The sequence below is a fragment of the Alnus glutinosa genome, chromosome 11 (assembly GCF_958979055.1).
Source record: "Alnus glutinosa chromosome 11, dhAlnGlut1.1, whole genome shotgun sequence".
Classification (NCBI taxonomy): Eukaryota; Viridiplantae; Streptophyta; class Magnoliopsida; order Fagales; family Betulaceae; genus Alnus; species Alnus glutinosa.
Genome location: NC_084896.1, coordinates 26,813,000 through 26,873,947, shown reverse-complemented (window position 1 = coordinate 26,873,947; position 60,948 = coordinate 26,813,000). Strand labels below are relative to the sequence as shown.

The window sequence follows — 60,948 nt, the reverse complement described above, 5'->3', positions numbered from 1 at the left end:
GAGAGAGAGAGAGAGAGAGAGAGAGAGAGAGAGAGAGAGAGAGAGAGAGAGAGAGAGAAATAGGAACAAAATAGCAATTGGTAGAATGATTGATTGAAAATATCTCAAAGTGTATAATTTAAAAATATGATTCAAAGAGTATAAAGAATATTGCAAATAGAGCATATACTATTACAATATTAATTTTTTTTTTAATTTTTTTTTTTAAAAAAAGGTGCAAGATTATAATTGAGTGCAAAAGCAAAAAATTTAGTACTTAACTAAAATTTAAAATTTCCAAGTAGTAGACTACAATTTGATTCACATGTTATCACAATACAATCCAATACAATTAGAATTACACAAACTTCATTTCTGCAGTAACGAGCTTACAGTTTGTATGAAAGTGAGCACCAACAAGATAATAGCAAATACGGTAGAAGCAGTTCTCCAAGGAGTGCTGAAATAATCACGTCTCAAGTTAGCCTGCCAACCATGGCGAGGAACCTTTCAACACCGTGGTGAAAAGGCCCTATTGATATAACCTGAGGAGTGTAAGCTTCTTCGTTCATTTTGCGAAGATCACTTGGAACCTTGTAGATACAACATTCAGGTGATAAGGGAGGCTCCAAGCTTTCTAGCATTTGTGTGATGTTATTTGCCAACGCTCTGTCTAGCAAGTTGGCTTCCGTATCAACTTTTCCCTTTTGACTTTCATTTCCACTTGCACTGTTTGCTTCCCATTCACTTTCAGAATTTTCATTGACATTTATTATCAAAGCATTTGCTTCTTCTTGAATTTCTGCACTTGCTGATTCTGCCATCTAGCAATTAAGTTGCCTTTCTTAAATTGCCTAATGATCACAAAGACACGGGTCACCAGCATTAGTTAAAACATATATTGGAAGATAGTTCCCACGATGCTGCAAAATCTCCTGTTGACCTTTTCTTTTCTAAATTCTAAGTATCTTTTAAATCCTTGATATTCACAGAATATTTAGAACTAAATTAGGATTTTATGTGATATCTGAACTGACAACTGATGCTGGTGGAAAAAAGAGCAAAGAAATACAAATTCTTATGCATAGCAAGAGAAAGGTACAAGTAAAAAGGAGCCACGCTCCAACAGTTTAATTACGGAGAAAGGAGGGGCGTCAAGAACAAGCACTACATAGTCTAAATTTAATAAAATATTTTATTAATGTTTTTAGTGGAGAGCAAACAGCTTGCTTCCGTTTAAGGTTTGTTTAGTCAATTTTTGGGTCTCCGCGGACCACGACAGTAATAAAGGTTTGTCACGTGTCCCACCTCGTTCGACTTTCATCGTGGAGACCAAACAGCTGGCACTTCTTAGCATATTGCACATATCAACGGCTGGCAGAGTTTTAAAAATTTTGTCCATTTGTTCCAATTTTTAAAGGGTTAATCATCTACTCTCACTTATTGAGTCTTTAAAAATTGAATACAGCTGTTTTTTTTTTTTTTTTTTTTTTTTTTTTTTTTAACAGATTTCAAACGAATCCTTACATGTGTTTTCAGTTCATATCAAATGGCTGGCAGAGTTTTAAAAATTGTCTATCACAATTTTAACAACATCAAATGGCTTAGCAGAACCCACTTACTCTCGTTTTTCCTTTTCTAAGCTTAACTCATATTCCGAGGCAAAGTAAAATAAATAGAGGGAAAATAAAGGGGAGCCAAATGCCAATTATGCCTTCCTCTCCGACCAAGATTCACTTTCTTCTTTATGATTTGCTTGTGTCCGAGACCAAATGAATTCTTTTTATATTTTCTGCTCAGCTTTTTTTAGTTTGTTTTAGTTTTCAATCGAATCAATACCAACCAACATTTTTCACGTGGAGAGGGACCTCCTACAAGGAGGAGTTCTCTTTCCGTTAATTCAAATGTTGTATTTCAAATTTAAAATTAACATTAAATTTTAAATGATTATTATTAAATTTTAATTCAATAGTAAATTAAAAGTTACATGACATTTGAAAAAAATACAAAAAAAGCTCTAATTCTCCTTATTGCTTTATTATGGCCCTGCAAAGGCTGAGGGCACATTTAGTACCTCATTAACTATTTTATTGAAAAAAATTAATAATTAGTACTAGAAAAAATGAAAAATAAATAAATAAATAAAACAAGAGACCCTCCCTCTTTGGCCAAATGGGGTGGCTTAATCACCCCATTTGGCCATACCGGGTGGTGGTAGAAACCATATTGAAATATTTTGGGGCAATTCAGCCATCATGTAAAAGCGGGCAATTATTAATCACAACTAACCGTTAACCATTATCCGTATATGTGGATAGCTGTTTTAGGGTAAGCAAATGTGCTTAATATGTATAACAAATTCACCAAAATTGCGTCGTTTTTATGTTTGTTGGATTTGTAATGTTGTTGGATTTATATTGGAATAACTGTTATTTGTAATTTGTATGTTTGTATTTTTTGGATGAACCCATCCAAGGGTGTTTGTATTTTCTTTGTTATTTTTATGCTAGAATAGGAAATGTAGATATGGATTTCATTTAAAACACTATGGATTTTATTTTATTTTTTTTTAAAAAAAAAATATTAAAACAGCGCCAAACACTAAAAAGGGGTCCAAAACATTTTTTAAATCTTTTAAAATATGTCGTAATAGAGGCCAAAAGAAGGCGTAGGCCCAAAATATTCATTACCTTATGTGTGGATAACAGTTAGTAACCACATTTAATAATTAGAATAACTTTGTAAATAGCGGTTAGTAACTACATGAAGATTATAGTAAGTCAAATTATGAGAATCATCGGATCATGCCTTGTTGGCTGGCCACTTGTTATGGTAAGACAAAAGGGATAGAGGGTCATGACGAGGAATACTAGAGTTCCTTTTATTGTTATTTTGGTGTCCCTCTGGAAGAATATAAATGTAATAAAAAAATTACATCTATGTTTTTTTGATGACATGGATGCAATTTTTTAATTTTTTAATTTTTTTTTTTTTTTTTAATTTTTTTTTTTAATTTTTTAATTTTTTTTTTTATGTCCTTTCAAATGGACACCAAAAAAGTACTAGAAAGAGCTTTAACATTCATTGGTCATGATATAATGCCCTAGCTAGTGAATCCGCCCGGATCTTTACATGTGTAATGCAACAAAAGCCTGTAAATATGTTACAAAATAATTTTCTATAAATTTTGATATTTATGGAAAATTATTTTATAAATTTGTTAGTGGCTTGTTATGGACAATATTGGAATTTGGTGATATCCTGTTTCTCGTTATTGTAAAGATATGGCTTTGAACTGAGCAGGGTCTCTCTCTCTCTCTAGGAAGCCCATTCCCAAGAAATGAATAAAGACGTGAAATTCAATCATAAAATAAAAATTAAATGAATCATAATACAAAAAAATAAATGAAAATGTTATTCTTGCCCTAAGACATGGGATCTTCTAAGGGAAAGGATGCCTGTTGTTTCTTGGTGGAAAACGGTCTGATTTTCTATGGCTATTCCTAGACATGCCTTCATGCTTTGGTTGGCTTTCAGGGATGTTCTTCCACCCAAGGACCGGATGTGTAAATGGGGATATGGTGGGAATAGCTTGTGTCTTTTCTGCCACGGTAACCAAGAAAGCAGAGACCATTTCTTCTTTAATTTTAGTTTCAGCAGAAGAATATGGAGAGAATTGATGGCCTCTTGCAAGATTTTCTGATCCGGAGGTGGAGTGGGAGGATGTTGCAGCTTGGAGTACAAATGAGCTGAAAGGGGAAAAGTCTATATACCAATCTGTGCAAGCTTTGTTTTGGGGCCACAGTTGATCATTTATGGAGGCAACGTAATGATCTGATGCATTACAATGCTCCTAGATCAGAGGAACAAATTATGGCTCATGTTAAATGGGAGGTTAGGTAGAAGATTATGGCTAATTGTCCGTTCAAGAGGACTACTCAGAATTGCAAGCTTGTGCAAGGATGGAATCTGCATAATTTGATGTAGTGTCGGTTCTCCTTTGAGGCTGGTTCTGTTTAGTGTTCTTTGTGATCTCTGTTTTGAACAGAGCAGGTGTTTCTTTTGTTTTTGTTTGTGAGATGTAGACTGTATTAGTAGGTTTTGTTGTTTCTCTACTGCACTAGCAAGCTGTAGTTGTGCTCACCTTTTCGGGGTAGTTGTATCCTGTGTTTACTGGAGTGCTTGTTTTGGATTTTGAGTTTGGTTTATAAAGTGTTTTTTCATAAAAAAATAAAAAATAAAAATAAAATAAATGAATAAGGGTTAGTTTGGGTTTTTTTTTTTTTTTTTTTTTTTTTTTTTTTTTGTATATTCTTAATTTTTTTTTTTTTGAGAGAGAATTGAGGAAAGGGGAAATGGGACAAAGTCACGCACATTGGAAGAATTTTGACAGAAAGAGGTAGATACAGACAGTCTTATAAGCTGAATCCAACACATATCTTCAAAAGGACCTCATTCTTAATGTTTTTGAAATGGTGAAAACCGATATATGTTTGAATCGTTTAAAAAACAGGAAAAACAAAATTGAGAAAAAAAATTTGGAACATGAAAAAAAAAACCCCTCCCCTATTGAAATCGCTGTACCAATTAAAAACACATCGCTTTTACATGTGTTGTGTAAACTACATATAAGTCTATGACCTTGAGCTTTTTATTATGTTGTCCGGCCCTTCTTGGGCTTATGTGGGCCATGATGGGCTCCATGGGCTTTGGGGGCTACTAAACGAGTACACCGCATGGAATGTCCTAATTACAAAAATTAGGGGCACCTATATTAATTACTACCTAACTTTCTCCGTCTCCAAATCTTCTTTTCTTGCGGGTTTATTAGTCTATTGCAAGCCTAACCATTATTACAGAGCCATTGAAGGTTATTATCTTTCCTTTAGTTGAAACATATATATATATATATATATATACCTAACTACTAGATGTGCTAATAATATGAGAGGGAGTACGAAATAGGACCAAACTAAAAGAATTACGAACAAAAAGCAATTGGTAGAATGATTGATTGAAAATATCTCAAAGTGTATAATTTAAAAATATGATTCAAATAGTATAAAGGATATTGCAAATAGAGCATATAGTATTACAATATTAAATAAAAAATAAAAAAGGTGCAAGATTATAATTGAGTGCAATTCCACAAACCTCAAACACCTAAACCAGTAAAAATAATTGAACAATAAAATGTTATCACAATACAATCCAATACAATTAGAATTACACAAACTTCATATCTGCCGTTATAATGAGATGATGGAGCATATGGTTTGTATGAAAGTGAGCACCAATAAGACAATAGCAGCTATGGTGGAAGCAATTCTCCAAGAAGTGCTGAAATAATCACGTCTTAAGCTAGCCTTTCAACTACACTACCAAAAAATCACTTTTTCTTGACGGTTTTTTTCTAGACGGTTTTGAAAACCGTCTAGAATTATAGTTTTATAGACAATTTTATAAAACCGTCTGTAAATTTACAGACAATTTTATCAAAATCGTCAGAAAATTAATTTCCAGACGGTTTTTTTAAAAACCGTCTATAAATTTACAGACGGTTTTAATATTACCGTTTGAAAATTCAAATATACAGATGGTTTTATTAAAACCGTCTGTAAATTTACAAACGGTTTTATAAAACCGTCTAGAAATTAATATTCAAACTAATTTCCAGACGGTTTTCTTAAAAACCGTCTCCAAATTTAGAGACGTTTTTAATAAAACCGTCCTTAAGTCAACAGTTTACAGACGGTTTCAAAAAGAAACCGTCTGTAACATTTTTCTTTTTTCTATTTTTTTTTGTTCTTTTCCTGTTTTTTTCTTTTTAAAACCCATCTCTCTCTCAGAGCCGAAACCCATCTTTCTTTTCTTGTTGTTTCTTTCTTCCTCTTCATGTACGAAACCCATCTCTCTCTCAGAGCCTCTTCGTTCTTCTTCCTCTCTCTGGCCTTCAATTGAAGACGGACGTCGACGGCATCTGGACGGTCGGCAGGAACGGGGCACGCGACGGGATCTGGACGGTCAGCTAGAACGGGATGCGCGACGGGTTCTCTCGACGGATTTCGGCCGGATCTGTTGAACGTATGCCGGTGTACGTGCGTGGGTTTGACAGATCCGGCCGAAACCCACGCTCGGCCGGACCTGTGGCCGGAATACAAAGAGAGATCCGGCCCTTCCTCTCTCTTTCTCTCCCCCCTCCGGCCCTCCTCGTCACCACTATCTCCCAAACCATTGGACGGATCTAACTGTGCTCATAACAATCTTTGGTTTTTTTAGGGGTTTGGATTGTGTTTGTTTATTTTGTATTTGTTTTTGGTTTGGAGTTAATGTTTGATGGGTAGTGCGAGAGGTGCGGTGGAGAAGAAGCTGATGGAGATGGAGAACGTGCGCATACATGCGACTGTGACGACCTTCCGGTGGTTCCTTTAGCCAGCGAGATGGTGGAGATATTGAAATGGACAACCTTCCGGTGGTCCTTCAGCCGGATGAACAAAAATAATTATAATTATAAATATATTAGAAAATAATAATGATTATAATTTTTTTTAAAAAAAAAAACAAAAAACAAACAAACAAACAAATTGTGGACGGTTTTGGGCAAAATCGTCCATAATCAGTTATGGACGGTTTGGTCCAAACCGTCTGAAATTGCAGACTGTTTGACCCAAACCGTCCATAACCTGGATTAGCGACACAAATTCATTGACGGTTTGAAACCGTCCAGAAAAAACCGTCTGGACCTTTTTCCAGACGGTTTTTTGCAATTTCTGGACGGTTTCAATCGTCAAATTTTTTGTAGTGCTATGGCAAGGAACCTTATAGAATGAATTTAATTTTTCACAAAGACAACAATAATTGGAGTTCATTTCTAAAAAATAAGTTTATTGACTGAGCTTGTTGATTAAAGTTGTCACTGCATTGCTGTCGCCTAAAATATTAACCAGAATCCCTTTTCGCACAAGGAAATCCACATTTTTGTCAGTGTCTATAAGAAAATCCAATACGCGAATATAATCGGTAACATAATGGTCGAACTGATAGTGACATTGCTCCAAGGTCACGAGGTTTTAAAAAAGAGACTCGGTATTCTCGTATAATGTTAAGTGTGGTATTTCTAGCACTCTGTTTGTGAATTTTAAGTCGAATAAGCTTTCGCTTGAACCCACCTTAAACTTCACTCCTGCCTCCTGTAACTGATTCACAGTGTACAAATGATGCATAACATCTTTGACTGGCTTTCTTTTTTCTAGCCTTTGTGATTGAGGTGGAGAAGATGTTCTTAACAAATCGGCAAAGTGCATTATTTTAAAATTGGGATAAATAGGCACATGGTGTTCATTTTGAAGCGAAAAACGGTGTCTTACCAATTTTTCAAAAAATTCACCGGGAAGCTGAGTGAAGCAATGGCAGTTTGAGCGAGATGAAAATGCAAGGTTGTATATTTCCTCAATAATAAAGAAAGGAAGTTGATTTTCAAGTAACCATGTAATGTTCAGGATATTATTTAATAATTATGGGCTAAAAAATTTGAGTAAATAATTAATTAAAATTATTTTAGTGTCATTAAAAAATGTAAAGGAATATTTTTAAAGTTTAAATAAAATAGAAAATATAAATAATAGAAATGAAATTAGAAATGAAAAATAAAATTAAATAAATTGATGAATAAAATTAAATAAAAAAAAAAGAAAAGAGAAAAAAAAAATATTAAAAGAGAAAAGAAATTAAAAATAAAAAATAAAAGTCAAAAAGTAAATGAAAAAAAAAAAGAGTATAACGTTTACTAAAAGGGAGGAAGGGCCAAGGCCCTTGCCTTGGAAAAATAATAATAATAATACTGCACCTTGTTTTTGAGAAAAAGGCCGAACGGCCTTCTCCTTTTTCGGTATGAGGCAGTGCCTCTCCTCCTTATTTTTTTCTTTAAATTTTTATAAAAAAATCTTTGATCTACAAAGATTCAACCGTCTAAATTCAAATCCGTCTTCGGTAACATGATCTATGAAGCTCGATCTACGTTTTCACCGATCGCTTTTAGGTAAAATACTAAACTCATGTTCTTGAGATTTTGGGTTAAAATCTTAAATTTGAGTTTAATTTAGTGTTTTCTTTATGTAATGGGTTACTTGAAACTTGCTAGAGGCTACCCAAACCATGGGTTTTGGTTTGGTGAAATTTTGGTAAGTTCTTTAAAGCCTAACTTTCGGGTATTTAATTTTAGTGGCGTTTTTATGTGATTAATCATTAGTAAATGCTATTGAGCTAATAATATTGTGTTTGAAGTAGTGTTTTATAATTTTAGGTTTAAGATTGGAAACCATAATTTGATGGATTAAATTAATTTGGGAATTTTAAGTAATTAAAACCTAGATTGTTAAATTGTGGATTAATTGTAATTATAGTGATGAATAATCCCAAATTGGTTATGGGTTTTGTAAAAATAAGTATTTATGGATTAGGTTCTAATGTTAATAAAAGTAAATAATTATGGGTATTTAGTTTAAATAATAATTGTGAGGTTAACCCTAAGAGTTTCTTATGGGTCGATGTTATTTAAAATACGATAATATTGTATGTAAAAGTTTAATGAATATAATTTTAGAGCTAATATTATTATAAATGTTAATGAAAATAATTTATGGGTTAGTGAAATTAATTGCGGGTTAATAATTAATATTATGAGTAAATAGTTAAATAGTGATTTTAATATCTAACCCTTAGTAAGTACTCTGGGTTAGTGTTAATTGAGTTTAGTTAGTGTCTAAATTTGTTGGAGTAATTGGGACCCTTAAAATATTATGGGTTTCTAACGGTTTAGCCTTGAGCGATTCAAGTGCTAATTAGGGTGTCAATTATTTAAAGTGCTAAATAGTGCAATGTGTTATTCCACAGTGATACATTGCAAGGTAGTGTTTAGGAGACCTAGTGCTTAATATCCGCGCAGCCAAGGTGAGTATTTTACTCACTGAGAAGTATTATTTTCATATATGATGAATTGCAAAAATATATATTGTTTTACAAATTTGAACTAACTGTATATTGATTATGATCTTTTTCGGATGATTTGAGTACTTTTGAATATATTGAAATTATGATGATGTTTTGAAGTATGAATATGATATATGATTTTAGAGCGAGTATAAGTTGGAGATTTAAGTTATGCAAATTGTCTAAAAAATGATATGGTGGACTGATTCTGTTTTTATAAAGAAAGCATGTGTTTAAGGCATGATTTATGAAATGAAATGTATATTGTTTTTGAGGTATGATGCATAAGCATATAAACGCTAAACGTACATCGAAGTGAGGTTCATAACCCACGGGAAATTATCCATGGGTTAGATTCCCATGAGGTGCCTTCTTGGGTTAGATTCCCTTGGGGTACTAATACTTGCTTGGGTTAAATTCCATTGACTTCCTCGTCCATAGGTTAGATTCCCATGAAGTGCCTGCTTAGGTTAGATTCCCATGAGGTGCCTGCTTGGGTTAGATTCCCTTGAGGTACTAGTGCTTGCTTGGGTTAGATTCCCTTGAATCATTATGCTTGGGTTAGATTCCCAAGACATAAAACAATTAGCATGAGCATGCATAACATTGTTTTTATGAGTGATGTTTTTTATATTATGAGTAGTTTTGCTAGACGTATTAATATGCATAAGAGTCTCAATGGAAAAGATCTTATGTATATTTTTATCGGATAGTTGCATGATTTAAATGCTATTGGTTTCTAAATCTCACAACATCAAAAGTATTATAGTAGGTGAGGAGGCATGTAGTTTTTTCCAGCAGTGGAACTTCTACGTATATGCTCAGCTGCGTAGTATGCTTTAAATGTTTTATATTAGTCAGTGTTTGCTATATCAGCTATGGGGGCTTTCAAACAAAAGTTTATAAAATTGGTGGATGTTATAGTGTACGCATGACTAGAAAAGAAAGGTTGGTTCTTTGAAAAAACTCAGTGAATAGTATACCTCTGAGGTCTTAGTGTAATTATTTATGCTAAGGCGGTGGGCTCATAATTCCACATGTGCGGATGCGGCAACCCCCCTCAACCGTGCAGACATTGATGCTTTGGTTGCAGGTTCTGCGGATATAAATATTGACTCTCCACCTAGCGTATGTGATGCTATGATTGGAGCACATTGCAACAGTCATAAGTCATGGACTCATGGGTAGTTCGCATTTGTGTATTTTATTTATGGCTCATGTTCTACATGGCATTTGCAATTGTTGAGCCTACATTTTAGTATGTAGTAAATGTAATGTGTTTTATAAGCCTTAAATAGATAGACTTGTAAATGACTCTTGTTATTGATAACAATGATGTATTAGATGTAATTCCGCTATTGATATGTGTTCAGCTGCACATTGATATTTATATTTTGTTGTGTTAGATGTAACTCTGAATATCAGGTACATGTTATGGAACGTGTTCGTTATGTTGGCTGAGCGACACGTAGTCGTGCCATTGTGAAGATCCGTTTGTATGTTTTTTTTTTTTTAAAAAAAATGGGTCGTCACAAGCCATATGTCACTCAAACAGGAAACACATATATCTAACTACTAGATGTACCAATAATATGAGACAGAGAGAAAGAAATGGGACTAAACTAAAAGAATTACGAACAAATAGCAATTGGTATAATAGCGGATTGAAAATATCTCAAAGTGTATAATTTAAAAATATGATTTCAAAGAGTAAAAAGAATATTGCAAATAGAGCATATAGTATTACAACATAAAAAATGTTAGATTATAATTGAGTGTAAAAGCAAAAAATTTAGTACTTAACTCAAATTTAAAATTTCCAAATTGTAGACTACAATCCCACAAACCTCAAGCTCCTAAAACAATAAAAATAAGTGAATAATACAATGTTATCACAATGCAATCCAATACCATTAAAATTACTCAAACTTTAGATGTACCACAATGAGATGATAGAGCATACAGTTTGTGTGAAAGTGAGCAACAACAAAATAATAGCAGCTGCAGTAGAAGCAATTCTCCAAGGAGTGCTTAAATAATCATGTCTCAAGGTAGCTTTCCACCTATTGCAACGTTTCCCATAGAAGTTGTTCAAATCATTACAAAGATCAATATAATCGGAGTTCACTTCTGAAATAAAAATTTGTCTCCAAAGATTGTTGACCAAAGTTGACACTGCATTGCTGTCACCTAAACCGTTAACTATGATCCTCTTTTGCACAAGTAAATCCACATCATTGGGAGTGTCGATAAGGAAATCCAATACACGAATATAATCGGTAAAATAACCATCAAAGGGATAGTGACATTGTTCCAAGGCCATGATGTTTCGAAAAAGAGACTCTGTTTTATCGTCAAATTTTAAGGTTGGTATTTCCAGCACTCCGTTTGTGAATTTTAAGTCAAATAATAATTTGCTTGAGCTCATCTTCAACTTCACTCCTGCCTCGACCAATTGGCTCGCACTGTATAATTGCCTAACTTTATCGTGACGGTTTCTTTTCGGTAGACTTTGTGATATTGATTGAGGCAAAAAAGAGGTTCTTAGCAAATCAACGAAGTGTCTTATTTTCAAATTGGGATCGTGAGATATATCTCTACTGCCGGATCGTTTCAAGAATTTGATGGCAAGGTCGGTGAAGGAAGGTAAGTTTGAGTGAGATGCAAATGCAAAGTTGTACAATTCCTCAATAACAAAGAAAAGAAGTTGATTTTCAAGCAAGCGGATGTCCCTTCTTAATGCATTAATCAACCACGGTGTTAAGTCCTTCTCATTCGGGCCCATCCATTCTTTATGCTTGCATTTTTTAAAAAACACAATAATGAAGCTCGCATCCAGCAGAATCATTTTCACATAATCATCACTGCTAAGTCCGCTAGTATGTGAATAACAACGACGAACATCTGCTTCCCTATGCCTTACAATGCTTACTAAATTTTCCACATTTAGTGTAGCCTTGTGCACAAATCTCTTGAGATATGTCACTTTAAGCTTTTCCATAGTTTCCAATCTTTCATCACCATGATGAAAAGGCCCTATTGATATATGCTGAGGAGTGTAGGCCTTTTCATTCACTATGCGAAGATTAGTTGGAACCTTGTAGATACAACATTCAGGTGGTAAGGGAGGCTTCGAGCTTTCTAGCATTTTTGAGATGTCATTTGCCAACCATTTGCCTTGACTCTTAGAATTTATTATCAAATTTAATAAATCATTTGTTGCTGCTTGAATTTCTGCACTTGCTGATTGTTCCATTTTAGCAAATTGCCTTTCTTAAATTTCCTAATGACAAAGACATGGGTCACGAGCATTAATTAAAAACATTAGAAGATAATTCAATTCACATGATGCGGCAAAATCTGGTGTGGACCCTTTCCTTTTCTAAGTTGTAAGTATATATTAAATCCTTGATATTCACAAAATATTTAGAACTAAATTAAGACTTGATCTGATAGCTGAAATGTCAACTGATGCTAGTGGAAGAAAGAGGAAAGAAATAGAAATTCTTATGCATATATAGCAAGAGTTTAATTATGGACAAATTAAAGGAGGAGTCATATACGAACAAGCACCACATATTCTATAACTATTAAATTATAAGGAGAAAGGGGGTTTTCACCTTAAGCTGCGTGTGAGTACGTCCGCCGCACGTTGACGATTAATACAAAGACGTTGATCGAGCTCCTACAAATGAAATGTAGATCATCTGCCGTGTCGGTGTGGCTCTCAAACAATAGCGGGTGGGTTGGCTTATAAAGAAACACAAGTTTGGGATAAAAATACCTTTTCTTTCTTTTATAGAAGAAAAAAAGAAAGAAAAGGAAATTATATTTTTTGTTGGTTTATTTGTTTTTTTTTTTTTTTTCCTATCAAAGATTTGGGGAAATGCCTGTAATATCCTCTAGTAAGCTAGGAAATGATCTTTCTTTCTTTTTTTGCTTAGGGAAAAAAAAAAAAAAAAAAAAAAAAGGAAAGGAAACGATCTTTTTTTGTTGCTTTATTTGTGTTTTTCATTTTCTTATCAAATATTGGGGAAATGGCTTTTATAGACCAAGTATCTTTCATGATTGACTAAATTTCAGTAATTAAAAGCTCTATTTTTCAACATAATTTTAAACATGTCGTAAGTCTATAAATTCTATTTCACAACATAATCCCAAACAAACTCTTATTCGATTGATAAACTTGTACTTGGTTCGTTCATCCTGGCAAAACTGACTCACTGTTCTATGTGAAAATTAAGAATTTTAAATTGGAAATTTCATTAATTCATTTTGTCCTCTGTGCAGAGTCAAATTCATACTTCCTGTATTTGTTTTATATATATATATATATAAAATGCTAAGAATCATCTTTTTGTTATTTTTTTATCATTTCAAAATTGATTTGACTTTTAAAATTACCAATAAATCAAAATTTATTAGTAATTCATCTCAAATTCAATGGTGATTTGAAAAGCTACATCAATTTTAAAATAATAAAATATATATATATATATTGAGTAATTCTAAGAATCATCTTTTTGCTATTTTTTTATCATTTCAAAGTTGGTTTGATTTTTAAAATTATCAATAGATCAAAATCTAATAAGAATTCATCTCAAACTTAATGGTGATTTGAAAAGTCACATCAATTTTAAAATAATAAAAAGACAACAAAAAGATAATTCCTAACATTACTTGTATATAAAGGAGGTGAAGATGCTTAACAATATCTTTAAAAACAAAAAAAAAAAAAAATGCTTAGCAATATTCTTAGTTTCAAAGCAGCTCTGGAGAAAATTTTAGAATGTCTATTCATACCATCACTAAAAAAAATAAAATTAAAATATCAACCACTTAAAACATTTTGCATTGCTCAAGTGATCGAAGACCACTCCATTTTGCAAAGACCAGCAAATTTAATAAAATATTTTATTAATGTTTTAAGTGGAGAGCAAACAGCTTGCTTCCGTTTAAGGTTTGTTACGTGTCCCCCCTCGTTTGACTTTCATCGTGGAGACCAAACACTGGTACTTCTTAGCATATTGCACATATCAAACGTCAGGCAGAGTTTTAAAAATTTTGTCCATTTGTTCCAATTTTTAAAGGGTTAATATAAAATAAATTTAAGAGTAAACGCATCTTTCGCTCTCACTTATTGAGTCTTTAAAAATTGAATATCACTGTTTTTTTTTTTTTTTTTTAACAGATTTCAAACGAATCCTTACATGTGATTTCAGTTCATATCAAACGGCCGGCAGAGTTTTAAAAACTGTCTATGACAATTTTAACAACATCACATGGCTTAGCAGAACCACTAACTCTCGTTTTACCTTTTCTAAGCTTAACTCATATTCCGAGGCAAAGGAAAATAAATAGAGGGAAAATAAAGGGGAGCCAAATGCCAATTATGCCTACCTCTCCGACCAAGATTCACTTTCTTCTTTTTGATTTGCTTGTGTCGGAGACCAAATGAATTCTTTTTATATTTTCTGCTCAGCTTTTTACTTTTTCCTCTTTTTTAGTTTGTTTTAGTTTTCAATCGAATCAATACCAACCAACATTTTTCACGTGGAGAGGGATCTCCTACAAGGATGAGTTCTCTTTGCGTTATTTCAAATGTTGTATTTCAAATTTAAAATTAACATTAAATTTAAAATGATTATTAATAGATTTTGATTCAATAATAAATTAAAAGGTATATGACATTTGGAAAGATACAAGAAAGACTCTAAATCTCATTATATATTGCTTTACTACTGCCCCCGCAAAGGCTAAGGGCACATTTAGTATGCTCATTAACTATTTTATTGAAAAAATAATAATAATTAGTACTAGAAAAAATGAAAAAAAATAATTAAACAAGAGACCCTCCCTCTTTGGCCAAATGGGGTGGCTTAATCACCCCATTTAGCCATACCGGTTGGTGGTAGAAACCATCTTGAAATAGTCAAGGGCAGTTCGGCCATCATGTAAAAGCGGGCAATTATTAACCACAACTAACCGTTAACTATTATCCGCATATGTGGATAGCTGTTTTAGGGTAAGCAGATGTGCTTAATATGTATAACAAATTTACCAAAATAGCGTCGTTTTTATGTTTGTTCGATTTGTAATATTGTTGGATTTATATTGGAACAACTGTCATTTGTAATTTGTATGTTTGTATTTTCTGGATGAACCAATCCATGGGTGTTTGTATTTTCTTTGTTATTTTTAAGTTAGAATATGAAATGAAGATATGGATTTCATTTAAAACACTATGAATTTTATTTTATTTTTTAAAAAAATATTAAAACAACACCAAAACACTAAAAAGGGGTCCAAAACATTTTTAAAATCTTTTAAAATATGTTGTAATAGAGGCTAAAAGAAGGCATAGGCCCAAAATGTCCGTTACCTTATGTGTATATAACGGTTAATAACTACATTTAATAATTAGAATAACCTCGTGAATAGCGGTTAGTAGTTACATGAAGATTATAGTAAGTCAAATTGTGAGAATCATCAAATCATGACTTGCTGGCTGGCCAGTTGTTATGGTAAAAGACCAATGGGATGGAGGGTCATGATAAGGAATGCAAAAATTCCTTTTATTGTTCTTCTGGTATCCATCTGGAAGGACATATATAAATATAATAAAAAAAATTACATTTATGTTCTTATGAAGACATAGATGCAATTTTTTAATTTTTTTTATTATATTTATGTCCTTCCAGATGGACACAAGAAAAACACTAGAAAGAGTTATAGCATTCCTTGGTCATGATATAATGCCCTAGCTAGTGAATCCGCCCGAATCTTTACATGTGTAATGCAACAAACGCATGTAAATATGTTATAAAATAATTTTCTATAATTTTTTATATTTATAGAAAATTATTTTATAAATTTGTTAGTGGCTTGTTATGGACAATATTGGAATTTGGTGATATCCTGTTTCTCGTTATTGTAAAGATATGGCTTTGAAACTGAGCAGGGTCTCCCTCTCTCTTGGAAGCCCATTCCCAAGAAATGAATTAAAGACGTGAAATTCAATCATAATATAAAAATTAAATGAATCATAATACAAAAAAATAAATGAAAATGTTATTCTTGCTCTGAGACATGGGATCTTCCAAGGAAAAGGGTGCCTGTTGTTTCTTGGTGGAAAACGGTCTGATTTTCTATGGCTATTCCTACGCATGCCTTAATGCTTTGGTTGGCTTGCAGGGATGTTCTTCCACCCAAGGACCGGATGTGTAAATGGGGATATGGTGGGAATAACTTGTGTCTTCCTGCCATGGTAACCAAGAAAGCAGAGACCATTTATTCTTTAATTGTAGTTTCAGCAGAAGAATATGGAGAGAATTGATGGCCTCTTGCATGATTTTCTGATCCGGAGGTGGAGTGGGAGGATGTTGCAGCTTGGAGTACAAATGAGCCGAAAGGGGAAAAGCCTTTATACCAATCTGTGAAAGCTTTGTTTTGGGGCCACTGTTTATCATTTATGGAGGCAACGTAATGATCTGATGCATTACAATGCTCCTAGATCAGAGGAAAAAATTATGGCTCATGTTAAATGGGAGGTTAGGTAGAAGATTATGGCTAATTGTCCGTTCAAGAGGACTACTCAGAATTGCAAGCTTGTGCAAGGATGGAATCTGCATAATTTGATGTAGTGTTGGTCCTCCTTTGAGGCTGGTTTTGTTCAGTGTTCTTTGTGACCTCTGTTTTGAACAGAGCAGGTGTTTCTTTTGTTTTTGTTTGCGAGATGTAGACTGTATTAGTTGGTTTTGTTGTTTCTATGCTGCACTAGCAGGTTGTAGTTGTACGAAAGAATATTGCAAATAGAGCATATAGTATTACAATATTAAATTAAAAAAGAAAAAAGAAAAAAGAAAAAAGAAAAAAGAAAAAAGAAAAAAGAAAAAAGAAAAAAGGTGCAAGGTTATAATTGAGTGCAATTCCACAAACCTCAAACACCTAAACCAGTAAAAATAATCGAACAATAAAATGTTATCACAATGCAATCCAATACAATTAGAATTACACAAACTTCATGTTTGCCGTTATAATGAGATGATAGAGCATATAGTTTGTATGAAAGTGAACAGCAACAAGATAATAGCAGCTATGGTAGAAGCAGTTCTCCAGGGAGTCTTGAAATAATCACGTCTCAAGGTAGCCTTCCAACGATGGCACCGAACCTTATAGAATGTATTCAATTTTTCACAAAGACAAGAATAATTGGAGTTCATTTCTGAAGAACAAATTCGTTGCGAGAGCTTGTTGACAAAAGAGGTCACTGCATTGTTGTTGCCTAAAGTATGAACCAGGATCCCGTTTCGCACAAGTAAATCCACGTCTTTGTCAGTGTCTATCAGGAAATCCAATATGCAAATATAATCAGTAATATAATGGTCAAACGCATAGTGACATTGCTCCAAGGCCATGAGGTTTCGAAAAATAGACTCAGTATCATCATCTATTTTTAAGCATGGTATTTCCAGCACCCCATTTGTGAATTTTAAATCAAATAAGCATTTGCTTGAGCCCACCTTAAACTTCACTCCTGCCTCGTCCAACTGACTCGCACTGTACAAATGTATAATTTGGTCGCCAAGATTTCTTTGTTGTGGCCTTTGTGATTGAGGCAGAGAAAAAGTTCTTAACAAATCGGCAAAGTGCATTATTTTAAAATCGGGATAAGGAGACATAGTGGGTTCAATCTGAAGCGAAAAAAGTTCTCTTACCAAAATTTCAAATATTCCATAGGCAAGCTGAGTGAAGGAACGGTAGTTTAAGTGAGACGGAAATGCAAGGTTGTATAATTCCTCAATAATAAAGAAAGGAAGTTGATTTTCAAGCAAGCATATGTCCCTCATTACAATAACGATCAACCGTAGTGAAAACGTTGTCAAGTTGTAGCAACGCCTCCATTCTTCATCATAGAATAGATGAAAAACCACAATAATGAAGCTCGCATCCAGCAGAATCATTTTCACATAATCATCACTGCTAAGTCCGCTAGTATGTGAATAACAATGACGAATACATGCTTCCCTAGCCCTTATAGTGGTTACTAAATTCTCCACATTTAGCTTAACCTTTTTCACAAAAATTTTGAAATATGTCACTTTAAGCCTTTCCATGGTTTTCAATCTTTCATCGCCACGATGAAAATGCCCTATTGATATAACCTCAGGAGTGTAAGCTTCTTCGTTCAATTTGCGAAGATCAGTTGGAACCTTGTAGATACAACATTTAGATGATAAGAGAGGCTCCGAGCTTTCTAGCATTAGTGCGATGTTATTTGCCAACGCTCTGTCTAGCAAGTTGGCTTCAGTATCAACTTCTCCATTTTGACTTTCATTTCCACTTGCACCGTTTGCTTCCCATTCTTCTTGAATTTCTGCACTTGCTGATTCTGCCATCTAGCAATGAAGTTGCCTTTCTTAAATTTCCTAATGACAAAGACATTAAAACATATATTGGAAGATAGTTCCCATGATGCTGGAAAATCTCCTGTTGACCTTTTCTTTTCTAAATTATAAGTGTCTTTTAAATCCTTGATATTCACAGAATATTTAGAACTAAATTAGGATTTTATGCGATATCTAAAATGTCAACTGATGCTGGTGGAAAAAAGAGCAAAGAAATACAAATTCTTATTCATAGCAAGAGAAAGGTACAAGTAAAAAGGAGCCACGCTCCAACAGTTTAATTATGGAGAGAGGAAGGGAGTCATGAACAAGCACTACATATTCTATAACTACGAATTATAAGGAGAAAAATAAGTATAAAAGAAGTGCAAAATTCTTATGCATATATAGCAAGAGAAAGGTGACAGTTTATAGACAAAAGAGGAGTCATGAATTAGCAATACATATTCTATAACTATTAATTATAAGGACAATGGGGGCTTTCAGTTTTCACCTTAAGCTGCGTGAGTACGCCGCACGTTGGCGATACAAAGACGTTGTGCTCCTGCAAATGAAATGTAGATCATCTGGCGTGTGGCTCTCAAACAATAGCGGGTGGGTTGGCTTATAAAGAAACACAAGTTTGGGATAAAAATACCTTTTAGCCCTTTAACTCTACCACCACGTTTGTAGTAGTACTAAACGGTAATTCCCAAACGCAAAATTCAATAATAGTCCGAGATCGGTAATTAACTTTCTTTTCAAAAAGCCCCCCAACTAAAGACAAATGCGGTAAAAACAATTTACTACTTTTTTATAAAGTCACTTACAAAAAATAGTATGCCTTTAGTCTATAAAAAAAAAAATTAATTACTTTTTGGTTCAAAATGTTGGAAACTCATGTCATACCATTTTTTTAGGAGAAGTACCGGTGATTTAACAAATTGTAAAAGCGTTATAGGAGTAGTATTACTCATTACAATATGATAATTTCGCTCTTGTTGTAGCCTCTAACGTGGAGCGGTGGGTGAATATAAAAAAGCAGAGAAAGCTAGGGAGAAGGTTGATCCCAACTATATTATATTAATTACTAGAGAGATATCAAATTTTTACTTGAAAAATGTGTATTAAAGTAATGTGGAGAGATCAAAACAATTAATAAAGAAAAATGAGACGGGTACAAATAAATCAGCTCCACATTATTTTGTTATCCTTTAATACTATTTTCAAATTAAATTATTTAAATTTGATCAGAACAGTTTTTGGCTTTCAAAATATGAATAAATATGATAGCTAATTAATGTTGAGCATATAAATGTTGAATTCTTAACATCGTAGGCTTCTCTCTCTGCTGAAGAGAGAGAAGCTCTCGAGAAGCTTTCTCTAGAGGGGGAGAGGCCTTTGTTTCCTCCTTGGGCCGCGCGTATGAGCCACGTTCCGCTTTTCAGGCTGCGTTCGGTGCTGTCCGGTGTTCGCTGGTGGTCGGTTGAGCAGGGATATTTCCGGGGATGGCGCGTGGCCTCCACGCGCCGTCTCTCCGGCGACGGAATTCCTCCCCGAAGGTGGCTCTATTTGTCTTGAGTGTTTTCTGTGCTGATTGTATATTCCCTAGTTGTCTGTGTGTTTCACAGTGTCTTTGCAGTGCACAAATATTTTCTGAATTTATTTGTAATGTGGAGCTTTAAGGGATGTTCATGTAATATTTGTGTATTGTTTTAGACAACTGCTTTGTCAAATTTGTTTCTGACTTTGGATGTAGGGGTGTCTTGTACCTCTCATTCTATCTCTGTTATGCCTCATGGCTTTTAGATTTGTAAGGAGCACATGCTTCTTTGTTCAAAAAAAAAAATGAGACAAAGAGAAAGAAATGGGAGTAAACTAAAAGAATTACGAACAAATAACAATTGGTATAATAGTGGATTGAAAATATCTCAAAGTATATAATTTAAAAATATGATTTCAAAGAGTAAAAAGAATATTGCAAATAGAGCATATGGTATTACAACATAAAAAAGTGTAAGATTATAATTGGGTGCAAAAGCAAAAAATTTAGTACTTTAACTCAAATTTAAATTTTTCCAAATTGTAGACTGCAATCCCACAAACCTCAAGCTCCTAAAACAATAAAATAAGCGAACAATACAATGTTATCACAATGCAATCCAATACCATTAAAATTACTCAAACTTTAGATCTACCACAATGAGATGATAGAGCATACAGTTTGTGTGAAAGTGAGCACCAGCAAAATAATAGCAGCTGCAGTAGAAGCAATTCTCCAAGGAGTGTTTAAATAATCACGTCTCAAGACAGTTTTCCATCTATGCCAAGGATACTCATAGAAATGCTTCAATTTTGTACAAAGATCAATATAATCGGAGTTCACTTCTGAAATAAAAATTTGTCTCCAAAGATTGTTGACCAAAGTTGACACTGCATTGCTGTCACCTAAACCGTTAATCAGGATCCTCTTTTGCACTAGTAAATTCACATCCTTGGGAGTGTTGATAAGGAAATCCAATACGCGAATATAATCGGTAAATAGCCATCAAAGGGATAGTGACATTGCTCCAAGGCCATGACATTTCGAAAAAGAGACTCTGTTTTATCGTCGATTTTTAAGGTTGGTATTTCTAGCACTCCGTGTTCGAATTTTAAGTCAAATAATAAATTGCTTGAGCCCTTCTTCAATTTCACTCCTGCCTCGACCAACTGACTCGCACCGTACAAATCCCTAACTTTATTGCGACGGTTTCTTTTCGGTAGACTCTGTGATATTGATTGAGGCAAAAAAGAGGCTCTTAGCAAATCAACGAAGTGTTCTATTTTCAAATTGGGATCTTGAGATATATCTCTACTGCAGTTTTTTTTCAAGAATTTGATGGCAAGGTCAATGAAGGAAGGTAAGTTTGAGCAAGATGCAAATGCAACATTGTACAATTCCTCAATAATAAAGAAAGGAAGTTGATTTTCAAGCAACCGGATATCCTTTCTTAATGTATTAATCAATCGCGGTGTTAAGTTGTCCTCATTATTTGGGCCCGTCCAATATTCTTTATGCTTGCATGTTAAAAAAAAACACAATAATGAAGCTTGCATCCACCAGGATCATTTTCACATAATCATCACTGCTAAGTTCGCTAGTATGTGAATAACAATGACGAACTTCTGCTTCCTTTTGCTTTATGATGCTTACTAAATCTTCTACGTTTAGCCTAGCCTTCTGCACAAATCTCTTGAAATATGTCACTTTAAGCTTTTCCATGGTTTCCAATCTTTCATCGCCATGATAAAAAGGCCCTATTGATATATGCTGAGGAGTGTAGGCCTTTTCATTCACTTCGCGAAGATCAGTTGGAACCTTGTAGATACAAGGTTTAGGTGATAAGGGAGTCTCCGAGCTTTCTAGTATTTTTGTGATGTCATTTGCCAACCATTTGCCTTGACTTCTAGAATTTATTATCAAATTTACTAAATCATTTGTTGCTGCTTGAATTTCTGCCCTTGCTGATTGTTCCATTTTAGCAAATTGCCTTTCTTAAATTTCCTAATGAAAGAAAAGGGTCACGATCATTAATTAAAAAACATTAGAAGATAATTCAATTCACATGATGCGGCAAAATCTGGTGTGGATCCTTTTCTTTTCTAAGTTGTAAGTATATATTAAATCCTTGATATTCACAAAATATTTAGAACTAAATTAAGATTTGATCTGATAGCTGAAATGTCAATTGATGCTAGTGGAAGAAAGAGCAAAGAAATAGAAATTCTTATGCATATATAGCAAGAGAAAGGTACGCTCGAACAGTTTAATTATGGACAAATTAAAGGAGGAGCCATATACGAACAAGCGCTACATATTCTATAACGTACTATTAAATTATAAGGAGAAAGGGGGTTTTCACCTTAAGCTGCGTGTGAGTACGTCCGCCGCACGTTGACGATTAATACAAAGACGTTGAGCTCCTGCAAATGAAATATAGAAATCTATCTGCCGTGTCGGTGTGGCTCTCAAACAATGGCGGGTGGGTTGGCTTATAAAGAAACACAAGTTTGGGATAAAAAGACCTTTTAGCCCTTTAACCCTACCACCACGTTTGTAGTAGTACTTAACGGTCATTCCCAATTTCCCAAACGTACGCAAAATTCAAGAATAGTCCGAGATCGATCATGGTAAGTGGAGTCAGTGGACCACTAAAGATTTTAGAGAAAATTATCTTTTCTTTCTTTTATAGAAGAAAAAAAGAAAGAAAAGAAAATTATGTTTTTTGTTGGTCTTTTTGGTTTTTTTTTTTTCCTATCAAAGATTTGGGGAAATGCCTGTAATATCATCTAGTAAGCTAGGAAATGATCTTTCTTTTTATTTTTTTGCTTAGGAAAAAAAAAAAAAGGAAAGGAAACGATCTTTTTTTGTTGCTTTATTTGTGTTTTTCATTTTCTTATCAAATATTGGGGAAATGCCTTTTATAGACCAAGTATATTTCATGATTGACTAAATTTCATTAATTAAAATCTATATTTTTCAACACAATTCTAAACATATTGTAAGTCTATAAATTTGGGTCCAACTATGTTATATAGCCTACATTAGAGTCTATTTGACTTTAAATATTTTATCTCACAACGTAATCGCAAACAAACTCTTATTCGGTTGATAAACTTGTACTTGGTTCTTTGTCCGGGCCAAACTGACTAACTGCTCCATGTGAAAATTAAGATTTTGAAATTGAAAATTTCATTAATTCATTTTTTTCCTCTGTGCAGAGTCAAATTCATACTACTTGTATTTGTTTTCCAAAGAAATATATATATATATATATATATAGAGAGAGAGAGAGAGAGAGAGGAAGTACTACCAAGTCTGCTAGTATGTAAATAACAACGACGAACATCTACTTCCCTATACCTTACAATGCTTACTAAATTCTTCACATTTAGCTAAGCTTTTTCCACAAATATTTTGAAATATCTCCCTTTACGCCTTTTTATGGTTTTCAATCTTTCAACGCCATGGTGAAAAGGCCATATTGATATAACCTGAGGAGTGTAAGCTTCTTCGTTCAATTTGCGAAGATCACTTGGATCCTGTAGATACAACATTCAGGTGATAAGGGAGGCTCCAAAATTTATAGCATTTCTGTGATGTCATTTGCCAACACTCTGTCTTGATGTTTCATTTGACTTTCAAAATTTTCATTCGCATTTATTATCAAATCATTTGCTGCTGCTTGAATTTCTGTACTTGTTGATTGTCCCCTTTTACCAAGTTGCCTTTCTTAAATTTCCTATTGACAAAGACAAGGGTCACTAGCATCAAATAAAACATATATTGGAAGATAGTTCCCATGATGCTGCAAAATCTCCTGTTGACCTTTTCTTTTCTAAATTCCAAGTATCTTTTAAATCCCCGATATTCACTGAATATTTAGAACTAAATTAGGATTTGGTGTGATAGTTGAATTAGAAATGGAATTAGCATTCATATTTATTTGTTGGTGACAATATATGAATAAAAGCCTGGATTTAGTCAATTACGCTAGTTAAAAAAATAAAAATAAAAAATTAGAAAGGGAAATTTATAATGAGGGGTGGATTTGAACAAATTCTTCTCTATATGGTTGTTCATATATATATAATTGAATTTATTGAAAGGCTACCATAAATTTTCTAACACTAGATAAATATGGGAGCTTTTGTTTGTCATCTGCTAAATAAATCACTCGAAAAATGATTAAAAGTATATATAATTACTTTCTGTCTTTGGAAGAGCTTTTCTTGTCTTCCCTCACCCGACAGAGGAACAAGGCTTAGCAGAACCACTAACTCTCGTCTTACCTTTTCTAAGCTTACATCATATTCCGAGGCAAAGGAAAATTAATAGAGGGAAAATAAAGTGGAGCCAAATGCCAATTATGCCTACCTCTCCGATCAAGATTCACTTTCTTCTTTATGATTTGCTTGTGTCGGAGACCAAATGAATTCTTTTTATATTTTCTGCTCAGCTTTGTACTTTTACCTCTTTTTTAGTTTGTTTTAGTTTTCAATCGAATCAATACCAACCAACATTTTTCACGTGGAGAGGGACCTCCTACAAGGAGGAGTTCTCTTTGCTTTATTTCAAATGTTGTATTTCAAATTTAAAATTAACATTAAATTTGAAATGATCATTATTAGATTTTGATTCAATAATAAATTAAAAGTTACATGACATTTGAGAGAATACAAGAAAGACTCTAATTCTCCTTATTGCTTTACTACGGCCTTGCAAAGGCTGAGGGCGCATTTAGTACGCTCATTAACTATTTTATTGAAAAAAGTTGATAATTAGTACTAGAAAAAATGAAAAAAAAAAATAAATAAATCAAACAAGAGAACCTCCCTCTTTGGCCAAATGGGGTGGCTTAATCACCCCATTCGGCCATACCAGGTGGTGGTAGAAACCATCTTGAAATAGTCAGGGGTGGTTCGGCCATCATGTAAAAGCAGACAATTATAACCGCAACTAACTTTTATGTAAAAGCAGACAATTATAATCACAAGCTTGAATTTTTTTATAGAATTTTATAAATAATCTTTTATGTGCCACCCTCTCTTCCTCTGTATTATTTCATTGGTTTATTATACCCCCCTCTATTGTTATGATGTTTCAAGCGATTTTTCTACTTCTCGTAAAAAAAATCAAAGAGAAGCAAAAGCATCAACTAAAAATGTCTAATTGATGGTTGAAACCTCACGCCACATATGTTAGACAATGAATGAGGCAAATTTGGTTAACATTTCTTGTATACGGACATGAAATTTTTACCTTCTCCATTAAAAGATTTAAATGGATACGCCGATGACCCCTCAGGCCTCAGCATACTTGAAGGGCAACCTCTAGACTTGATTTGTTTTAGCATTTTTGTGGAGAATTGGTTTTATATTTGGTTTCATTCTCGTGCATATCTCCTTTTTAAAAATATCATTGAATAGTGGATTTGTAGAGAAATACGGCTTCCAAATGTTAAGAACAACAGATTCTCAAGTAATACTGCAACAAAGTTATACTAGCCTAAAGACTCACAACCAAAAATAGGAAAAAGATTAAAAATAAATGAGAAAATTTACTTCTTATTTATGAAATAGTATAGCAATAGAAAAAATTTGGGTTGGACTACACTTGCACAAGATGATAGAAGAAAGTTTTGGTGAGATATGATGGAATGAGAGGCTTGGAAGCATTCTTAGGGTATATATAAGGGTTAGGGAATGAAGGGTTCTAGAGTATTAATCTCACACTTAATTAAGAAGATAAGCATGACTTTATGTGTGACCAAGAAAGAACAATAAATTTGTATATAAAATGATAATAATGTTCATTAAGAAGGTGTAAGGTTGTATTAAAAGATAAAGTGGGTTAAATATAGGTAGTGATGATTAGATGGTAAAGATAGAAGGTGGTAGAGTGAAAATGTTAAGGAGAGAATGACGTACTTGTGTCATCCATCGATCATGTGCAAGTGAGATTATGAATTCTAGAAAATACACTTTAAAATTTAACAAGATTTGCATGTTTCTTGTACGGAAATAGACAAATATATATATATATATATATATATATAGAGAGAGAGAGAGAGAGAGAGAGGAGATACACCAAATATTTCTCTTCTTATTTAATTGCTGCTATCATCATATGTAATGGTACGGGGAGGATCCTTATTAATTCTCTTTAACCAAAGCAATGAGACCATAAGCTAAGTGGTGTGCTTCTGGGCCTAAGGCTATGGAATATATAGCATCCGTTGACATTTCAGCTATCACATCAAATCCTAATTAATTTAGTTCTAAATATTTTGTGAATATCAATTAAGGATTTAATATATACTTACAACTTAGAAAAGCAAAGGTCAACAGGAGATTTTGCAGCATCATGGGAACTATCTTCCAATATATGTTTTAATGATCGTGACCCTTGTCTTTGTCATTAGGAAATTTAAGAAAGCCAATTTGCTAAAATGGAACAATCAGCAATTCCAGAAATTCACTCAGCAGCAAATGATTTGTTACATTTGATAATAAATGTGAAAGAACATCAAGGCAAATGGTTGGCAAATGACATCACAAAAATGCTACAAAGCTCAGAGCCTCCCTTATTACTTGAACGTTGTATCTACAGAGTTCTAACTAATCTTCGCAAAGTGAATAAAAAAGCCTACACTCCTCAGCATATATCAGTAGGGCATTTTCATCATGGCGATGAAAGATTGAAAACTATGGAAAAGCTTAAAGTGACATATTTCAAGAAATTTGTGCAAAAGGCTGCGTTAAGCGTGGAGAATTTAGTAAGCTTTATAATGGATAGGGAAGCAGCTGTTCGTCGTTGTTATTCACATACTAGCGGACTTAGCAGTGATGATTATGTGAAAATGATTCTGCTGGATGCGAGCTTCATTATAGTGTTTTTTATTACATGCAAGCCTAAAGAATGGACGGATGAGGACACCTTAAAACCGCGGTTGATTGCTATAGTAAGAAAGGACATCCGGTTGCTTGAGAATCAACTTCCTTTCTTTGTTATTGAGGAATTATACAACTTTGCATTTGCATCTGCCTCAAACTTACCTTCCTTCGTTGAGCTTGCCATCAAATTCTTTAAACGATCCACCACTAGAATAATATCTCATGATCCCAATTTGAAAATAAGGCACTTCATTGATTTGTTAAGAACCTCTTTTTTGCCTTGATCAATATCACAAAGTCTACCAAAAAGAAACCATGGCGAAAAAATTAGGCATTTGTACAGTGTAAGCCAATTGGACAAGGCAGGAGTGAAGTTGAAGAAGAGCTCAAGCAAATTATTATTTGACTTAAAATTCACAAGCGGAGTGCTGGAAATGCCAAAATTAAAATTCGACGATAAAACAGAGTCTCTTTTTCGAAACCTCATGGCCATGGAACAATGTCGATCACTATCCCTTTGATGGTTATTTTACCGATTATATTCGCGTATTGGATTTCCTTATCGACACTCCCAAAGATGTGGATTTACTTGTGCGAAAGGGGATCCAAGTTAACAGTTTAGGCGACAGCCATGCAATGACAACTTTGGTCAACAATCTTTGAAGACAAATTTTTCTTTCAGAAGCGAACTACTATTATTTTTCGTCTTTGTGAAGATTTGAATACATTCTATAAGAATCATTGGCATAGGTGGAATGCTATCTTCCGACGTGATTATTTGAGCACTCCTTGGAAAATTGCTTCTACTGGAGCTGCTATTTGTTTGTCGTTGCTCACTTTAACACAAACTGTATTCTCTATCATCTCAGTGTCGTAGATCTAAAGTTTGAGTAATTTTAATGGTATTGGATTGCATTGTAATAACATTGTATTGTTCACTTATTTTATTGTTTTAGGAGCTTGAGGTTTGTTGGATTGTAGTCAACAATTTGTCAAATTTAAATTTGACTTAAGTACTAAATTTTTTGCTTTTGCACTCAATTATAATTTGTTGGTACAGTTTCCGGTATGGTGTGAACAGCACGTTCTCCGGTGTTCTTCACACTTCCCAATAATTTTACAAAAAAAATAAAATTAGGAGACCCTTCTGGGGGTCTCACTGATGCCTAAATTAGCTTCTGAGAAAAAAGTCTAGATAAAAAATTCAATCTGTCGTTTATACCTAGGGTATGAGCCTATTTATAGGCTGAATGATGAGATTCCTTACTACTAGGGTTTCGTGTTCTTTGACCTAGGAGTGCTTTCAAAGTTTATCCTAAACTCGGACTCTTCTATCTTCCAATCTCGGGATTATTTCCTTAATGATCCTGAGATTTTCAGCAACGAATCCGGGATTAGTTTTAATCCCAGATTTCCAGGAACTGGGTGCGATCCCAAAAGATCCGGATTGTGACTCCTACCTCAATTCAACTTGGAATAGGATTCTAATCCAGATTTCCTGATATGCGGTTGATACCTAAGTTCTCGGGACATGCTTGTCTCGGGCCTTGGCTGACTAAGTTGACTCTCGATCCCGGGATGCCTGCATTCCTGGGGGCCAATTAGGATGTACCTCCTGTTGCGTATTCTTGGGAATAGCTTTCTCGAGGATAACTACTTAGTGTTTATCTCTCGGAATAGGACTACACGGGAGTCCTGCAGTTTCAGCTTTACAGTCGCTGTTGTGAGTTTTAAAGTACTTGCAAGTACACGAATCGTTTGCAATATAGTGTATGTACAAGTGCGAGGTCGAATATACGAGGAATTGCGTTGTGAAAATTAATCTCTATTTAAACTAATCCTATTTTAACCTAGTCTAAATTTATGGTTTTTTAACAAAAGAAAACATAAACTAAATAAATCAAAAGATAGGGTTCTATCGTTCAAGAATCCACACCCACCAAATCATAACAATATATTCTCATGTTCACCAACACATATTTGAATTTCTCACCATACAACTCTTAGATTTGTTCTACTTTGTTTCAAAAATTGATTAAATAATTCAATGAGTCCATTCTTACAACGTGACATTACGACGTTATCAGAGTTAAATAATTGGCAGCGGAAATATTTTTTTTTTCTTCTACAATGGCACATCAGAGCTGACTGAATAACCTCAATATATAAAATAATAACTTTTCGTTCTGATACAATAATTACATTAAAAAATGATAAAATGTGTCACATGCAGTACTGATATTACACAACCATATATTATTCTAATACAAACTAAAGGTCTCTTCCTTAATCAACCTATCAGCTGCTCCCTTCATTCCTGCAAAAACTCACATGTGATTGTGGTTAACACCACAATCTCATGTTGTGGTTGAGTGGGTCAACGGTCCTCAACCACATAATGACACATTGATTTATCTAACAATATACAATGCATCCAAATGATGACAGTTATATCAACATACATACAATTATATCTACATACAATCATGCTCGTTCTTTTACTTTAACTCTTAACTTCTCAAAGCCATTTCTCTATATTACCACTAATTACTGAGTTATACCTCCTTTATTGGAACCATACTTCTCATACTAAAGCCGTACCTCCATTACCGGAACCATACTTCTAATACCGAAGCCATATCTCCATTTTCTTTTAGTCTTTAGCCGATTCATAACTCATATTCGTTAAATATACATCACAGTATAATATGCAAATAGCAACAAATACATAATTCCAACCAAAAATGTTAAACATGTAAAATGTCAAACATCATGTATACAATTAAATAAAACAGCAGTCACTACATTGCTAAAGACTAAACCACACGTATCATCTTCAATGAGTAAGAAATACTCACAGTAATTCTTCTGGCTTTATGAAAATGTTCACAAATATAATCACTGCAATATATACATATATAATACAAGCAAATAGTGAATTAGTATAATTCACTAAACGTATTTTTTAACCCTATAATCCTTTCTGATTTCTTAATCCTATTATTATTTTGACTATGTTTATTATTAAATTACCAAAATACCAATTTCCATAAGAATACTTCTTTTCACTTTTAAAACATAATACATCATAGTAGATATAACTAATTGTTATACTTATGAAATAAGTCTAATTGAGCAAAGTAATGGCATATATATATATATATATATATATATATATATATATATATCAAATGCCTAATAACATTTTAAAATCATTCGAGCAGCATACTAATAAACCTTTAATGCCATATGAAAAGCCCTGTTTTAAAAAAACTTTAAAAACATTAGAATACTAATAACCTGTAACAATTAAGATTTAAAACTAATAGAAATCTTTCCAAAATATCTTTAGGATATTTTGTAAAGATCTCAAAATATCTTTTTTGGGATATTTTGTAAAACAACACCAAAACCGGTTTGAGAGATATTCCTTTTCTTTCACCACAATCTCATTTAAAAACATAGATGGGAAAAGGTGTTTTTAGTGCAAAAATTCCAGAAATGCCCCCAACGTAAGTGATATTTGTGGACATTTGTGAAAATTCCTGGTTTGGGCCTCAAAAACATCATTCTTATTCTCTTTTTTTGGACTATCATTTTCAAGCCCGTAGGAGTGAAAATCTAATTTGGTAGAGGGGAGTGTCGTGAGCCACATAGATGGAAAAAGGTGTTTTAAGTGCAAAAATTCTGAAAATGCCCCCAACTTAAGTGATATTTGTGGACATTTGTGAAAATTCTTGGTTTGGGCCTCAAAAACATTATTCTTATTTTCTTTTCTTGGGCTATCATTTTCAAGCCCATAGGATAAAAATAAAATACTTTTTTTTTTTTTTTTTACTTTACTGCACTAAATAGACTTATTTTTATTTAATCCTAAAAATCCATTAATAATATTCTACCTTTTCTCTTCACTTTTCTAAATTAAATCATCACGTGTGATTTTACCACACTAAATGGGCTTACATTAATTTAATTCCTAATAAACTCATTAAATAATTTCTTGGACATTACACTTAATGTCCTACAAAACACAAAAAAACACCAAAACTAGTCAATATATTAGAAAATAACAAGGCCAAAGGTCTAACTAATGTAAATCAAGAGATCTAAATATACAATATTTGACACTCATCAAACACCCTCAAACTTACATTTTGCTAGTCCCTTAGCAAAAATAAAATGAAAAGCAAAATCAAAGCGTGAAACATAAATCCTCTTTCGTGGGAGAGACGATTGCATTTAGCGTATACAACAAACCTTTTAAACCCCTAAGACTTCCTAGTGGACGATTGAAGTCTCGTAAGGGTTTGCCATAAATGATACCCACAAACATTAAAATGTTATATTATCAATTAAGCAAAAATCCCCACACAAACATATGATTCATACATCATGAGCATGTTTAACAAAATAAACATCACATAATCAGGATGTAAAAAATGATCAACTCATAGTTGGATTATTGAGACAGCACATGTTCAGATAGGTGTAAGGTGTGATTATCATTGACTCATGAGGTTTCAACTTTTCTCAAAGCATGTGTACCCAAAGACTCACATGAATTTCATCAAATGAAAAAAACCAAGGCTTAAATTAAAATGTATATATATATTTTACTTTTTTATTAATTGCGTAGGCTGTGTAATGTTTGACTCCCTTAAGATTTCACGGTCTCGATCTCTCACTCGACGACTGCACCACCCTCACGGTTTGGGTGTGTGCGTGAGTATGTAGAAGAAAGGATAAGGGAGAAATGGAGAGAAAGGGACGAGTGAGCTGCTGCGTGACAAAACCAGGAGAGAAGGGAGAAGAAGAGAAAAAGAGGGGGGGTCGAGTGGGAAGGAAAAGAAAGAAAAGAAGAAAAGGAAATGAGAGGCGTGAGCGAGAGGGGTATCCGGATAAGGGGAAAAAGGGAAAGAAAGGATAAGGTGGCCATGTGTCACCTTAGAGTTGTTTGAGAGAGGATAATGTAATCTTCTCCTAACCAATCCGGTAGCAACATGTGGCAAGCTAAGATTTCTTTTATTTAAAAACCCCCAACTACAATAAATTTAAGTAGGACCCCATCTCATTTAATTTCTATCATTTATTAATTAAAATCTAACTCCACATTTAATTCAATTACATTCAACCCATTCAATTAATCATTTATTCTATTTGGGTCCATTATTACTATCACTCTAGTTCTTTTATTTTATTCTAGATTTATTTTATTTTCTTAACATAAATATTATTACCTAAAATATAATTATTAATTCTATATTTAATAAATATGACTTATTAATTATTAAATATCCTATTTATTTTCTTAATCTTTACAGATAATTTTCTCTAAAATCTTTAGTGGTACACTGACTCCACTTACCATGATCTAGACTATTATTGAATTTTGCGTTTGGGAATTACCGTTTAGTACTGCTACAAACGTGGTGATAGAGTTAAAGGGCTAAAAGGTAATTTTATCCCAAACATGTGTTTCTTTATATATAGAGTAATGTTTCTTACACAATTTTTGTACAACTTTTACACAACTCTAACAACTTTCTTTTAAAATCAGCCATTGAATATTTAGGACCCACATGTTGGAAAACAAATCCAATGGTTGATCATAACAAAAAGTAGTTAGAGTTGTGTAAAAGTTGTGTGAGAGTTGTGTAACAAACATTACTCTTATATATAAGCCAACCCGCTATTGTTTGAGAGCCACACGGCAGATGATCTACATTTCATTTGCAGGAGCTCAACGTCTTTGTATTAATCGTCAACGTGCGGCGTACGTACTCACACGCAGCTTAAGGTGAAAACCCCCTTTCTCGTTATAATTTAATAGTTATAGAATATGTAGTGCTTGTTCATATATGACTCCTTTAATTTACCTAAAAAATTCTAAAATTCTTAACAAAATACCCAAAAATTAAAGTCTATGAAAAATTTACCAAAAATTCACCACACCAAGACCCAATTCTGGAGAGGCTCCTAGTAACTTCAAATCATACAAAATCTAGAGAAAACGCCAAGTTAAACTCATTTCTACAAGATTTATAAAAAATCTCAAAAAATGCGAGTTTAGCGATTTACCTCAAAATGTTCGTGTATTATTCCTTTTTTTTTTGTGGCATTTATATCACATTTACGGTGTTTGCTATGTTTATTATTTTCTAATAAACATATACGGTATTATAATTATTTCTATTAATTTAGATTACCGTAAATATAGAATTGGTATTATGGTTATTTCTATTAATTTAGATTACCATAAATATGAAATCGGTTAATTGATTTTAAAAAATCAATTAACAATATTGTTTCCTTGATGGAAGGAAACAATACGGTGTTTACCATTTGAGGGTCCCTAACTTAGCCTATAAATAGAGTGCCTGTGTACACCATCAGTACAGCTATCAAGCAATAGGCATAGGTTAGAAGACACCTCATAATTTTGTTCTTAGAAGTTCTAGAGGAGTGCTTGAGCAACAATGGCCGGAGGTATGCCTAAAAACTGTTCTATTTAATTTCCGCTGCGCATGTTAGGTTAAAATAATAATTGTTATTCAATTATTTCTAACAGTTCGGTCAAAACGTAGATCGGACATCAAGGATTACGTTACCGAAATCGGATCTAAGATTGGACCGTTAAATCTTCGTAAATCATAGTTTTTCTACGAAAATCCAAAAGAGAAAAATTGAAAGACAAGCCTATATATGTTCTAAAAAGAAAATGAAGAAGCTTGCCTCATTTTTTTTTTACACGGATTGACCTCTTATTAAAGAGGCCATTCGGCCACTTACACTAGTTAGCCTTTCACTTGATTTATTTATTTATTTATTTATTTTTTTTTTATTTTGGACGTGGGGCGCAGGTCTGCGCCCAATGTGCCAATATATATATATATATATATATATATATATATATATATATATATATATATATATTATTTTATTTAATTTAATTTTCTTATTTTCTTTTTGTTTTCTAATCTCTTTTCCATTCTTTTTCTTTTAATTTCTTTTCTTTAAATCTTTATTTTATTTATTTGGACTATAAAATATTTTTTTTGCATCTTATTGTATTTTTCAGTCGTTAATTTAATTTTAAATATTTATTTTACTAAATTTATTCTAAAAATGACAAATAATATTCAGAATATCACAAATAAACAGCCATGTCCTTCTCTGAAATCAAATTCAATGATCGGTTATTTTTTCACTTTGATGAATTGTTGATTTTTTTAACTTTTTTTTTTCAGTCTTCAAATTCGGCGATAGCATAGTTTTTCACTTTTATCAATCCACGATAGTTTACTTAATTTTATATTATCAATTGTTTATTTTGTTATGTTGATTTTATTTTTTTGATAAGTATATATGCTATTTTGGGGTAGCTCAAAGTGGGGAAGTTCTAGATTAGCAGGCTGGGCCTCGGATATGATGGGTACCGATAATATGGTCTGACAGGCAACGACTGTCAACCTACAACTATTTGATTTGAAAATTAAATGATTTTTGCATAATAAAAAATGCCCAACTTTTATACTTCGGTAGAATTCATGTATGTGGGTCTTATCATATATAAATCCCACCAATATATATTAATTATGTAAAAAATATGTACCTTTGATTATGCAACTAACACATCCTCGTATGGTATGTTGTCATTGTGGTACATTACTGTTTCTTTCTGTATTCATATGCCTTAATTAGATCTTTGGGTCACGTATTGCTTGTCCACCAGTTGAAAAACATATGTCAGGTAGGTCAGACTGAAATCCACCTTGCATCTTTATATATTTTAAATTAGGAGTGGTTAATTTGTCTTTTAATTTCTGATGAAATATTTTGTATATTTACTGCAATTATTTTTGTGAAAAAGGAATGAACCTCATTTGAATTAAAAGTGGTTGCTTGACCTTATTAAATTTGTTTTCAAAAGGTTTCATGCATCGATCTAATCTAGAAGAGTTTAGATCAAGCTCGAATTGGTATGTAATGGTGTAATCAGAATTCCAGTTAATCAATTCATCCAATTTCAGTCTCATTGCCTTTCAATTCATTCCCAGACTTGTTAAAAAAAAGGAAAGAAATATTCTTGGGTTCTTTTTCCTTGTTGGCGCTGCCATGTTAACATGAATTTTAGCCACAACCAGCGCCTCCTTCTAGCAGAGGTCGATTTTGGGTGGCTTCCATTGTTAATACAAAAAAAAAAAAAAAATGTTTCTCATGACTTGGGTTTTCTAGTCGAACGCTAATCCTAACCCAGAAGTTTTAAATTTGGAGGTAAGGCGCGTCATGTTGTTTAATTCGTTTCCAGATTGCACTCCGAACACAAATTACCGACTCCTTGGGTCCAGTGCCTGATTTAAGTACTTTGGGAAGTAGGTGTCATTTTGCAGTTTAATTAGCTTCAAAAAGTGTTTGTTTTCAGAGGAGAACGAATAATATGTATTGATCTATCGATTGTCGTGTGAAAAGTCGTCAATGTCTCACACAAATACTTAAGTGAACAAATGTCATATAGTGTTTAAAAAAATAATAATAAAAAAAAGACAACAAAATTTACGGAGTTCAAAAATTTGCTTATGTCCACAATGCAACGGTAGGAAGAGATTTCACTATAGTCTATAACAAATAAGAGTACACAAAAGAGTGTTAAACACTCATAAACCCAAATCCTAAATACACCCAATTTTCTCTCACAAAATCTCTCTATTTTTAGTTCTTGAAACAAACTCCATTTTATAGGAGAATAATAGTATGAAAGATACATTGAGAAACTTATTGTAAACATTGGAACAATCAACGTGTTTCGATGAATCGGTGCCTTGAAGGAATAACAAATTCAAGACTTGCAGATAAGCTTCAAAGAGAGCAATCAAATATTGGGCATACCAAAAACTGTTTGTTAACCAATATGAACTTTCCATTAACCAATGTGAACTTTTTCGTTAACCAATATGAGCCATTAACTTTTCAACAATTGTCCACCTTACTGTTGCACTCCCAATATGTTTCAAATTTCCTCCATATTGACCAAGTCTGAACAATGTTTGAACTTAGCTCCAGTAACCACTTTGGTTAGCATATTTATAGGATTATCTGCAATTCTAATCTTCTGAAGAAGAATATCACATTCTTTTATAATTTCACGAACAAAATAGAAATGAACATCTATGTGTTTTATCAAGAATGATGAACTTGATTTTTCGTAAAATGAATAGTACTCTGACTATCACACAAAACTTTCATATGTTTATGAAGAATACCCAAGTCCCCAATCAAACCATGTAACCAAATTTCCTCCTTTATAGCATCAGCAACTGCCATATATTCAGCTTCAGTAGTTACCATGCTAACTGCTTGCAAAATATCTGGTCTCATATACACCATAGCATACGTCAAGCTACCCACTAAATTAGCATATGGAACATGAGCCATGTAGTCACTAGTCACGTTCCTCATCTGTAATTGGAGACATAACGACACTAAGCTTGAAGTGTGGCGCCAACGGGGTAATTGTTTGTTTGGGCGCTTCAATACCTTCTTCAAGTATTGTTTCTGAGTTAAGAAACCAATATTCTTCGCCCTTTCTCGAGTAATTTTCACACCAAGAATCTTCTTGGATTCTCCAAGATCTTTCATTTCAAATTTGTTTTTCAACTGAGTCTTCAACCTATCAATCTCAACAATGCTTTTACATGCAATTAACAAATAATCAACATATAAAAGTAAATAGATGAAAGTACCATCTTGTAGCTTGAGAAAATACACAATGATCAAATTGGCTTCTTGTGTACCTCTACCCTATCATGAATCGATCAAATTATTTATACCATTGTCTAGGAGATTGTTTCAAGCCATATAGCGATCTGCTCAATTTGCATGACCCAATTTTATATGGAGATCTTAGGTCTGATTTTGAAAAATCTAAGGCAGGCTGAGAATCTAATGTCGGTGATGAAGTCTACGCCGATCATGGTGGTAATACAGATTTTGAGCTTCTTTGTGTTTAAATACACAACTGCAAATGGTGTCGTTGTTGTGGTCTTCAAGCACAGATGGAGATCGATAGAAATGTTTGCCAAACACTCTCATGTATGTATCTCTCTTAGAGTTTATTTTATGTTGTAACCATTCAAACGTTTAAAGTTTAACAAGAGAGGAGCTCCAGTTAAGGGATCAGTTGAAGAACTCTACAGACGGTCTGATAGAGAGGCACTCAAGTATAGGTACTTGTTAGAGTTCAAGATACGACTACTGCAAATGTATAGTGAGTACTAATGTCTTGTAACTAGCTATTTGTTCTGATAATTGATTTCTTGGGATTGGTTACCCTGGAATGATTTTTCTCTTTAGTGCAAATAGTTTTCACTTCGTACCAAATATCTGTGTCTATCTCTTTATTGCTTTACATATTTGGTTGCATGCTTGGTTGCGGTTAATTTAAGAGTCTAAATTTATTTTTCACACATATATCTAACTACTAGATGTACCAATAATATGAGATGGAGAGAAAGAAATGGGACGAAATGATGTAGGACAGAAATTAGTAATATTTTCGATAAAAACGAAAATAGAAAAGATGTCCAAAATAATATTGAAGCAGCACCATTTGATTAGAAGTTTACTTGTTTACAGACAATGGAAGTACTAAAGGAAAAACTTGATCGTCAAGCCAAGAGTTTATTTTATTTCCTTATTAGAATTAAGACTTTATTTCCTTTACTTATTAAGATTAGATTTACTTTTACTACTAAAATAAGATTTAATATTGTTATTAGAATAAGGTTTAGTATTGCTATTAGGATTATGATTACTTTCACTACAAATATTTCTCTTCTATAAATAGGTTTGCTTATTATGTAAAACTCAAAATCAATTGAATTGTTATAAAATCACAGAATTCTCTCTCAAATACTCTGCAGAGTTTTATTTTTTCTTTTAGCCTGCGGGCTTGTTTTATCTTCTTAGGTTAGAAGACAAAGACCCTTCTCCTTGTAGAATCAAAGACGCTGCTCTTTGATTAGTTACCTTAGTCTTCTGCACTAAAAGAGTTACGAACAAATAGCAATTGGTATAATAGTGGATTGAAAATATCTAGTAGTATATAATTTTGAAATATGATTTCAAAGAGTATAAAGAATATTGCAAATAGAGCATATAGTATTACAATATAAATAAGTGTTAGATTATAATTGAGTGCAAAAGCAAAAAGATTAGTACTTAAGTCAAATTTAAATTTTCCAAATTGTAGACTGCAATCCCACAAACCTCGAGCTCCTAAAACAATAAAATAAGCGAACAATACACTGCTATCACACTGCAATTTGGCCAATTCCATTAAAATTACTCAAACTTTAGATCTACCACAATGGGATGATAGAGCATACAGTTTGTGTGAAAGTGAGCACCAGCAAAATAATAGCAGCTATAGTAGAAGCAGTTCTCCATGGACTACTGAAATAATCACGTCTCAAGATAGCCTTCCACCTATGCCGACGTTTCTCATAGAATTTATTCAAATCTTCACAAAGATCAACATAATCAGAGTTTGTTTCTGAAATAAAAATTTGTCTGCAAATATTGTTGACCAAAGTTTTCACAGCATTGCCGTCGCCTAAAAAGTTAACCAGGATCCTTTCTCGCACTAGTAAATCCACATCTTTGGGAGTGTCAATAAGGAAATCCAATACGCGAATATAATCGGTAAAATAACCATCAAAGGGATAGTGGCATTGCTCAAAAGCCATGAGGTTTCGAAAAAGAGACTCTGTTTTGTCATCGAATTTTAAGCTTGGTATTTCTAGCACTCCGTTTTTGAATTTTAAGTCAAATATAAATTTGCTTGAGCCCACCTTCAACTTCACTCCTGCCTCTTCCAACTGGTTCGCATTGTACAAATGTTTGACTTTCTTGCGATCGTTTCTTTTCGATAGACTTTGTGATATTGATTGAGGCAAAAAAGAGGTTCTTACCAAATCAATGAAGTGCCTTATTTTCAAATTGGGATCGAGAGATATATCTCTAGTGTTGGATCGTTGAAAAAAAATGATGGCAAGTTCAGTGAAGGAAAGTAAGTTTGAGCGAGATGCAAATGCAAAGTTGTATAATTCATCAATAATAAAGAAAGGAAGTTGATTTTCAAGCAACCGGATGTCCTTTCTTACTGTAGCAATCAACCGCGGTGTTAGGTTGTCCTCACCCGGGCCCGTCCATTCTTTATGCTTGATTGTTAAAAAAAACATAATAATGAAGCTCGCATCCAGTATGATCATTTTCACATAATCACCACTGCTAAGTTCGCTAGTATGTGAATAAGAATGGCGAACATCTACTTCCCTACGCCTTATAATGCTTACTAAATTTTCCATGTTTAGCGGCGCAATCTTTTGCACAAATCTCTTGAAATATGTCACTTTAAGCTTTTCCATGGTTTCCAATCTTTTATCGCCATGATGAAAAGGCCCTATTGATATATGCTGAGGAGTGTAGGCCTTTTCGTTCACTTTGCGAAGATCAGTTGGAACCTTGTAAATACAACATTTAGGTGATAAGGAAGGCTCCGAGCTTTCTATCATTTTTGTGATGTCATTTGCCAACCATTTGTCTTGACTTCTAGGATTTATCAAGTTTAATAAATCATTTGCTGCTGCTTGAATTTCTCCAGTTGCTGATTGTTCCATTTTAGCAAGTTGCCTTTCTTAAATTTCCTGATGACAAACACAAGGGTCACGAGCATTAAAACATATATTGGAAGATAGTTCCCATGATGCTGCAAAATCTCCGGCTGACCTTTTCTTTTCTAAGTTGTAAGTACATATTAAATCCTTAATTGATATTCACAAAATATTTAGAACGAAATTAGGATTTGATGAGATAGCTGAAATGTCAACTGATGCTAGTGGAAGAAAGAGGAAAGAAATACAAAATTGTTATGCATAGCAAGAGAAAGGTCGTACAAGTAAAAAGGAGCCATGCACGCTTGAACAGTTTAATTATGGACAAATTAAAGGAGGAGCCATATACGAACAAGCACTACATATTCTATAACGTACTATTAAATTATAAGGAGAAAGGGGGTTTTCACCTTAAGCTGCTTGTGAGTACGTCCGCCGCACGTTGACGATTAATACAAAGACGTTGAGCTCCTGCAAATGAAATGTAGATCTGCCGTGTCGGTGTGGCTCTCAAACAATTGCGGGTGGGTTGGCTTATAAAGAAACAAAAGTTTGGGTAAAAATACCTTTTAGCCCTTTGACTCTATCACCACGTTTATTTGCACTACTTAACGGTAATTCCCAAAAGCAAAATTCAATAATAGTCCGAGACCATGGTGAGTGGAGTCAGTGGACCACTAAAGATTTTAGAGAAAATTATCTTTTCTTTCTTTTATAGAAGACAAAAAGAAAGGAAAGGAAATTATATTTTTTGTTGGTTTTTTTTTTTTTTCTTCCCTATCAAAGATTTGGGGAAATGCGTGGAAACCATTTTTTTTTTTTTTTTTGTTAATTGGATTATTTGTGTTTTTCATTTTCTTATCAAATATAATTTTTCTATCAATGTGTGAAAAACATTAATTATGCGAAGCTTCACCATTGTGACAGATTGATGTGTGAAAAGTATTGTGCAAAACTATTATGCATAGCTTTTTTATTAATGTATGAAAAGCAATTATGCATAACTTTACTATTGTGCCAGCCAGGGACGGACCCAACTTTTGCAATTTGGGAGAGCCTAATTGAATAATAATAATAATAATAAAATAAAATGGGGTGGGTGGGGGGGGGGAACCAAAAAGTTATGCATAATGGTTTTTTTTTTTTTGGATTTTTTTTTTTGGAAACCCTTGGGCCCCTTGGCCCCCCAAGCTCCCTGCCTACTTCCACCCCTGGTGTCAGCGAGATGTGTGAAAAGCACTATACAGAACTATTATGCATAATTTTTTTTTACTAATGTGTGAAAAACATTAATTATGCATAGCTTTACTATTGTGTCATTTTAGCAAGTTGCCTTTCTTAAATTTCCTAATGAAAAAAAAAAAAAAAGGTTCACGAGCGTTAAAAACATGAGAAGATAGTTCGCATGATGCGGCAAAATCTCATGTTGACCCTTTTTTTTTCTAAGTACGTTGTAAGTATATATTAAATCCTTGATATTCACAAAATATGTAGAACTAAATTAGGATTTGATCTTATAGCTGAAATGTCAACTGATGCTAGTGGAAGAAAGAGTAAAGAAATAGAAATTCTTATGCATTGCAAAAGAAAGGTAGGAGTCATGAACAAAGGGGTAGGCGTCATCAACAAGCACTACATATTCTACAACACTAACAATTTTAAGGAGAAAAATAAGTACAAAATATTTTAAGGGTACGCTTAATACTGAATTGAATGATGAGTATAATCAGAAATACAAGAAGTTCAACCGGAAATGATCATTCTTATTTATTCATTGAATAAGACTCTGAATCAGTTTTCAAACATGACCATCTATTCATCAAATCATATCATGAGCCACACTATCCCATCCTGTTTTCTGTAACAGTTCAAGTGCATATATAGCTGCTTCAAATAGTTATATTAAATGGATGATTGCTTTTCCTATTGATACGGACATCAAGTAAATTAGGATACTTAAAAAATTAAAAAAGAAAGAGAGAGAGAAATTTATGATGAAGGGTCGAATTGAATAAATTCTTTTATGGTTCATATATATCTAAAGAGAAATTCTTTCAGCACCCTGTGGTCAGTGTGGTGCTTTGAATGTAAAATTAATACATAAAACGCTGAAAAATGAGAGACTATATAAATGTTTGAACGTGATTAAAAGTATGTCATTACTTGTCTTTCCGACCGAGGAGGGTTGTGCCCTCATGCTTTTGCTATTAGCGTTAGAATATAATTTAAATGAATATAATAAGAAGAATGATTTATTAAGGAGGCTCGTGAATCACATATATCTGTCTACCGGCAAGTTTTAGGCAAAGTGGTTGCAAAATTTAATGTGTCGAGACGTAATTAAGTGTGTGCAAATGAATATTGGGTATGCATTTATCTTTTTGATAAGAATCCTATGAGCTACCCTATTTTGTTCTTAATGGGAAACCAGTCAGAATTTATCATACTGTACGGGAGATGACATTGGTGGGTGGGTGGCTATCATAATTCCTGTTTTCATTGCTTGGCAAGAGAAGCATTGAAAGCGGGGTAGTTTAGCTTTTTAAGGTTGAAGAAATGATGAACCGAAAGGCAAATTAAAGTCAGTGAGTTATTTTATTTACTTATTTATTTATTTTATTTTCAGTTATCAATTGGTATTATTATTGTCATTGATCATTATGTTACTATATACTATTATATATTATTACTACTATTTTTAGTTAAATTAAAAATTGATAAAGTTTTATAGACAAGTTAAAGAAAAGAGTAATATATATAACATATTCAACTCTCATCTCATTGTGCTGATCGATATGAAATTAGCTAAATGAAATAGGAATGAGATGAAAATATTTTATTATTATTATTATTACTATTATTCAAATTAGGAAAGTTGGGTCTTTCTCATTCTTGATTCGAATGAAAGACCAATTGAGAAGGGAATTAAGTATGTAGCGTTACTAATCAAATTATCGTATTAGGACATTTATCTGATATTCGTATTGCCGAAAACCTATTCTATAGCACATTCTATACCTTTAAACATATACTTCAACTGTTTTAGCGTAAAATATTTTTTGTAGGAAATTTTTTTTCGTATTTTCCGGTGTTCGGTGTAACTAAAAATAAGAGTCAAATCAAAAATAACAGATTTCTCAAATCCTATCATGTTAATTTCGTGTCGGAATATTCATAAGTCATCTCAAAAATTGCAAATTCTAATCCTAATTACAGAAGCAAGGAGAATCAACTGAAAGCAAAGAGTCAACATTCTCCACTACTAGAAATAAAAAACCCTAATTTGAAAGATGTTGATGTTGTTGGAACTTGGGTCTTGGTTGCATTGTTGAACTGCGTAGTTGCTATATACGATCACTAAACACAATTTTAACCGCCTTTTGAAAATTTGGAATTTATATTATTGGCGATGTTACATTCAACTTATGTGGTACAACTTGTCTGGACGACTTTTTAAGACTGTAATGTGCTTATGCTATATGGGTAGAGGGATAAATTATTTTGTTATATGAATGTGAAGCCATCTTAATAAGATTTAAAGTTGATATATCTAATAGTGTAAATGAGGTTAATGTTGACACGTCTTTTAAAAAATTTAAATAATAGAAAATCATGTACACCATTGAATACACAAACTTTAAATCGTGTCCATAAAAAGAATACTATTAATTTCATTTGAAATAAAAGAGAATTCTTGTCTGCCGAAAGCTGAAGGGTTATCGACTCGGCCCTTACATTTAAATATTTAATGGAGAATACAATAATTTCATGTCGGTGTACCAAAAAGAGTGTTAATTAACCAAAGTTAACGTTGCTTCATTCATTACCTAGCTAACACATTTGCTGTGAGGTTTCCACGAAGAGAAGTAAAACCATCAATGAGAAGCTAATTAAGCACAAAAATTACTTCAAACATCATAGCAAGAGGAAGAGAGAGTGGTACATAAAATATTATTCAAAACATTATATATTCTACAAAAATTCAAGCTTGTCGTGCGACTGGTTATGAAGTTTGAATTTCTGCTTTGGTTTATCAAACACAAATTCCCTATACCTTCAAACTATGACATAAATTAGATCATGACAATAAAATAAAGAAGTTGTTACCGTGCACAAAAATGATGAATAATATGACATTGAAAAGAGAGATCGAGAGCAAGAGAAAATCAAGACACAGATTTACGAAGTTCGTCAATGTATCTACGTCCGCATGAGTGCCACTATACTCAATAATAATTTAGGATTACAGCATAACATATTTATAACAAAATCTTATTGTACGGACATATATGAAAAACCCCAAAATACTATATATTTTATTTTATAATTATAGGTTATAGATATCAGCTTTTCGCTTTCAAAACATGAATAAATCTGGGAACTATTGCTGAGGGGATAAATATTAAATTCTTAATATCCTAAGAATTTTAAATAATTCTAATTTAATAATGATTTATTACTAGGCTCGTGAATCACATGCATGTTTGTTTGCTAGTCTATTCGTAATTTAATACGAAGCCTTCAGTTTTATTGGTATTGCATTTATTCATAATTTAATAGGAATCCGACGTAAGAGCTACCATATTTTGTTTTTAATGGGAAACCACTAAAAATTTATCATATTGTACATATGAAATTAATAAGTCTTGTTTGCATTGGTTGGCAAGACAACGACCATTATTATTGTTATTATTATTTGAACAAATCAGGATGCTATCTTTAGTGATATAAATCGACCCAAAAAAAAGGGTCTAGGGAGCAACTTGCACCCTAAGTACGAGAGAATAAATCTGACTAGGCATATCCTCCAACCAAACATGATTTTTCCGAAAGGAGATTGCCTATTTAGCAAGATCATGAGCTACACCATTTGTTTTCCTAGAAGCATATACAACACAAGAGGATCTAAAACCAACCAATTCCTGCTTAATGATTTCCACAAAATGACCAAAACGGCTGACATGAGGGGAAGCTGACTATATATTGCGAACTACTTATTGCGCATCCCCTTCAAATATGACATCAAAGAAACCCACCTCTTTACTGTACTAGTTGGATGTGTGAAAGCACTATACAGAACTATTATGTAAAGCTTTTCTATTAATGTGTGAAAAACATTAATTATGCATAGTTTCACTATTGTGCCAGCTGAATGTGTGAAATTCATAGCTTTGAAAACATTTTAGCTGAATATTCGTAAAATAGTTTAGACAATATTCGCACTTACACAGAGACCACATAAGTCGGTTCATTGACAAGAAGTTTCCTAATCTTCTTTCCAGGAAGCACATTGACAACATTTTTCGTTACATCGATAAGATGTTCGATCAATCGACATTGATCGGTGTCGTTGTTTGATCGTGACCGGAGCAATTCAAAGTTTAATTTGCCTTTCTCCTCTTGGAGGGCTTCATGGAATTCCAGGCACTACAAAAAAATCAGGAATTTTGGACGGTTTAATTGAAAAAAACCATATGGAAAATGGTCCAGACAGTTTTTTCTGGACGGTTTGAAACCATCAAGGATAAAGTGTCACAAATCCGAGTTACAGACGGTTTGAGAAAAACCGTCATAATATATATATATATATATATATATATATATATTCCTGTTATCCACTTATCCATGCGATTTTTAATTTTTTTTAATATATATTAATACCCGTCGTCCATATATGAGATCGATAAGGGTATTTTTGTCCCCCACGAGATCGCTTCCTCATCCTCACCACTGCCGACAGACGCCATCACCATCGCAACAGATTTTCCCAAACCCATCTTTTTCTTCTTCCTCCTCCACCTCCTCTTCTTCTGTAGGCTCTTATTTCACAAACCTATCTTCGTTAGACAAGTCAAGGAGTTCGTCCACCAAAAATCGTCAACGCGGCTTCCACACATTCCATTTCCGTTTCAGCTTGAAAAAAACACACATACAAATCCCAAATGTTTAATTCAAAAATACACAACACAATCTCTGTCAAAACTCCAAAATTTCTTCCACTTTCACAGCCCAAAACCCAAATGAAAAATCAATTCTATGATATTCTTAAACATCATAGAAACACAAACATGCCTTACTGACAAGTCCTGGCCCATTGCCTGCTCGATTTCTAAATTTCATCCTGATAAGATATAACAACAAGTCCAGTAAATTACATTAGTTAAAATCTTCAAATGAACAAAACAAAAATGGTAAAAGAAGCTGAATCAAGAACTTGTCGAATTCCAGAACAGGGGAGAGAAAACAGAGGAGATGGATTAGAGTGGATTACCCCATTTAGGCCATTTCGGAGATAGGAGAAGGTCCAATGTAAGAACGAGCACCATTGCCACTCGAAGAGAAAGCTGAAGGAATCATGGAAGCTTTAGTAGCAGCGTTGGAATTCCAGAGAAGTGGATGGAGCATCTCTGATCCTCGTTTCTTTGATGAAACTAGTGTGTTCTTGAAGCTCAACGGTTTTAAACTTACAGAGATGGGAAAAAAAATCGGACGGTTGTGATTTTGTCTGGAAAAAAATATGATGGATGTGGTGAAATCTAGGGGCATCACTCAGATTGATGACATGGCGTAGGAAAAAAAAAATTCTCAGACGGTTTCAAAAGAAACTGTCTGGAACTGAAATTTATTGGACGGTTTAGTTAAAACCGTCTGCAAATTTTGTTTTCTGGACGGTTTTAAAAACTGTCTAGAAAAAAACAGTCCATAAATGCCTTTTTTTTTTTTTTTTTTTTTGTAATGAGGTTAGGATACCCACGAGAGAGAGATTTCTCCAGGACCTCTGAATCTTTATTTGTCTGATCAGTTTTGAGTATAACGTCTTGGGCCTCCATATGCTCTTCTTCAAGGGTGTACTCCCTTTCATCTTCTTCAATCTCCTGTTATATTTGTTTGTACAGTTTCAATCAAGTTTGAGTATAACGCCTTAGCCTAATCCGCCTAAGCTCCAACCGGCCCAGGTGCCTACTTGTGCTTCCATGCAAACAAGCAACATGAGTATAATAAAGTAAATATAAGGAAGAAATGTTGCCGTCGTCTCCGCTCGATCTATCAATAGGTTAATAGTCAATCCGAATACGATCCATTTGGTTAAACAGGTCACACCCACTAATCCCGAACATGACCCATGAGTAACTCGACCTGGTTGACAGTTTAGTAAACAGGTCACAAATGGGTTGAACCGTTTGACATTTTCAGACCCAAAAGTAACATGTTTAATTCATTTTACTTAACTCATAATGATATGTTCGACCCATTTCAATATGTATTTATTATAAAAAAAATAAATAAATATAGTTTTATAAATAGGTCAAGCGAGTTTACCCTTTTATGACCTAAATCCATTTATGTTAAACCTTAACCCTTTAATGCCGTATAGAGTTTATAGATCATATAAAAAAATTTCAGCCCTATCCGATAGACGTGTACAACCGGTTGTGGTTGCGGTTATTTGGTCATTAAAAACAAATTATTAATCAGATAACCAGTTTTTATATATTGTTAAATCTTTTTAGTTTGTTTTTTTAATCCAATATTCAATGCTAAATACTAAATAGTAAATATATACTACTATCACAATTCATTAATATAAATAACATGATTGCAAATAAAAATTTGTCTCTTTCCAAAGAGGTTCTTACTATTTAATTAAAAACATGATTTTTTTTTTTCAATTTTTGAGGTAAGTGCTTTAATTTGCTGATGGGTGACAAGCTCTGTTTGTCATAAAATTTTGGCTCTGGTTAAAAACTACATAAAACGTTCTTAGATGTGATATTATGCCATTTTATTTTCCAATGCTTATAATTGTTACTTGGATAAATGTGTAATCCATTCCCTGGTTCTGAAAAGTTGAAATTTAGAATAGTGGAATTAAGGTTAGTAACCCTTTGGTATTTTAATTAATAACTATTCAGTCGTGTAGGCTTTTCATTTTTCAATTTGATGGATCAAATATGTAAGTAGAAGTCACAATTCATAAGCAAGGTGTTGTAAGTCTTCTTTTATCACAGGATCTGAACAAGAACAGAAAAGAGAGGGCTCAGTACATCTTGTTTGAATGATGGGTAAACGGGCGGGGTATTTAGAGAAAGAAGTACTATAGTATATACTAATTGCTGGTTGATTTAGTTTAAAGAGAAATGTTTGGCTATACACTCACATCTTACTCTTATTCCACCCTTATCTACATAGACCAATAATATTGTTAAAAAAATCGGGGTCCCACTACACTCTTTCTACTATTTCTCACATTATTGGTCCATGTAGATAAGGGTGAGATGAGAGTGTGTAGCTAAACATTTCTCTAGACTTGAGTACAACTTGTACTCAAGTTATTTTATTTAATATTATTTTCATATATATATATATATATATATATATATATATATATATATTCTGATTGACAATTATTAGCAGTTACAGGTTATTTCCGATTAATAACATGTTCACTTGTACCTCCCCTACTATACGAAGTTGCATAGAAAGTGTGATATCAATATTATCATTAATTACTGAATTATTTATTTAAGGGAAGCTTCACATTCATGAGGTAGGGACTGTTGCAATGTAACATGTGACATGTCCCATTTATTGACTCTAAGAAGTCCAACTACTTTTTGGGTGGGGCTCTTAATTAATTTTCTTTGTTTGTTTGTTTTTTTTCCTCACTACAATTAGAGCATTATTATAATTTATTAGAAGCCTCGTAGAAATTGCAGAGAGAGAGAGAGAGAATGGAGAAGGCTATGGGTTTTCTGCTGCTACTGTTTTTATCTCATTTAACTTGTTCAAATGCCGATGAAGCTAATTTCGATGTTCGGCAGCATCTTTCTACCGTGACCAGGTCCCCCCTTTCTCTCGCCTCCACTAAAATCATATACTAATCACAAAGTAAACAGATTATAAATTAATCGATTTTGATGTTTTAGCTTTCTGTCTCGCATTGGTTCAGAATTGATCTTATCCTGCGCATAAAACTACTGGTTCAGTGGTAGAATTTTGATTTGCAGTGGTACATGAAGAAAGATCAAAAGATCTTACTATTCTGTTTGGCCGCAAAGAAATTTGAGGAAACGAATAGAAAAGTGGAGTTCTTGTTTTTAATATGCTGTATTGTTGTGCCAATGTGCCATAAACGTATAAGAAAATCAGAATCAGGAATGAAATAATCTCAAGTGAAGTAAGTTCTCCATTTGTCTCGCGTAGCATGTGGGGAGCTGAATCTGTGAATACCAGATTGTCAACTCTTCTATAAAACTGCCGGCTCTTCCCCACTGTCGGCACAGCTGCGGGTGACTGCCATGCATGGCCGAGGGTGTTTTTGAAGGTTGGAAGTTAGATCTACGGTATTTGGAACCTTTTCACCGCGCACCCGCCTCTTCGGCAGATTCCGCGTCTCTCCGATGTTGTCTAGCGCTTGTGGAGCCACACGCCACCACCACTGCCACTGCATTTTATTTTATATATATATATATATATATATATATATATATATATATATATATATATATATTTTTTTTTTCTGTAGCTCTGGCTTTTCCTTTGTATTTTGGGTTTGCTTTTTATTTCGGTTTTGGTCGACTTGGATTTTTGGGTGTCTTTCGTGAGTTTTGGGTTTATGGGGTTATTTTTTTATTTTTTTATTTTTTTATTTTGTGAGGGTTGTTCGGGATTTTTTGTGGGTTTTGGAGAGTTTGTTGGGTTGGGATGTTTTCGGGGCAGGTTTGGGTGATTGATGGGGGCTTCAACTATTTCTTGGGATTTGGATTTCTTGTGGGTTTTGGGTGTTGTGGGTACTTAGGTCTTATTGGATTCTTTTTTGTAGGCTGGCTGGGTTGTTCCTGTATACTTAGGAGCGCCTTATGTTTTTTAATAAAACTTTTCTTACTTATATATATAAAAAAAATTATAACAACTCTTGAGATAGATTTCCCTTATTTTCCTATAATACTAGAATTTTTTGAGTGTTTATAGAAGAATTTTTAATATGCTGTATTGTTGTGTAATAAACGTATAAGAAAATCAGAATCGGGATTGAAATAATCTCAAGTGAAGTAAGTTCTCCATTTGTCTCGCGTAGCATGTGGGGAGCTGAATCTGTGAATACTAGTCTACTAGATTGCCAACTCTTCTATAAAACTACCGGCTCTTCCCCATCGTCGGTGCAGTTGCGGGTGGCTGCCATACGCATGGCCGAGGGTGTTTCTAAAGGTTACGAGTTAGATCTACAGAGTTGGGGACCTTTTCGAGGCGGTTTCATCGCGCACCTGCCTCTTCGGCAGATTCCACGTCTCTTCGATGTCGTCTCCGGCGGATTTTGCGACCCTCCGGCGCCTGTGGAGCCATTTGCCACTGCCACCGCATTTTATTTTATTTTTTTTCTGTAGCTCTGACTTTTCCTTTGTATTTTGGGTTTGCTTTTTATTTTGGCTTCGGTCGGCTAGGGTTTTTGGGTGTTTTTTTTTTTCTTTTCTTTGGGAGGGTTGTTCAGGATTTCTTATGAGTTTTGGGGGGTTTGTTGGGTTGGGATGCTTTCGGGGCAAGTTTTGGTGCTTGATGGGGGCTTCAACTATTTCTTGGGATTTGGATTTCTTGTGGGTTTTGGGTGTTGTGGGTGCTTAGGTCCTTGTGAGTTTTATTGGATTCTTTTTCGTAGGCTGGCTGGGTTGTTCTTGGGTACTTAGGGGTGCCTTACGCTATTTAATAAAACTTTGCTTACTTATAAAAAATAATTATAACAACTCTTGAGATAGTTTTTCCTAATTTTCCTATAATCCTAGAATTTTTCGAGTGTTTATAGAAGAATTTGTAATCTAGTGTTCACAGATTCAGCTTGCATCCCTATGCGCGTGCAGTGCTCGTAGTTTCGTTCTTGCATTATTATTAGTAGAAAACCAGAGGATAAGATTTGGTGGTTTCATCTAATTAATAACTATGTTTCTTTATTTTCTGTACAGGTATGGTGTCGTAAAAGAAGTTGCTGAGAATTCCTTTGTACCTTCCAATATTCCTGATGGATGTAATCCCATCCACTTAAATCTCGTGGTAGTTTCCTTTGTACCTTCTCAGTAGTTGATTTTGTCATTTATTTAGTAGTTTGCGCATCTTTAATGTTGAATACACACTCGTTTTATAGATTATGCATGGCATTAGATAGAATGTCAAATTTTTTCTGTTATCTCGCTTTGATCATGTTGTAATTAATGACGTGATACTCTTTCAGTGCCTCAAAGAGTTCGGGTCACAGTCGAAGTTAATTTATGTTTTCATATACAAAAAAGGAACACCTAATGCAACTTTTATTGTCAGGCAAGGCATGGAACTCGTTCTCCTACGGAGAAATGGATACAAGAGTTGAACAAATTGGAAGCTAATCTAAAAGAACTTCTAAGAGGTACTGAAGAACAAAAATTGTCTTTGGAAAAAGTTCCTCCCTGGTTACGAGGATGGGAATCTCCTTGGAAAGGAAAGTCAAAGGGTGGAGAACTAATCAAAAAAGGGGAGGAAGAACTGTATGATCTTGGTATCAGGATTAGAGAAAAATTCCCAGATATATTTAATGAGGAATACCACCCTGACGTGTATGCAATAAGGGCAACTCAGGTGAGCTGTAGTACTTTTAAGTTTTCTTTCTTTCAATCTTGTAAAATTGCTTTCTCTTGAAATGTTTCCCTAGGCATTTCCTATTGAGACTCGATGTCAGAAATTGGTGGCAAATTATTCTATCTGACGCTTAATTTGTTGTGATTTCTCATTTTGGAGTTGTGCTCTATTAGTTACTTTTTTGGGTTGAGGTGCCAAACTGGTCTTGGTTGATTGCATTATTTTGTATGTGATTATGGTCTAATGTTCCATTTGTTTCAACGTAAAATGGTTTCTAAAAACTGATTTCGACATTTTCTGATATTTGGTAGGGCAAAAATAATAGTCAACCGGAAAATGATTTTCGATTGACCAAAAATGTTTAGTAAATTTCAGAAAATGATTTACGCTTTTAATTTTTCCCAAACGGCAGACACATTCGACCATCTTTTAAACGACGCCGTCGACCTTCACATCATTGGTGATTTTAATATTATTTTACATTAATATTTCTATGTTGCGAATAAAAATTGATTTTTATAAGTTAATATGATTAAATGAAAATATAAAAAATATTTGTGATTTTCCATATGCGCCAAATACCGAAAGATATTTTCGGCGAAAACATTTTCCTAAAAAATGACTTTCCTAAAAATATTTTACTATAGAAACTATTTTACGCCGAAACAAACAGAGCATAAGATACTTCAGTTTTCCTCCCTCTAGAACCTATAAACTTACGTATCTTTGTCTTCTAATGAGATAGGTTGGTCGGGCGTCAGCTAGTGCTGTGGCATTTGGAATGGGGCTCTTCAGTGGGAAAGGAAATCTTGGACCAGGAAGCCATCGAGCTTTTGCTGTCAATTGCAGTGGAAGCCCTGCAAATGATACAATGCTAAGGTTTTTTGATTCTTGTAAAAACTACAAGGTATTTTATGTAGGACATTTTGTTTTTTGGGATTTCAAAGCAGCCATACACGTTCAACAATAAAGCGTGATATTCAGTTTTAAAGATTTCTATTGCAGAATACATTAAGACTGCTCAAACTTAATGTGATGTAGAGAGAAATGCACAAGATTCATTAAATTTGTCGTTCATGATGGTTTAGGCCCTCAATTCTTTCTGAATTCAAAACCGTGTTAGCTTGTGTGAACCGCCCATTTTAGTGTGAAGAAGTAGAGAAAGTGCACAGAAAGGCCACATTTATCTGATTTTAACTGATAATATATATACTCTTCTTGTTGGTGGTAGAATATTTTCCTTCATTTCCTGTTCTTGACGCACCCTTAAGTCATATTTCTTGAACCCATATTAGATAGACCTTTTACAGTTTTACCCATCTCATTATAAAAATTTGTTGCCTAAAGTTTTCTCTGTTGTCAAAACTGGAAATTGTTAGATTAATTTATAGGCTTAACCCGGCCTGTTGTTATGCTTTACAACATATTATGAGTAAAATTCTGGTCACCATAGATTTGAACATTGAAATATCTCTTTGTGTGTGTGTGATCATGAGCATATCATCTTTTATAGGATTTTGTTCCTTAATAACGTTTTTTACTTATTAAAAAAATTATTAAAACCTAATACTTACCGAAAACTTCAAGGAACTTTTCACATTTTTCTGCTATAGTGTAATGTATTTCTTGTTTTTTGTAATATTGAATACTGAATATAAAAGAAGCATAGAGGACGGTAGAGAAATATAGAGACTTGGTTAACAAGAAACACAAGCCTCGAACCCTCGACTCTTCGAGTGGTCCAGAATCTCCAAACTTTATTCAAGAAAAGCCTAAACTTCATGGACACTGTTTACACATTGACAAATTTGATACTGATTTACTCTTGGGCTTGGGTTATATACAACTTCTCAGTTGTAACTACCCACTAACTATTAACAACCTAGCCCACTAACTCTAGTGCAACTAACCTTATAACAAGGCCAAAGGTCCCTAACCGAATACCAAATATCCCTTAGATTTATCCCTTACATATAGATGTATAAACTTAGGCTTCGTTTGGTTCGCGGAATGGGTATTCCATTAGGAAAATGAATGGTTATTACTGAAAATGAGAAAGAGTGGAATGAAATAATTATTCTAATTCCTTAATTTGGTGATAACACATACACCGTACCACAATTGGAATTAACCCAAAATTACTAAAAAAAACTTCGATAATTTCTTTTTTTTAAAAAAAAAAAAAAAAAACTCAAATCTTTTTAAAAAATAATAATAAATGTTAGACCTTAGATCTGTGGGTGGCCTGCCACAGATCTGATCTAAATTCTTCTTCTTTTATAATTTTATATTTTTAATTTTTAATTTTTAATTAATTTTTTTTTTTAATTTTAGTTTAAAAAATTAAAGAAAAATATGGTTTTTTTTTTGGGGGGGGAAATTGTTGTCTATTCCCCCATGAATATAGCTATTCATCTAAAAAACGAGAAGAATAGCTATTTCTCTTCGTAAGAAAATAGTTATTCTCATAGAATAGCTATTCCAAGAAATAGGTCCCTACCAAATAAAATGGTTATTACAATGGAATAATCATTCCATTCCAATGATTTGTTCCACAAATCAAACGAGGCTTTAATTAAATCTTGTTTCGATCTATAAAAGTTGACACTTATATCTAAAGAAAGAGCATTTAGATCACTGAAAGCCAGCGAAGGGGGAAGATAATATTTGCATGATTAGGTGGTGGATTACCTATAGTATAGAGGCCAGTTGGCATTTCCTCTCCTCATAACTGTGGAGGGTTGGGTTCATTATGTACAGATGTGTGAATTGTATCCACCTATCACAAAAAGAAAGCAAAAAAAGTCTGGTTCATAGATTTTTGCATGAAGTAGCTGTGTTACAGTGCTTCACGTGTCAATTTACATGATCTGATGCAGGATTTCAAGAATAGTCAGAAGCGTCTTGTTCGTAACCTTACGGAACCTATCCTTGATGAAATTACCTCTGCATTAGTGAGTCAGTATCGGTTGAATTTTACAAGGAACGATACTTCTTCTCTATGGTTTCTGTGCAAACAGGTGAATAATTTCTTTTTAAAAAAAATTTTGTGACCAACCTAATTATGGTTATCACATGAGTCTAGAATTAATTTGTTTCTGATCAATTGAGACACGATTGTCCCACTGGTTTCTAATTTGGCAGCAAGCATCCTTGCGGGACATTACTGATCAAGCTTGTAGTCTTTTCAGCCGTTCCGAGGTACATGAGATTTATACTTATATAATATTATGTGATTTAATCGTCTATTCTTGTGTTCGCATGATTGGTTCCCTGATAAGCTAGCCTTGTGCAGCTTCTTGTCTACTCCTAGTCGTATGTGAAAATAAAATTTTGATCTGCAACATCACCAACTGTATAAAGAAAAGAGTAAATACTATGTCGAAGTTCATCTCTTTAATAAATAGTTTTTATTTTTAGGTTGTTGATAACTTGAAGTGATTGTTCTTGGGCTGAAAAACTAAGAAAAGTGTGTTGTGGTTGATTTGACAAATTGAAAGAAAACGAATTTTTCTTCAGCCCTGATAATTGACATCTTTTCTGGTTCACTTTATATTGTTTTCTCAGAAATATAAGTTAGGAAATAATTCGTGTGTCTTCTTTATTTGCTTATTAATATGCAAAACTTATTTTGGCGTTTAGATTGAGTTGTTGGAGTGGACAGATGACCTGGAGCTGTTTAAATTGAAGGGTTATGGTGAACCCTTGAACTATCAAATGGGAGTACCATTACTTCAAGATGTTTGGCAAGCCATTGAAGAAGCTAAAAAGGCCCAAGAAGGTATTTAGATTTTCTGATTTTCACTCTAACAGTGTTCATATCAACAGCCATGTCCTTCTCAGACTTCAAATTCGATGATTGGTTACTTTTTCACTTTGATGAATTGTTGATTTTGTTTACTTTTTTTCTGTCTTCAAATTTGCGCGGCGATAGCATACTTTTTCACTTTTATCAATCCATGATAGTTTACTTAATTTTGCATTATCATTTGTTTATTTTGTTATGTTGATTTTATTTTTTAAGCCTAAATTCTTTTAATTTGCCACTCCTTTCTTCGTAGAAAAACAAGCTCGTGGAAGCTATGAAAAGGCAAGACTTCGGTTTGCACATGCGGAAACTGTGGTTCCATTCTCATGTCTGCTTGGACTTTTTCAAGAAGGATCTGGTGCGTGCTTAACATTCTGTATTTGGCTATGATGTGTTTGTACGTGTATGTATGTGCTTGAGTATATGTGTGTGTGCATGCAGCATTTTAATTAGCATAACTATATATGTGCTTGCACGTGGATTCTGCTATATATAGGCTGCATGTCTTCTTAGCAGGTTCTATCTTTATAATTACAGGATATGAACAAAGACAAAGGGAGCAGCCCTTGGAATTACATCCTCCAAAGCCACCCCAAAAGAGAAATTGGAGGGGCAGCACTGTGGCACCTTTTGCTGGGAATAACATGCTGGTTCTGTACAGCTGTCCTGCTAACTCTTCAAGCAAGTACTTTGTGCAAGTACTGCACAATGAACATCCCATTCCAATGCCGGTGAGAATTTTTTGCTTCATCTAGATCCCCCCACCCCGGTTCACACGCGTTAATTTTTAGTTATGACTACTATATATATATATATTTGGGATTTTAAAATTTAACATGAGAACTACGTACGCTAAAATATGTATTCTAAAGTAAATCTTAATGTCCAAATTATGTATGCTAATTTAATTTTTAAGACATTTAATGTTTTGTATTTCATTGAATAGGGTTGCGATGGTTCTGACTTTTGTCCGCTCCAAGTTTTTAAGGTACTAATTAATACACTCCAATTTTAATACTCAGGGAGAGGATAATTTATTATATGTTGATTAATGTAGAACTCATCTTCTTCTTCTTTCTTTATTTTTTTCCCTTCAGGAAAGAATAGTTGCTCCTCATCTAAAGATCGATTATACTACAGTCTGCACGAAAAAACCTGGAATAACCAGAGCAGAACCCTTCTATAACACCAGTAAATTATCACAGCTGGGGAATGATGATAAACGGTCTCGTAAAGATGAATTGTAGTTAATTCTTCAAGAACGTGTCACATGTCTACATATAAGGTGGCTAATGTGGCAAGTGCTGAGTGGCTTAGCATAAATGGGTTTCAGTCACATGGGCTTTTGCTAGTCTGTTGTAACTGATTGGGCTTTATTAGTTTGTTGTTAACTGAATCTAGCTGTCAATGCTATTTGAGCTAACCACTTGGGCTGAGCTGGCACACAAGTAGGTTAAAGAATAAAATGCCCAATCTATCTTGTATTTTGGCATTTCGTCGATTGTAATCTCTAATAGTACAACTAGCTTAGCAGATACAAATAATCTGGAGGAGTTTAGATCAAGCTCGAATTGGTCTGTAATGGTGTAATCAGAATTCCAATTAATCAATTCATTGAGTTTCAGTGTCATTAATGTCTTTCAATTCAGTCCTAAATACCTAATTTAGCAACAGACCGGTTACAAATTGGTATCAGAGCTCTTCAATCCAACAATGGCGACAATTAGGGGATATATACATTCAAGTTGGCAACAGGATCAAAGGCAATTCATAGAGCACACTTGGAGTGCAAGAAAGGGGGAAGTAGCAAGTCCTGTAAATCTGGATGAAGAAAGGTGTGAAAAGTGTGAGGTTTATCACTATGATAGCAGAATTCAGAGGATGCAATCTCATTAGGATAGACACGCAAGAAATCCAAGAATGCAATTCCAAGAAGGTCGATATGATAGGATGCAACACTACGTAGACATTTCTCCAAGAATGTTCCACCAAGAAGACAGAAATGCATGCAGGCATCTCCAAAAAGATAGCAGTGCATGGATGCCTCATCAAGGAGAAAGGAATGCAGGAATGCAGTACTCCAATGACAGATATGCAAGGATGCAATACCACGATGACAGAAATGCAAGAATGTCCTGCCAAGACAGAAATGCATGGATGCATAATCAGGAAGACAACAATGCATGGAGGGGTCAACATGACGACAAAAATGCAAGGCAATACCATGAATATCAAATGTTGCAAGAAGTCGATCAAAGTCAGCCAGAACAAGGAAACAAATAAAAGAAAAAAAAAATGCATGGGAGGAGGACTTATCACTACGATTGGGACAAATGATAGAACAAATTCGCCAAATATGGTATGACTCGGATAATCCACCTAAGAGTGTGCAAGAACCGAGGCAAGAAGAAGTGAATGAAGTTCCGATCCATTTGCCAACACTCTGTCTTGATGTTCCATTTGACGTTCAGAATTTTCATTCACATTTATTATCAAATCATTTGCTGTTGCTTGAATTTCTACACTTGCTGATTGTTCCATTTTCCTTTTTTAAATTTCCTAATGACTAAGACAAGGGTCACGAGCATTAAAAACATTAGAAGATAGTTCACATGATGCGGGAAAATCTCGTGTGGACCCTTTTCTTTTCTAGGTACGTTGTAAGTATATATTAAATCCTTGATATTCACAAAATATTTAGAACTAAATTAGGATTTGATCTGATAGCAGAAATCTCAACTGATGCTAGTGGAAGAAAGAGCAAAGAAACATAATAGAAATTCTTATGCATAGCAAGAGAAAGGTACAAGTCAAAAGTAGCCACGCTCGAACAGTTTATGGACAAAGGAGGAGTCATGAACAAGCACTACATATTCTATAACTATTAATTCTAAGGAGAAAAATAAGTACAAAATAATTATGTGGTCAAACATGTTTCTTTCTGCATGCTTTACAGATTCGCATTACTGGCCGAAACCCATTATGGAAGAGAAACCATTACTTGTCTACAATATCATGAACAACAAACTTAAAAAATCATACGAGATATGATATACCCATATGGCTATATATATATACACACACAACGACAGAAGTGATTTTTTTTTTTCTTTTTTTCTTTTTTTTCTAATTACGATAATTAGTCACTCAAAATGGTGTTGTCCTGTGACAAGTAAATGTTAAATTATCACTTATCTCAAAAGTTTAAGCTGCTACGAAGGGGTAAATTTAATCATTTAATCAATACCTTAACACTTTCCCTCACTTGCATGTGGGCTCAAACTCTATTTTAATAGGTGAAACCCAACACGTTAAATATTTAATTAAATGTTTGAAAGTGTATGCTCTGATACTATATTAAATGATTCCTTATCTTAAAAGTTTAAGTTTATAGAAAAATGTAAATTTAATCATTTTAATCAATACTTTAACGCTCCCCTTCACGAGTGAGCTTGAATTCTCTTTTAATAGGTAATGCCTGATACGTAGAATATTTAATTGAAATGGAAAGTGAATGATAAAGTCAGAGTTCAAACTCATAATATATGGCTTTGATACTATTTATCTGAAAAACTTAAGCTAATAAGAATAAACAAATTTAACATGATATCAGAGCTTCTATTATATTGGAAGAGACAAGAAAGCAATGAATGATGCCTAATCAATCTCCAAAGAGTAATAATTTGAAAAAACACAATTATTTCTGTTCTTCATCTTATAAGCTTTATTTTGAAGTGCATAGCAATAAAACACAAATATAATTTCCTATATGATGTAACAAATGACGTCTAGTTTGAAGCACCTGGAGTTTTAATTAACCTCGATCTGATTAAGGCTTTGTCATCGGTTCAATTCCAATGGGAGGTTGAGTTGATGAATAAAACCAGCAATCCACCAAAAAGATGATCCTATGGCTTGTTTTCATGGTAGATTGAATCAAGAATGTATGCTACTATGGGAATGTTGACATCCTATGCTACTACTATGGGATTTGTCAAATGGAGTGGATTATGACACATGGTTTGGGGTTTAGACTGGAAACTAGTGTTTGGGATAATGCCTTGCCCACTTGGATAAACTACTTTTCCATTTTTCTTTTGTTCATTCAATTTCCTTTTTTATTGTCCTAATCTTATGCATGTGTTGTACCCATTAGTGGGATAAGGAATCTCTCTATTTCAAATGAAATTGTTAATATTTATTTCATAGGTATGATTTAAAGTTAGTACATCTAACGATGTATATGAAGTCATCTAACTGTGGGATTAGGATTATCTCAAATTACCTGTCCGAATTTTAGAAAATTCAGGTAGGTGATTGTGAGAGAACACTTATGGGTTCCACCTGACCATATAAAAATTGGGCTGTCCAACCACATATTCGGTTAGGTATTTCTCATAAGTGGTATTTTATAATCACCTGCTCGAATTCTCTCAAATTCAGACAGTTAATTTGAGAAGATTATGATCCCTAATTGTGTACATGATTTTACATTATCTAAAAAATTTTAAAAGATGTGTTAACATTAATTTTCATATACATCGTTAGATAAATCAACTTTAAATCCTAACTATAAAGCAAATACTATTCATCTGAAATAAAAAGGGTCATATTCCCCATATAAGCATGCGTCTTGGTTAAGGGTGGGCAAGGGGCAAGGTGGGGAGGATTTCCACCATTTTGGCCCCTGAACCCGCACTCAGCGGGTTCCAAAATCCCTACCCATGGCCCGGCTACAATTCACTATAGCCGCAGGGTCGCGGGTTATGCGAGGCGGGTTTTGTGGGTTGGGCAGGGCGGGGCAGATCGGGTTCGGCTACCAGTGGAGAGTGAAGATTTAAGAGTGGAAGAAATACTTGAGATTCAACGAGGTCAGGGACTTAGGCTCAAATCAATTGTGCGTGGGAATTCAGAGGGATGACTGGACGAGAGGGTGTGAGCCAGTGAGTGGTAGCTGCGGCACAGGGGACTCAAGATTACTGGCTTGAGTTTAGACTAGTCTGGGACCTCTTTCTCATAGACCAATCCACTCTGTACAGTCTCATTTCCTCTTTCTCTCTCTCGGCCTTGGAATTAGAGACAACAAAAAATCTCAAAGCGAGAGAAAAATCTCAGTTTGAGTTGGAGAGACTGTAGGGGTGAGCAGCACAACGTGTTTAGAACTTAGGGGTTTTTTTTTTTTAGTTTTGAGGTGTCTTTATGTCAGAAGTGCGGGGCTGGTACCCAAGGTTTTTAAAAACTAAAACCCGTGACCCGCCCTGCCCTACATGGATCCTAGATTTTTAAACCTATATCCGTGTTTTTTAGCCTAAAATTCGGCTTTTGCAAGGCAGGGCAGGGTGGATTGGGCAAGTTTTGCCCACCCCTAGTTGAAAACTCCCCTATTAAAAAAATTAAAAAATCGCAGTACCAAAAACGCACCACTTTTACATGTGTTGTGTAAACTACATTAGCCTATAACCTTGAGCTTTTTATTATGTTGTCTGGCCCTTTTTGGGCTTATGTGGGCCGTGATGGGCTCCATGGGCTTTGGGGGCTACTAAACGAGTAAACAACATGGAGTGTCCTAATTACAAAAATTAGGGGTACTTTTATTAATTACTACCTAACTTTCTATCTCCAAAACTTCTTTTCTTGCGGGTTTATAAATCTATTCCAACCCTAACCACTGTTACAGAGCCATTGAAGGTTGTTATTATCTTTCCTTGAGTTGAAACATATATATCTAACTATATGTGCTAATAATATGAGAGAGAGAGAGAGAGAGGAACAAGCTAAGAGAACTACGAACAAAATACCAATTGGTAGAATGATTGATTGAAAATATCTCAAAGTTTATAATTTAAAAATATGATTCAAAGAGTATAAAGAATATTGCAAATAGAGCATATAGTACTAATTACAATATTAATTTTTTTTAAAAAAAGGTGCAAGATAATTGAGTGCAAAAGCAGAAAATTTAGTACTTAGCTAAAATTTAAAATTTCCAAGTTATAGACTACAATTCCACAAAGCTCAAACTCCTAAACTAGTAAAAATAATCAAATAATACAATATTATCACAATGCAATCCAAT

General features: G+C 33.8%; 6 protein-coding genes and 1 pseudogene across 6 annotated transcripts; 2 read left to right on the top strand and 5 right to left on the bottom strand.

Moving 5' to 3' along the window:
- Positions 1-417: 417 nt before the first annotated feature.
- On the bottom strand, positions 418-829 carry LOC133882718 (uncharacterized). The gene has a single exon (XM_062321934.1). The coding sequence runs from the start codon at positions 801-803 to the stop codon at positions 456-458; it is 348 nt and encodes a 115-aa protein (XP_062177918.1). The 5' UTR covers positions 804-829; the 3' UTR covers positions 418-455.
- Positions 830-10,879: 10,050 nt separating this feature from the next.
- Positions 10,880-12,192, bottom strand: LOC133881320 (UPF0481 protein At3g47200-like). The gene has a single exon (XM_062320244.1). It carries the CDS (start codon positions 12,113-12,115, stop codon positions 10,898-10,900), a length of 1,218 nt encoding a protein of 405 aa, XP_062176228.1. The 5' UTR covers positions 12,116-12,192; the 3' UTR covers positions 10,880-10,897.
- A 4,725-nt stretch (positions 12,193-16,917) lies between these two features.
- LOC133881319 (putative UPF0481 protein At3g02645) lies at positions 16,918-18,365 on the bottom strand. The gene has a single exon (XM_062320242.1). The coding sequence runs from the start codon at positions 18,363-18,365 to the stop codon at positions 17,001-17,003; it is 1,365 nt and encodes a 454-aa protein (XP_062176226.1). The 3' UTR covers positions 16,918-17,000.
- A 2,182-nt stretch (positions 18,366-20,547) lies between these two features.
- Positions 20,548-21,873, bottom strand: LOC133881318 (uncharacterized; annotated as a pseudogene).
- A 4,474-nt stretch (positions 21,874-26,347) lies between these two features.
- Positions 26,348-27,076, top strand: LOC133881317 (UPF0481 protein At3g47200-like). The gene has a single exon (XM_062320241.1). The coding sequence runs from the start codon at positions 26,348-26,350 to the stop codon at positions 27,074-27,076; it is 729 nt and encodes a 242-aa protein (XP_062176225.1).
- Positions 27,077-35,969: 8,893 nt separating this feature from the next.
- LOC133881316 (UPF0481 protein At3g47200-like) lies at positions 35,970-39,469 on the bottom strand. The gene is made up of 4 exons (XM_062320240.1): positions 38,177-39,469; positions 38,058-38,066; positions 37,818-37,831; positions 35,970-36,477 (listed from the first exon to the last, which is right to left on the bottom strand). The coding sequence occupies exons 1-4, from the start codon at positions 39,467-39,469 to the stop codon at positions 35,970-35,972; spliced, it is 1,824 nt and encodes a 607-aa protein (XP_062176224.1).
- Positions 39,470-48,195: 8,726 nt separating this feature from the next.
- Positions 48,196-56,502, top strand: LOC133882530 (uncharacterized). The gene is made up of 11 exons (XM_062321730.1): positions 48,196-48,305; positions 50,419-50,506; positions 50,771-51,064; positions 51,810-51,971; positions 53,944-54,084; positions 54,209-54,265; positions 54,707-54,845; positions 55,126-55,230; positions 55,410-55,603; positions 55,819-55,860; positions 55,970-56,502. The coding sequence occupies exons 1-11, from the start codon at positions 48,196-48,198 to the stop codon at positions 56,117-56,119; spliced, it is 1,482 nt and encodes a 493-aa protein (XP_062177714.1). The 3' UTR covers positions 56,120-56,502.
- Positions 56,503-60,948: the final 4,446 nt, after the last annotated feature.

Excerpts from the sequence above, each read along its gene's own strand:
- LOC133882718 (XM_062321934.1), bottom strand. The coding sequence starts at position 803 with ATGGCAGAATCAGCAAGTGCAGAAATTCAAGAAGAAGCAAATGCTTTG.
- LOC133881320 (XM_062320244.1), bottom strand. The coding sequence starts at position 12,115 with ATGCTAGAAAGCTCGAAGCCTCCCTTACCACCTGAATGTTGTATCTAC.
- LOC133881319 (XM_062320242.1), bottom strand. The coding sequence starts at position 18,365 with ATGGCAGAATCAGCAAGTGCAGAAATTCAAGAAGAATGGGAAGCAAAC.
- LOC133881317 (XM_062320241.1), top strand. The coding sequence starts at position 26,348 with ATGGAACAATCAGCAATTCCAGAAATTCACTCAGCAGCAAATGATTTG.
- LOC133881316 (XM_062320240.1), bottom strand. The coding sequence starts at position 39,469 with ATGGAACAATCAGCAACTGGAGAAATTCAAGCAGCAGCAAATGATTTA.
- LOC133882530 (XM_062321730.1), top strand. The coding sequence starts at position 48,196 with ATGGAGAAGGCTATGGGTTTTCTGCTGCTACTGTTTTTATCTCATTTA. Across the intron at positions 54,266-54,706 it reads GTCTTTTCAGCCGTTCCGAG|ATTGAGTTGTTGGAGTGGAC; the intron begins GTACATGAGATT and ends TTTGGCGTTTAG. Across the intron at positions 55,231-55,409 it reads ACTTTTTCAAGAAGGATCTG|GATATGAACAAAGACAAAGG; the intron begins GTGCGTGCTTAA and ends TTATAATTACAG.